A 72089-nucleotide genomic window follows, 5' to 3' on the forward strand; every position below is an offset into this window, starting at 1 on the left:
TATCAATATCCCATCCCTGGTAGTATCAATATCCCATCCCTGGCAGTGTCAATATCCCATCCCTGGTAGTGTCAATATCACATCCCTGGTAGTATCAATATCCCATCCCTGATAGTGTCAATATCCCATCCCTGGTAGTATCAATATCACATCCCTGGTAGTATCAATATCACATCCCTGGTAGTGTCAATATCCCATCCCTGGTAGTGTCAATATCCCATCCCTGGTAGTATCAATATCACATCCCTGGTAGTATAAATATCCCATCCCTGGTAGTATCAATATCCCATCCCTGATAGTGTCAATATCCCATCCCTGGTAGTGTCAATATCCCATCCCTGGTAGTGTCAATATCCCATCCCTGGTAGTGTCAATATCCCATCCCTGGTAGTGTCAATATCCCATCCCTGGTAGTGTCAATATCCCATCCCTGGTAGTATCAATATCCTATCCCTGGTAGTATCAGTATCCCATCCCTGGCAGTATCAATATCACATCCCTGGTAGTATCAATATCCTATCCCTGGTAGTATCAATATCACATCCCTGGTAGTATCAATATCCTATCCCTGGTAGTATCAATAACCCATCCCTGGTAGTATCAATATCACATCCCTGGTAGTGTCAATATCCCATCCCTGGTAGTAGCAATATCCCATCCCTGGCAGTGTCAATATCCCATCCCTGGTAGTATCAATATCACATCCCTGGTAGTGTCAATATCACTATCAATATCCCATCCCTGGTAGTGTCAATATCCCATCCCTGGTAGTATCAATATCCCATCCCTGGTAGTATCAATATCCCATCCCTGGTAGTGTCAATATCCCATCCCTGGTAGTATCAATATCCCATCCCTGGTAGTGTCAATATCACATCCCTGGTAGTAGCAATATCCCATCCCTGGCAGTGTCAATATCCCATCCCTGGTAGTATCAATATCACATCCCTGGTAGTGTCAATATCCCATCCCTGGTAGTGTCAATATCCCATCCCTGGTAGTGTCAATATCCCATCCCTGGTAGTGTCAATATCCCATCCCTGGTAGTGTCAATATCCCATCACTGGTAGTGTCAATATCATATCCCTGGTACTGTCAATATCCCATCCCTGGTAGTATCAATATCCCATCCCTGGTAGTATCAATATCCCATCCCTGGTAGTAGCAATATCCCATCCCTGGCAGTGTCAATATCCCATCCCTGGTAGTATCAATATCACATCCCTGGTAGTGTCAATATCCCATCCCTGGTAGTGTCAATATCCCATCCCTGGTAGTGTCAATATCCCATCCCTGGTAGTGTCAATATCCCATCCCTGATAGTGTCAATATCCCATCCCTGGTAGTATCAATATCCCATCCCTGGTAGTATCAATATCCCATCCCTGGCAGTATCACTATCACATCCCTGGTAGTATCAATATCCCATCCCTGGAGGTGTCAATATCCCATCCCTGGTATTGTCAATATCCCATCCCTGGTAGTATCAATATCCCATCCCTGGTAGTATCAATATCCCATCCCTGGTAGTATCAATATCACATCCCTGGTAGTATCAATATCACATCCCTGGTAGTATCAATATCCCATCCCTGGTAGTATCAATATCCCATCCCTGGTAGTATCAATATCCTATCCCTGGTAGTATCAATAACCCATCCCTGGTAGTATCAATATCACATCCCTGGTAGTGTCAATATCACTATATATATCCCATCCCTGGTAGTATCAATATCACATCCCTGGTAGTGTCAATATCCCATCCCTGGTAGTATCAATATCCCATCCCTGGTAGTATCAATATCCCATCCCTGGCAGTATCAATAACCCATCCCTGGTAGTATCAATATCACATCCCTGGTAGTGTCAATATCACTATATATATCCCATCCCTGGTAGTATCAATATCACATCCCTGGTAGTGTCAATATCCCATCACTGGTAGTGTCAATATCCTATCCCTGGTACTGTCAATATCCCATCACTGGTAGTGTCAATATCCTATCCCTGGTACTGTCAATATCCCATCTCTGGGAGTGTTGGTAGGATAGTCAGTTTTACTAGGGTAAGTTTGGCGGCGTGAGTGAAGGAGGCTTTGTTGCGGAATAGAAAGCCGACTCTAGATTTGATTTTAGATTGGAGATGTTTGATATGAGTCTGGAAGGAGAGTTTACAGTCTAGCCAGACACCTAGGTACTTATAGATGTCCACATATTCTAGGTCGGAACCATCCAGGGTGGTGATGCTAGTCGGACGTGCGGGTGAATATCCCACGTAGAGTCACATTTTCATGAATAAAGTGAGGAAGACCCAAGTCATTGAAACGAATCCCTGCCATCAGAAAAGAGTTGTGTAAATTCCATAGTCTGACAAGTATGTCATGTAAATTCCATAGACTGACAGGTATATCATGTAAATTCCTAATGGATATTCTTGCACAGTGTAAAGCACAGATTATTACGAATCACAATCCATCTGACCAATGCGAGGAAGGAGATAATTTTGCGCCAAACCTGTTTTGATGTTGTCACGTGGGGAAAAGATGGCGGAAGTGGATGATGAGTTCAAATCAAGCAGCGCGTCAAGTAAAGTTGGCGAATACGATTGTTCTGAAGTATCAAAAAACTGGAACTAAAAGCAAATAGTCTCAAGTGGAGGATACGTTTATGAATCATAATGAATCACTTCCTGTTTGGGATGCATTTGTTGGGTAAAGATGCATATGTAGGATACCTGTTTGAAGTGTGTAATGGTGAAGTATGCGCTGGGGAAAGTGGATTCTGTCAGAGTGACCAGGAGTGGTCTTTATTTGGATTCATTGTATTTCTGAAGAACAGAGGAAGATTGCAGTGAGCCTCAAAAGAATCCGGACAACAGAAGTTTTGAACTTTCGGAGCAGAGACACCCGTCAAAGGAGTCATCTCAGGGGTGACGACTGATGTTCAGGTTGAATCCTTGAAGAGACTTCCTGGTGCGGTTGACGCCCCGGGCGTCTGACCCGCTGGGTGACTGAAGGAAAATAAGAACGTCTGTTGTATCTATGATCGTACGCTATCCATTTGTTTTTTTTTGTATGTTATTTTAATATATGAGAATTGACCAATGATATCAGGCCACACCTGGCCATGATTACAGACACCTGTGTGTCTTTTGACACTATTTAAATGAGTCACCCTGCAGTGTTTTGTCGTTACACCCTGATGAAGACAGCTTGTCTGTCGATACGTTGGACAAAAATCATTTTTGCATCTGAGCTCCTAGAGTGTGCGGCTCTCCTTTATATTTGTTTAAGAGGACGCACCACAGCCTGTAGTAAATGTTTTCTGCCAGTCACACGTGTGTTAAAAGGTGTATTAGGGTGTGTTAAAGGTGTGTTAAAGAGGTGTATTTTGTGACTTTCATCAAATCAAATTGTATTTGTCACATTCCCTGAATACAACAGGTGTAGGTAGACCTTACAGTGAAATTCTTACTTTACAAGCCCTTAACCAACAATGCAGTTTTAAGAAAAATAAGTGTAAAATTAAAAAATAGATAAGAGTAAAATAAGTCATATTTGAAGAGCAGCGGTAACATAACAGTAGCAAGGCTATCTATAAGGTGTACCCTTACAGAGTCAATGTCATTGCCACAGTTATAAACTGCACAAGTCTCAAAGAAATTAAAGAAACTGGGTATTATTGTGGCTGCAGCAGAAACGTTTTTGTGACTAAAGGATTTTTACATCTGAAAGACTTGCAAGGGGTACTGGCACCAGAAGACCAGTCCTCCCAGGTTCCCCTTCAGCCTATGTTGGGATCAGATCTGTTTTATATTTTCTTTAAACAGAAACATTGTTTGATTTAGTTTAGTTTTTATATGTATTTTTGGTAGTTTGGTGTTTTTTTGTGAGTTTTTTGTTCCATTTTGGGAATCCTGTTTCCATCGCGCACAGCAGGTGGCAGAATGCACATTCAATTGTGCGATCTCCATTAGAAGAAGATGTTGCCACGTGATGTGTACTGGATCAGCTGATATATGGTCACGTGATTTTTAACAACAAGGAAGAAGCCGTTTGCACCGAAGAACATACAGCGGTTTTTTTACAACGTTTATAATCAGTGATTATTATGTTTAACGTTCTTTATTCTTCTTTTAGGTTTTCCTTGTATTGAATTCAGCATTACGTGTTAATAGATAATTTGGTTGTTTTTAAATGTTCGGAACCTGACTAGATACTTTTATCTGGCAACAATTCCTGCAGAAGCCACAACAATGAGCGCGTTTAGAAAAAGAGGAAGCGTTCTTGTTGTCCTTTATTACGTCGGGAGTTTTCACGTCCTTTTCGGATACAATGTATCCAGAGGAGAGCAGCACGATCTCAGCCTGAACAGGAAATGGACCATACAGAACTCAAATGGGTCTCTGTCGCTTCCTGCAGAGGTACCGGGGTGTGTACACTCTGCTCTCCTGAAACAGGGCTTTATCAAGGTGAGAAGAGCTGTGATGTTTTCTGTCTTTTTTTTAAGCCAGGTGAGCGAGAAGGGGGTAGCTGCAGCCCAATATGGCGAACGGAGTACACGCGAGTGGTGGTCGAAAGGAAAGCAGTCATCCCTCACTTAAACAATACTATCGCCATCTACTGGCCAGTGTACCTACAGCAATCACAACAAGTGGTCCCTCACCAAAACCAATATGGTCGCCTTCTATTAGCCGGTGTATGTTTGGCCAAACTGTTGTCTGGTATAATCATCATGAAACACAGAAGTCAGGTTCCTTTACTAATGTATTTACTACAACTTTGAACCGACACTTCACTTCTTATTCTCCTTTACTCCTTCTTCTGCATCTCGGTTAGCAAATATAATTATTGAGTTTATGTCCAAAATATCATATCATATATGTCTTCTTTTTCAAATGTCACAGTATTTTATATTTTTGAATAATACAAATTTCGAAATGTACTGAATGAGTGGTGGGTGACCCTAGGGTGGCAACACATACAGCTCTGGAAAAAAATAGGAGACCACTGCAAAATGATCCGTTTCTCTTATTGTACTATTGTACTATTGGGCTACAGCTACCCATACTCCAGTCACCATATTGGGGAACAGCTACCCATACTCCAGTCACCATATTGGGGAACAGCTACCCATACTCCAGTCACCATATTGGGGAACAGCTACCCATACTTTAGTCACCATATTGGGGAACAGCTACCCATATTCCAGTCACCATACTGGGGGACAGCTACCCATACTTCAGTCACCAGATTGGGGAACAGCTACCCATACTCCAGTCACCATATTGGGGGACAGCTACCCATACTCCAGTCACCATATTGGGGGACAGCTACCCGTATGCCAGTCACCATATTGGGGGACAGCTACCCATACTCCAGTCACCATACTCGGGGACAGCTACCCATATTCCAGTCACCATATTGGGGGACAGCTACCCATACTCCAGTCACCATACTGGGGGACAGCTACCCGTATTCCAGTCACCATACTGGGAGACAGCTACCCATACTCCAGTCACCATATTGGGCTACAGCTACCTGTATTCCAGTCACCATACTGGGGACAGCTACCCATACTCCAGTCACCATATTGGGCTACAGCTACCCGTTCTTGAGATCAGCTGACTGACAAATTACCAAATTTTTTACATGAAAATGCCTGGTTCTCTCTCTCTTTTGTCTCTCTCTCCTGTCTCTCTCCCTCTCTCCTGTCTCTCTCCCTCTCTCCTCTCGCTCTCTCTCTCTCCTGTCTCTCTCTCTCTCTCTCTCCTGTCTCTCTCTCTCTCTCTCTCCTGTCTCTCTCTCTCTCTCCCCTGTCTCTCTCCCTCTCTCCTGTCTCTCTCCCTCTCTCCTGTCTCTCTCCCTCTCTCCTGTCTCTCTCTCTCTCTCTCCCCTGTCTCTCTCTCTCTCTCCTGTCTCTCTCTGTCTTTCAGGATCTCTACTTCAGGTTCAATGATGTAGCATACAGGTGGATCGCTCTTGACAACTGGACATACACGACTACATTTTCTGCCTCAACAGAGCTAAGGTACTGTTTACACAGCTTACAATTTCAGCCCCATGGTGTCACTGTATTCACTACTCCCAGGGCTGCTGCCCCGGACACTGGACAAGCCTTGTCTTTCAGGGCCTGTTCCCTGGACTCAGAACAAGCCTCGACTTTCAGGGCCGGTTCCCCGGACTCAGAACAAGCCTTGTCTTTCAGGGCCGGTTCCCCGGACACTGGACAAGCCTTGTCTCGGACTAAAAAATAACCTTCGATAGAGATTCTCCACTGAGCTGTCTTTTTAGTCTAGAACTAGGCTTAATTTGTGTCCGGGGAGCCACCCTTCAGTTTTACTAAGATAGACCTTCCTGTCCTCTGCTCCAGGGCTAAACAAAGAGTCCAGCTGGTGTTTGAAGGAGTGGACACTGTAGCGTCCATCTCTCTGAATGGAGTTGTTGTGGGAAAGACAGACAACATGTTCCGCAGATATGTATGGAAAAAGTATATTATTTACCTTATGAATGTTGTTTACGTTGCACATTTTGTAGCATATAATTCAAGGTGTGTCTAATCATGTATGATAGTTTAGTTAAATGGTCAAATCTGTTTTATCATTTACGTAGTATGTATGTATAGTGATTATGTTTGATCTGGCCCAAACATAACGACCATAAGCCATTTAGCAGACACCTTTATCCAAAGAGACATCCTCCAGAGCGTGCACACATTTTACCCAGAGGGCATCGAACCCCGAATCCCGGCATTGCAAGCGCTATGCTTTACCAACTGAGGCTGGGCCACTTGATAACATGATTCCCTGATGTTCAGGACTTCAGCGTAGGCCAGTTGTTGAGGGAGGGGGAGAACGTTGTGAAGGTGAGCCTCCTCTCCCCTGTCTTGTACGCCTCAGAGAGGAGTCAGGCTCACTCCTCCTACAGCGTGCCCCCTGACTGTCCTCCACCCGTTCAGAAGGGAGAATGTCACGTCAACTTTATCAGAAAGGTGAGTGGCTTTTCATCTTTTCAGTTAATAGTACTTATTGTGTGTTGACAGAAAATATTCAATTTTTTAACAATATTAGCTTAGTAACGTTAAGCTAATTTTCTAGCTAGCTAGCACAAACAATGTTATCTTGTCTAGTAGACCTAGCTAGCTACGTCAGTAACCAACTTTAATGTCCTTCTCTGGACTGACATTTGCAATTGCTTATTTCAATTTACCTCGGTGTTTCATGTCCACACCATAACGCAACGCTGGCATCCTGCACATTGAGACACTTTTTACTCTGTCATTCACCACATTCTTATTGGCAGGCTCGACAGCCTTGGTTTCTCTAATGACTGCCTCGCCTGGTTCACCAACTACTTCTCTGATAGAGTTCAGTGTGTCAAATCGGAGGGCCTGTTGTCTGGACCTCTGGTAGTCTCTATGGGGGTGCCACAGGGTTCAATCCTCGGGCCAACTCTCTTCTCTGTATACATCAATGATGTCGCTCTCGCTGCTGGTGATTCTCTGATCCACCTCTACGCAGATGACACCATTCTGTATACTTCTGGCCCCTCTTTGGACACTGTGTTAACTAACCTCCAGACGAGCTTCAATGCCATACAACTCTCCTTCTGTGGCCTCCAACTGCTCTTATATGCAAGTAAAACTAAATGCATGCTTTTCAATCGATCGCTGCCCGCACCTGCCTGCCCGTCCAGCATCACTACTCTGGACGGTTCTGACTTAGAATACGTGGACAACTACAAATACCTGGGTGTCTGGTTAGACTGTAAACTCTCCTTCCAGACTCACATTAAACATCTCCAATCCAAAATTAAATATAGAATCAGCTTCCTATATCGCAAAAAGCATCCTTCACTCATGCTGCCAAGTCTCTGCTAGGTAAAGCCTCGACTTATCTCAGCTCACTGATCACCATAGCAGCACCCACTCGTAGCACGTGCTCCAGCAGGTATATTTCACTGGTCACCCCCAAAGCCAATTTCTCCTTTGGTCGCCTTTCCTTCCAGTTCTCTGCTGCCAATGACTGGAACGAACTGCAAACATCTCTGAAGCTGGAGATTCATATCTCCCTCACTAGCTTTAAGCACCAGTTGTCAGAGCAGATCACTGCACCTGTACATAGCCCATCTGTAAACTGCCCATCTATCTACCTACCTCATCCCCATACACTATTTATTTATTTATCTTGCTCCTTTGCACCCTAGTATCTCTACCTGCACATTCATCTTCTGCTGATCTACCATTCCAGTGTTTAATTGCTATATTGTAATTACTTCGCCACCATGGCCTATTTATTTCCTTAACTTACCTCATTTGCACTCACTGTATATAGACTTTTTGTTTTCTTTTGTTCTACTGTATTATTGACTATGTTTTGTTTATTCCATGTGTAACTCTGTGTTGTTGTTTGTGTCGAACTGCTTTGCTTTATCTTGGTCTGGGTCGCAGTTGTAAATGATAACTTGTTCTCAACTAGCCTACCTGGTTAAATGAAGGTTAAATAAAAATGTAATAAAAAAAAATATGTCCACTGGTTTCTAGTGGTGTTGATGTTCTTCTTCCGGCTCCATTTATCATGACGGACACATTATCTATGACATTATCCATCACATTATCCAGATAATGTAGCTGCCGCTCTCACAACCAAAATAAACGTCTTCAGAAATAGAAGGCATTTCGGAGGAGGCAAAAATCAGGTTGAACCATTCTAGCCAATCAGAGGGCAGATCTCACTGTGAACAACAGGCACAACTGTTTCCGCTAGTTACCACAGCCACAAAGACGATAGTCTACATCGTAGACATTCATGAAAACTAAAATTCGCTTTGTGGTTTTCATTTAAGGTTAGGGATAAGTTTAACACTGTGGTTAAGGTTTCAAATCACCATCCAACATACAGATGCTTATGACGTTGGAGTCATTATTGTGTGTCCTAGAAAATAACAGTCAATTATATTTGTTTTCACCATTCACCCGTTGGATAACTCTCCTGTCTGATGGTCTTTTACCCCACCAGGCTCAGAGTTCCTTCAGCTGGGACTGGGGACCGTCATTCCCAACCCTGGGGCTGTGGAAGGGTGTTCATCTGGAGGCCTTTGATGTGCTGCGCCTAATCCATCTCTCTACTGTACCAGTCTATAGTATGTCTCTGTGTCTCTCTCTGTGTCTCTCTCTGTGTCTTTCTCTGTGTCTCTCTGTGTCTCTCTCTCTCTGTCTCTGTCTCTCACTCTCTCTCCATGTGTCTGACTCTCTGTTTGTCTCTCTCTGTGTCTCTCTGTGTCTCTGTCTCTCTGTGTCTCTGTCTCTCTATCTCTCTGTCTCTCTATCTCTCTATCTCTCTCTCTCACTCTCTCCAACTCTGTCTCTCTGTTTTCTCTCTCTCTCTCTCTCTCTCTCTCTCTCTCTCTCTCTCTCTCTCTCTCTCTCTCTCTCTCTCTCTCTCTCTCTCTCTCTCTCTCTCTCTCTGCATGGGTATCTAACTATTCTGAACTTATCTATACAGCTACTCTGTGAACTCTCCTAGGCTGAATCCCAAATCACCCCCTTGCGCCTCTGGCCTCCATTTGTGCGTTCTGCCTTCGCCATATGCACAAGTGTCCCAAATCTGAGGGAGTTAAAATGATGGAAGGTGTATTAGACTCTTCGATAGCCACTTTGACCGAGTCTTGCTTCGCTGCTGCGAGTTGATAGGGGCGAGGGGGTGGTTTGGGATTCACCGCTAGTCATGGAAAGCCGTCTTCTTCCTCTTCTTCCTCTTCCTGTCTCCCAGACTCCTCTCTGTCTCAGTGGGTGGTAACGGTGGAAGTGTTGGTTGATGCTGTGGAGGAGACTAAAGTCCAGGTCAACCTCTCTCTGATGGAGCTGTCTACAGAACAAACCTTCATGGTGTTGTTTCCATCTGGGCAGAGCAAGAACACCTTGAGCCTCCATGTCAACACAGTTAGTATGGGCTGCTGGGTGGGAAGGTGACTTATGGTTCTGGAACTAATGGCTCCCTGTTCCCTTTATAGTGCCTTACTGTTGACCAGAGTCCTTTACAGTATAGTGCCCTACTGTTGACCAGAGTCCTCTACAGTATAGTGCCCTACTGTTGACCAGAGTCCTCTACAGTATAGTGCCCTACTGTTAACCAGTCCTTTACAGTATAGTGCCCTACTGTTGACCAGAGTCCTCTACAGTATAGTGCCCTACTGTTGACCAGAGTCCTCTACAGTATAGTGCCCTACTGTTGACCAGAGTCCTCTACAGTATAGTGCCCTACTGTTGACCAGAGTCCTCTACAGTATAGTGCCCTACTGTTGACCAGAGTCCTTTACAGTATAGTGCCCTACTGTTGACCAGAGTCCTCTACAGTATAGTGCCCTACTGTTGACCAGAGTCCTCTACAGTATAGTGCCCTACTGTTGACCAGAGTCCTATACAGTATAGTGCCCTACTGTTGACCAGAGTCCTCTACAGTATAGTGCACTACTGTTGACCAGAGTCCTCTACAGTATAGTGCCCTACTGTTGACCAGTCCTATACAGTATAGTGCCCTACTGTTGACCAGAGTCCTTTACAGTATAGTGCCCTACTGTTGACCAGAGTCCTCTACAGTATAGTGCCCTACTGTTGACCAGAGTCCTCTACAGTATAGTGCCCTACTGTTGACCAGAGTCCTCTACAGTATAGTGCCCTACTGTTGACCAGAGTCCTCTACAGTATAGTGCCCTACTGTTGACCAGTCCTCTACAGTATAGTGCCCTACTGTTGACCAGAGTCCTATACAGTATAGTGCCCTACTCTGTTGACCATCCCTTTACAGTATAGTGCCCTACTGTTGACCAGAGTCCTCTACAGTATAGTGCCCTACTGTTGAGTCCTATACAGTATAGTGCCCTACTGTTGACCAGAGTCCTTTACAGTATAGTGCCCTACTCTGTTGACCAGAGTCCTTTACAGTATAGTGCCCTACTGTTGACCAGAGTCCTATACAGTATAGTGCCCTACTGTTGACCAGAGTCCTCTACAGTATAGTGCCCTACTGTTGACCAGAGTCCTCTACAGTATAGTGCCCTACTGTTGACCAGAGTCCTCTACAGTATAGTGCCCTACTGTTGACCAGAGTCCTTTACAGTATAGTGCCCTACTGTTGACCAGAGTCCTCTACAGTATAGTGCCCTACTGTTAACCAGTCCTTTACAGTATAGTGCCCTACTGTTGACCAGAGTCCTCTACAGTATAGTGCCCTACTGTTAACCAGTCCTTTACAGTATAGTGCCCTACTGTTGACCAGAGTCCTCTACAGTAGTGCCCTACTGTTGACCAGAGTCCTTTACAGTATAGTGCCCTACTGTTGACCAGAGTCCTCTACAGTATAGTGCCCTACTGTTGACCAGAGTCCTCTACAGTATAGTGCCCTACTGTTGACCAGAGTCCTCTACAGTATAGTGCCCTACTGTTGACCAGAGTCCTCTACAGTATAGTGCCCTACTGTTAACCAGTCCTATACAGTATAGTGCCCTACTGTTGACCAGAGTCCTTTACAGTATAGTGCCCTACTGTTGACCAGAGTCCTCTACAGTATAGTGCCCTACTGTTGACCAGAGTCCTCTACAGTATAGTGCCCTACTGTTGACCAGAGTCCTCTACAGTATAGTGCCCTACTGTTGACCAGAGTCCTCTACAGTATAGTGCCCTACTGTTGACCAGAGTCCTCTACAGTATAGTGCCCTACTGTTGAGAAGGGCCCTTGGGGTTATAAAGGTAATAGGATGCCATTTGGGACACATCTTATCTCTACTGGAATGTCCGGGTTTTAGCATGTCTCTATTTTTCATCGTGCTGAGGTAAATGTTTAGTGTGTGTGTGTTGTAGAGTAACCAGGTGAAGCTGTGGTGGCCCAGTGGCCATGGTGAGCAGCACTCCTATCATCTCAGTGTGAGAGGAACCATGCTGGAGGGAACAGCCATACTCAGGACAGACACACAGGTCAGACCTCAACATCTCTACTCCTCTACTATCCCCTCTTTTCTCTCTGTCTCCAGTCCTCTCTTTTCTCTCTGTCTCCAGTCTTTTCTCTCTGTCTCCAGTCCTCTCTCTTCTCACGGTCTCCAGTCCTCTCTCTTCTCACGGTCTCCAGTCCTCTCTTCTCACGGTCTCCAGTCCTCTCTCTTCTCACGGTCTCCAGTCCTCTCTCTTCTCACGGTCTCCAGTCCTGTCTCTTCTCACGGTCTCCAGTCCTGTCTCTTCTCACGGTCTCCAGTCCTGTCTCTTCTCACGGTCTCCAGTCCTGTCTCTTCTCACGGTCTCCAGTCCTGTCTCTTCTCACGGTCTCCAGTCCTCTCTCTTCTCACGGTCTCCAGTCCTGTCTCTTCTCACGGTCTCCAGTCCTCTCTCTTCTCACGGTCTTCTGTCTTCTGTCTTCTCTCTGTCTCCAGTCCTCTGTCCTCTCCCTCAAAGTGTCAATGAATCTGATTTAATGTAAGTAGTAGTATTTAGTTCACCTGTTTACACTAGACAGAATGCTAAAATCTTCACTGGTGATCTTAGCCTTTCAGTGTTACTAATCAAATCAAATCAAATGTATTTATATAGCCCTTCGTACATCAGCTGATATCTCAAAGTGCTGTACAGAAACCCAGCCTAAAACCCCAAACAGCAAGCAATGCAGGTGTAGAAGCACGGTGGCTAGGAAAAACTCCCTAGAAAGGCCAAAACCTAGGAAGAAACCTAGAGAGGAACCAGGCTATGTGGGGTGGCCAGTCCTCTTCTGGCTGTGCTGGGTGAAGATTATAACAGAACACGCCAAGATGTTCAAATGTTCATAAATAACCAGCATGGTCAAATAATAATAATCACAGGCAGAACAGTTGAAACTGGAGCAGCAGCACGGCTAGGTGGACTGGGGACAGCAAGGAGTCATCATGTCAGGTAGTCCTGAGGCATGGTCCTAGGGCTCAGGTCCTCCAAGAAGGAGAGAGAGAGAGAATTAGAGAGGGCATACTTACATTCACACAGGACACCGGATAGGACAGGAGAAGTACTCCAGATATAACAAACTGACCCTAGCCCCCCGACACAAACTACTGCAGCATAAATACTGGAGGCTGAGACAGGAGGAGTCAGGAGACACTGTGGCCCCATCCGAGGACACCCCTGGACAGGGCCAAACAGGAAGGTTATAACCCCACCCACTTTGCCAAAGCACAGCCCCCACACCACTAGAGGGATATTTTCAACCACCAACTTACCATCCTGAGACAAGGCCGAGTATAGCCCACAAAGACCTCAGCCACGGCACAACCCAACCCTCCAGGTGTATTTAACATCCTCTCTGTCTCCAGGTGTATTTAACATTCTCTCTGTCTCCAGGTGTATTTAACATCCTCTCTGTCTCCATCCTCTCTGTCTCCGGGTGTATTTAACAGCCTCTCGGTCTCCAGGTGTATTTAACATCCTCTCTGTGTTAATCCCAAGGTGTATTTCCGTACAGTAGAGCTGGTCCAGGAGCCAATCGCTGGTTCCCCTGGGCTGAGTTTCTACTTCCGGGTCAACAAGAAGCCCATCTTCCTGAAGGGGTCAAACTGGATCCCAGCTCACGCCCTTCAGGACCTGGTCAGCCCTGCTGAGTGAGACACACATACATACACACACACACACACTTGTGTCTTTGGTCTTAATCATGATATCAACCTTTCACTCATTAAATACTTCTAAGATGGGATGTGTTTTGTATATTTGAAACGGCCACATTATAATGTCATTATGTTTACATTATGATTCAAACAAGACTTTAGTGTTCTGATTGAACACACCGGTGCGTCAGTCTAAGTTACTTCACACAACAAATCCCCATCAAAATCTGTCAGTTTAAACAAGAGATGTGTCTCAATCCACCGCATCTGCCAGTGTCTCACTTCCCCATCTGAGGTGAAAGGTGACAGAGTGGTGTTTATCAGACGAGGAGACATCCCATCTGTGGTGACAGAGCTAGAGTGGTGTTTATCAGACCAGGAGACATCCCCTCTGAGGTGACAGAGAGGTGTTTATCAGACCAGGAGACATCCCATCTGTGGTGAGAGTGGTGTTTATCAGACCAGGAGACATCCCATCTGTGGTGAGAGTGGTGTTTATCAGACCAGGAGACATCCCATCTGAGGTGACAGAGTGGTGTTTATCAGACCAGGAGACATCCCATCTGAGGTGACAGAGTGGTGTTTATCAGACCAGGAGACATCCCATCTGAGGTGAAAGGTGACAGAGCTAGAGAGATGTTTATCAGACCAGGAGACATCCCGAAAATCAGTCTTGTCATGTAAACGTCTGTAGCGTCTGAACCGTTTGGGAGCCCACTGTGGAGCATTAGATATTAAACCTTAGTCTGAAGGTAGCCCATACATATATTATATATATTTTTAAATATTTTATTTTATTCCTAAAGAGTTCGTAAAATTCTAAATCAAATTAGCAAAATGATCCATGTTATGACCATCTTAAACCAATATGTCAGCTCCCGTCTTAGACTGGAGTTAAAACCCTCACTGTAACCTGATAGATTTGAACAGACCCTAGTTAGTCGTTACTGTCTTGTTCGGTCTTTGCCTAACCATTGACAACAGTTGTTCTGTTTCAGTGTGAGGAACCTTCTACAGTCGTCTGTCAGCGCTAATATGAACGCTCTCAGGGTCTGGGGGGGAGGAGTCTATGAGCAGGACATGTTCTACTCTCTCTGTGATGAGATGGGGATCATGGTAACTGACTGACTAGTACTCTTTCTCGTTGTCTTCGTCACAAACTCCCAATTCCCTTTATACCGCTGTACTTTTGACCAATACCTTGTCTGTTCTTAGATCTGGCAGGACTTCATGTTTGCCTGTGCCATGTACCCCACTGAGCCTGACTTCATAGAGACGGTTAGAGAGGAGGTTGTCCAACAGGTGAGCTACACCTACAGGGTTGACTTTGGTATCTTTGTCCAGGCCTCGACGGCCCGTAGAGCGCTCTGCAAATCTCCTGTTTCTGTAGCGTGAGGCAGCTTGATGCAGCATCCCCTGGACAAGGCCTTGATGTATGTTAATATTGATAAGGATGACTCATTTCCTGGTTATAGCATGTAATAACACGTGTTCCTTCCTGTTTCCTCGCCCCAATCAGGTGAGGCGCTTAAAGTCCCACCCCTCGGTCATCGTGTGGAGTGGGAACAACGAGAATGAGGCTGCCCTGGCCACTAACTGGTTCGGCATCCCCGTTGCCCAGCAACCCCGGTACCATAGAGACTATGTGACTCTGTATGTGGACAACATCAGGGCTATTGTTCAGAAGGTGAGAGACATATCTGAGACATTGAACTAAGAAATACTGAGTCATGATCTGTGTCTAATGCCACCCTAAACCCTATTACCTATGTGGGTCATTCTACAGAAGTCTAAATTGGGGATTGATTGTTTTTCTTGTAATTTGAATCTTATTTTAATTTCCCCCAAACTTTCAGTAGACATTTACAGAATATACAGTACACTAACCTTATATACAGAATATACAGTACACTAACCTTATATACAGAATATACAGTACACTAACCTTATATACAGTACACTAACCTTATATACAGTCTATTAACCTTATATACAGAATATACAGTATATTAACCTTATATACAGTCCACTAACCTTATATACAGTATATTAACCTTATATACAGAATATACAGTATATTAACCTTATATACAGAATATACAGTATATTAACCTTATATACAGAATATACAGTATATTAACCTTATATACAGCACACTAACCTTATATACAGTCCACTAACCTTATATACAGTATATTAACCTTATATACAGAATATACAGTATATTAACCTTATATACAGTCCACTAACCTTATATACAGAATATACAGTATATTAACCTTATATACAGCACACTAACCTTATATACAGTCCACTAACCTTATATACAGTATATTAACCTTATATACAGAATATACAGTATATTAACCTTATATACAGTCCACTAACCTTATATACAGAATATACAGTATATTAACCTTATATACAGTATATTAACCTTATATACAGAATATACAGTACACTAACCTTATATACAGTATATTAACCTTATATACAGAATATACAGTATATTAACCTTATATACAGCACACTAACCTTATATACAGAATATACAGTACACTAACCTTATATACAGTATATTAACCTTATATACAGAATATACAGTATATTAACCTTATATACAGCACACTAACCTTATATACAGTACACTAACCTTATATACAGTATATTAACCTTATATACAGTATATTAACCTTATATACAGTATATTAACCTTATATACAGAATATACAGTATATTAACCTTATATACAGAATATACAGTATATTAACCTTATATACAGTATATTCACTTTATATATAGTACACTAACCTTATATACAGTATATACAGTATACTAACCTTGTACAGTATACAAACCTTATATACAGTATATATAGTATACTAACATTATATAGTTTACTAACCTTATATACAGTATATACAGTACACTAACCTTATATATAGTATACTAACCTTATATACAGTATACTAACCTTATATACAGTATATATAGTATACTAACATTATACAGTATACTAACCTTATATACAGTACACAAACCTTATATATCAAATCAAATTTATTTATATAGCCCTTCGTACATCAGCTGATATCTCAAAGTACTGTACAGAAACCCAGCCTAAAACCCCAAACAGCAAGCAATGCAGGTGTAGAAGCACGGTGGCTAGGAAAAACTCCCTAGAAAGGCCAAAACCTAGGAAGAATCCTAGAGAGGAACCAGGCTATGTGGGGTGGCCAGTCCTCTTCTGGCTGTGCCGGGTGGAGATTATAACAGAACATGGCCAAGATGTTCAAATGTTCATAAATGACCAGCATGGTCGAATAATAATAAGGCAGAACAGTTGAAACTGGAGCAGCAGCACGGCCAGGTGGACTGGGGACAGCAAGGAGTCATCATGTCAGGTAGTCCTGGGGCATGGTCCTAGGGCTCAGGTCCTCCGAGAGAGAGAAAGAAAGAGAGAAGGAGAGAATTAGAGAGAGCACATGTGGGGTGGCCAGTCCTCTTCTGGCTGTGCCGGGTGGAGATTGTAACAGAACATGGCCAAGATGTTCAAATGTTCATAAATGACCAGCATGGTCGAATAATAATAAGGCAGAACAGTTGAAACTGGAGCAGCAGCTTAGAAATTCTAGGGACAATTAGGAGGCCTGCGTCTTGTGACCGTAGCGTACGTGTAGAGAGATAGGCAAGCCCATGTAATGCTTTGTTGGTTAGCAGTAAAACCTTGAAATCAGCCCTTGCCTTTACAGGAAGCCAGTGTAGGGAGGCTAGCACTGGAGTAATATGATCAAATTTTTTGGTTCTAGTCAGGATTCTAGCAGCCGTATTTAGCACTAACTGAAGTTTATTTAGTGCTTTATCCGGGTAGCCGGAAAATAGAGCATTGCAGTAGTCTAATCTAGAAGTGACAAAAGCATGGATTCATTTTTTTGCCTCATTTTTGGACAGAAAGTTTCTGATTTTTGCAATGTTACGTAGATGGAAAAAAGCTGTCCTTGAATCAGTCTTGATATGTTCTTCAAAAGAGAGATCAGGGTCCCGAGTAACGCCAAGGTCCTTCAGTTTTATTTGAGACGACTGTACAACCATTAAGATTAATTGTCAGATTCAACAGAAGATCTCTTTGTTTCTTGGGACCTAGAACAAGCATATCTGTTTTGTCCGAGTTTAAAAGTAAAAAGTTTGCAGCCATCCACTTCCTTATGTCTGAAACACATTCTTCTAGCAAGGGCAATTTTGGGGCTTCACCATGTTTCATTGAAATGTACAGCTGTGTGTCATCCGCATAGCAGTGAAAGTTAACATTATGTTTTCGAATGACATCCCCAAGAGGTAAAATATATAGTGAAAACAATAGTGGTCCTAAAACGGAACCTTGAGGAACACTGACATTTACAGTTGATTTGTCAGAGGACAAACCATTTAGAGACAAACTGATATCTTTCCGACAGATAAGATCTAAACCAGGCCAGAACTTGTCCGTGTAAACCAATTTGGGTTTCCAATCTCTCCAAAAGAATGTGGTGATCGATGGTATCAAAAGCAGCACTAAGGTCTAGGAGCACGAGGACCGATGCAGAGCCTCGGTCTGATGCCATTAAAATGTAATTTACCACCTTCACAAGTGCCGTCAGTGCTATGATGGGGTCTAAAACCAGACTGAAGCATTTCGTACACATTGTTTGTCTTCAGGAAGGCAGTGAGTTGCTGCGCAACAGCCTTTTCTAAACATTTTGAGAGGAATGGAAGATTCGATATAGGCCGATTAGTTTTTTATATTTTCTGGGTCAAGGTTTGGCTTTTTCAATAGAGGCTTTATTACTGCCACTTTTAGTGAGTTTGGTACACATCTGGTGGATAGAGAGCCGTTTATTATGTTCAACATAGGAGGGCCAAGCACAGGAAGCAGCTCTTTCAGTAGTTTAGTTGGAATAGGTTCCAGTATGCAGCTTGAAGGTTTAGAGGCAATGATTATTTTCAACAAAGCCTCCTTTGTTGAAAATGATTTCAATTTTCAACAAAGCCTCCTTCACTCACGCCGCCAAACATACCCTAGTAAAACTGACTATCCTACCGATCCTCGACTTCGGCGACGTCATCTACAAAATAGCTTCCAACACTCTACTCAGCAAACTGGATGCAGTTTATCACAGTGCCATCCGTTTTGTTACTAAAGCACCTTATACCACCCACAACTGCAACCTGTATGCTCTAATCGGCTGGCCCTCGCTACATATTCGTCGCCAGACCCACTGGCTCCAGGTCATCTACAAGTCCATGCTAGGTAAAGCTCCGCCTTATCTCAGTTCACTGGTCACGATGGCAACACCCACCCGTAGCACGCGCTCCAGCGCCTTTCGTTCCAGTTCTCTGCTGCCTGTGACTGGAACGAATTGCAAAAATCGCTGAAGTTGGAGACTTTTATCTCCCTCACCAACTTCAAACATCTGCTATCTGAGCAGCTAACCGATCGCTGCAGCTGTACATAGTCTATCGGTAAATAGCCCACCCAATTTTACCTACCTCATCCCCATACTGTTTTTATATTTATTTACTTTTCTGCTCTTTTGATCTCACCCATGGGGTCAAAATTATCACAAGATCGGTGAGCAAAAATCCCAGAACCACACGGGGGAACCTAGTGAATGACCTGCAGAGAGCTGGGACCAAAGTAACAAAGCCTACCATCAGTAACACACTACGCCGCCAGGGACTCAAATCCTGCAGTGCCAGACGTGTCCCCCTGCTTAAGCCAGTACATGTCCAGGCCCGTCTGAAGTTTGCTAGAGAGCATTTGGATGATCCAGAAGAAGATTGGGAGAATGTCATACGGTCAGATCCAACCAAAATATAACTTTTTGGTAAAAACTCAACTCGTCGTGTTTGGAGGACAAAGAATGCTGAGTTCCATCCAAAAGAACACCATACCTACTGTGAAGCATGGGGGTGGAAACATCATGCTTTGGGGCTGTTTTTCTGCAAAGGGACCAGGACGACTGATCCGTGTAAAGGAAAGAATGAATGGGGCCATGTATCGTGAGATTTTGAGCGAAAACCTCCTTCCACCAGCAAGGGCATTGAAGATGAAACGTGGCTGGGTCTTTCAGCATGACAATGATCCCAAACACACCGCCCGGGCAACGAAGGAGTGGCTTCGTAAGAAGCACCGAGTCAATGTTGAGGCTATATACAGGTGGGTACCGGTACCGAGTCAATGTGGAGGCTATATACAGGGGGTACCGGTACAGAGTCAATGTGGAGGCTATATACAGGGGGCACCGGTACAGAGTCAATGTGCGGGGGCACCGGTGTCGAAGTAATTATGGACATGTAGGTAGCGTTATTAAAGTGGCTATGCATAGATAATAACAGGGAGTAGCAGGTAGCCATTTGAATAGCTGTTCAGTAGTCTTATGGCTTGGGGGTAGAGGCTGTTTAGAAGCATCTTGGACCTAGACTTGGCACTCCGGTACCGCTTGGCGTGCGGTAGTAGAGAGAACAGTCTATGACTGGGGTGGCTGGGCCTTCCTCTGACACCGCCTGGTATAGAGGTCCTGGATGGCAGGAAGCTTGGCTCCAGTGGTGTACTGGGCCGTACACACTACCCTCTGTAGTATCTTACGGTCGGAGCCGAGCAGTTTCCATACCAGGTGCACTACTAGTGCACTACTTTAGACCAGAGCCCTATTCCCTATATAGTGCACTACTTTAGACCAGAGCCCTATTCCCTATATGGTGCACTACTTTAGACCAGAGCCCTATTCCCTATATAGTGTACTACTTTAGACCAGGGCCCTATTCCCTACAGACTAAACCCTATCTCTCCCTAGCCTGGTAGAACCAGACTGAACCCTTTCTCTCCCTAGCCTGGTAGAACCAGACTGAACCCTTTCTCTCCCTAGCCTGGTAGAACCAGACTGAACCCTTTCTCTCCCTAGCCTGGTAGAACCAGACTGAACCCTTTCTCTCCCTAGCCTGGTAGAACCAGACTGAACCCTTTCTCTCCCTAGCCTGGTAGAACCAGACTGAACCCTTTCTCTCCCTAGCCTGGTAGAACCAGACTGAACCCTTTCTCTCCCTAGCCTGGTAGAACCAGACTGAACCCTTTCTCTCCCTAGCCTGGTAGAACCAGACTGAACCCTTTCTCTCCCTAGCCTGGTAGAACCAGACTGAACCCTTTCTCTCCCTAGCCTGGTAGAACCAGACTGAACCCTTTCTCTCCCTAGCCTGGTAGAACCAGACTGAACCCTTTCTCTCCCTAGCCTGGTAGAACCAGACTGAACCCTTTCTCTCCCTAGCCTGGTAGAACCAGACTGAACCCTTTCTCTCCCTAGCCTGGTAGAACCAGACTGAACCCTATCTCTCCCTAGCCTGGTAGAACCAGACTGAACCCTATCTCTCCCTAGCCTGGTAGAACCAGACTGAACCCTATCTCTCCCTAGCCTGGTAGAACCAGACTGAACCCTATCTCTCCCTAGCCTGGTAGAACCCTGCCCTCACCAACATTGTCTGATTTAGTGCCTTTTGGTTTATTGCCTGGTGTTGTCCACTCTGTTCTAATGAGTCCTGTGTGGCTTGTGGGCATTGTAGATGGGAAACAGAAGATCGTCTAGAGACTACTGGAGGTTACTGGAGGCTACTGGAGGTTATTGACGTAACTCCGGTTCTGTTTCTCTCAGGCCCCTAGTTTGGGAAACGCTCCTTCAGGGTATCGCCATATTGGTATTGTGACAACCCTAGCCTAATTTAACCAGGTTAACCAACCATCTCCACCTCAGGAAGACGGTACCCGCCCGTTCCTAGTCTCCAGTCCCACTAACGGAGTAGAGTCTCAGCAGGAGGGCTGGGTGGCCCACGACCCCTACGACCTACACTATGGAGACACACACTACTATAGCTACAGCCATGACTGCTGGGACTGGACGGCCCTGCCACGCACACGCTTCGCCTCCGAGTACGGCTTCCAGTCCTGGCCCTCCTTCTCCACCTTGCAGAAGGTACTGTACCCTGGTTGGGGAGGACGACATGTGCATTCCTGTATTGTACTGCCTTCAGGTCATCCAGTGATTTGATGCTCTCTGCTCTCAGGTGTCTGTGTCAGAAGACTGGAGTTATGGGAGTAACTTCTCGTCTCACCGTCAGCACCACCAGACTGGCAACCAGCAGATGCTGCAACAGGCTGGACTACACTACCATCTCCCAGCCTCAGCAGATCCACTGAAGAGATACAAGGACACACTGTACATCACACAGGTACGCCAGACAGGTACGCCAGACAGGTACGCCAGACAGGTATGCCAGACAGGTACGCCAGACACTACATCGCACAGGTACGCCAGACACTACATCGCACAGGTACGCCAGACACTACATCACACAGGTACGCCAGACACTACATCGCACAGGTATGCCAGACACTACATCGCACAGGTACGCCAGACACTACATCGCACAGGTACGCCAGACACTACATCGCACAGGTACGCCAGACACTACATCGCACAGGTACGCCAGACACTACATCGCACAGGTACGCCAGACACTACATCGCACAGGTACGCCAGACACTACATCGCACAGGTACGCCAGACACTACATCGCACAGGTACGCCAGACAGGTACGCCAGACACTACATCACACAGGTACGCCAGACACTACATCACACAGGTACGCCAGACACTACATCACACAGGTACGCCAGACACTACATCACACAGGTACGCCAGACACTACATCACACAGGTACGCCAGACACTACATCACACAGGTACGCCAGACACTACATCACACAGGTACGCCAGACACTACATCACACAGGTACGCCAGACACTACATCACACAGGTACACCAGACAGGTACGCCAGACACTACATCACACAGGTACGCCAGACAGGTACACCAGACACTACATCACACAGGTACGCCAGATACTACATCACACAGGTACACCAGACACTACATCACACAGGTACGCCAGATACCACATACCACATGAGTGGTCTTCCTCCAGGTCACTATGAGTGGTCTTCCTCCAGGTCATGCAGTCCCAGTGTGTTAAGGTCCAGACAGAGTTCTACCGCCGCAGCCAGAGTGAGGTCATCGAGGGCAAAGGTCACACCATGGGAGCTCTCTACTGGCAACTCAATGATATCTGGCAGGGCCCTTCCTGGTCCTCTCTAGGTAGGTGCTGTTACAGAATGTCCTGGTCCTCTCTAGGTAGGTGCTGTTACAGGATGTCCTGTTCCTCTATAGGTAGGTGCTGTTACAGGAAGTCCTGGTCCTCTCTAGGTAGGTGCTGTTACAGGATGTCCTGTTCCTCTATAGGTATGTCCTGTTACAGGATGTCCTGGTCCTCTATAGGTAGGTCCCGGTCCTCTCTAGGTAGGTCCTGTTACAGGATGTCCTGGTCCTCTCTAGGTAGGTGCTGTTACAGGATGTCCCGGTCCTGCAGTCTACCAGCTCAATTTCGAGTCTCATAGCAAAGGGTCTGAATACTTATATAAATTAAGTATTTCTGTTTTTAGTTATACATTTGCTAAAAATTCCGAAAATCATTTTGGTGTTGTCATTATGGGGTATTGTGTGTAGATTGATGAGGGAAACACAATTTAATCAGTTTTAGAATAAGGCTGTAATGTAATAAAATGTGGAATAAGTCAAGGGGTCTGAATACTTTCCGACTTCATTGTAAATCGTATTTATCCTGAGAGTCCTGGGAAATACAGCATAAATTGGAAGTGACCATTTTTAAAGCGTTTAAAACCCAGATCTGGTCACTATGCCAGGGTTCTCCCCCAGATCTGGTCACTATGCCAGGGTTCTCCCCCAGATCTGGTCACTATGCCAGGGTTCTCCCCAAGAGCCAGGGTTCTCCCCCAGAGCCGGTCACTATGCCAGGGTTCTCCCCAAGATCTAGTCATTATGCCAGGGTTCTCCCCAAGATCTAGTCACTATGCCAGGGTTCTCCCCCAGAGCTAGTCACTATGCCAGGGTTCTCCCCAAGAGCTAGTCACTATGCCAGGGTTCTCCCCAAGATCTAGTCACTATGCCAGGGTTCTAACCCAGAGCCGGTCACTATGCCAGGGTTGTCCCCCAGATCTGGCCACTAGCCAGGGCTCTCCCCAAGATCCAGTCACTATGCCAGGGTTCTCCCCAAGATCTAGTCACTATGCCAGGGTTCTCCCCCAGATCTGGTCACTATGCCAGGGTTCTCCCCCAGATCTGGTCACTATGCCAGGGTTCTCACCCAGATCTGGTCACTATGCCAGGGTTCTCCCCCAGATCTGGTCACTATGCCAGGGTTCTCCCCAAGAGCCAGGGTTCTCCCCCAGAGCCGGTCACTATGCCAGGGTTCTCCCCAAGATCTAGTCACTATGCCAGGGTTCTCCCCAAGATCTAGTCACTATGCCAGGGTTCTCCCCCAGAGCTAGTCACTATGCCAGGGTTCTCCCCAAGATCTAGTCACTATGCCAGGGTTCTAACCCAGAGCCGGTCACTATGCCAGGGTTGTCCCCCAGATCTGGCCACTAGCCAGGGCTCTCCCCAAGATCCAGTCACTATGCCAGGGTTCTCCCCAAGATCTAGTCACTATGCCAGGGTTCTCCCCCAGATCTGGTCACTATGCCAGGGTTCTCCCCCAGATCTGGTCACTATGCCAGGGTTCTCCCCCAGATCTGGTCACTATGCCAGGGTTCTCCCCCAGATCTGGTCACTATGCCAGGGTTCTCCCCCAGATCTGGTCACTATGCCAGGGTTCTCCCCCAGATCTGGTCACTATGCCAGGGTTCGCCCCCAGATCTGGTCACTATGCCAGGGTTCTCCCCCAGATCCGGTCACTATGCCAGGGTTCTCCCCAAGAGCCAGGGTTCTCCCCCAGAGCCGGTCACTATGCCAGGGTTCTCCCCAAGATCTAGTCACTATGCCAGGGTTCTCCCCAAGATCTAGTCACTATGCCAGGGTTCTCCCCCAGAGCTAGTCACTATGCCAGGGTTCTCCCCAAGATCTAGTCACTATGCCAGGGTTCTAACCCAGAGCCGGTCACTATGCCAGGGTTGTCCCCCAGATCTGGCCACTAGCCAGGGCTCACCCCAAGATCCAGTCACTATGCCAGGGTTCTCCCCAAGATCTAGTCACTATGCCAGGGTTCTCCCCCAGAGCTGGTCACTATGCCAGGGTTCTCCCCCAGATCTGGTCACTATGCCAGGGTTCTCCCCCAGATCTGGTCACTATGCCAGGGTTCCCCCCCAGATCTGGTCACTATGCCAGGGTTCTCCCCCAGAGCTGGTCACTTATTATATTTATTTTTATTTCACCTTTATTTAACCAGGTAGGCAAGTTGAGAACAAGTTCTCATTTACAATTGTGACCTGGCCAAGATAAAGCAAGATAAAGCAGTTCGACACATACAACAACACAGAGTTACACATGGAGTAAAGCAAACATAGAGTCAATAATACAGTAGAAAAATAAGTCTATATACAATGTGAGCAAATGAGATGAGAAGGGAGGTAAAGGCAAAAAAAAGCCCATGGTAGCAAAGTAAATACAATATAACAAGTAAAACACTGGAATGGTTGATTTGCAGTGGAAGAATGTGCAACGTAGAGAGAGAAATAATGGGGTGCAAAGGAGCAAAATTAATACATACAGTAGGGAAAGAGGTAGTTGTTTGGGCTAAATTATAGATGGGCTATGTACAGGTGCAGTGAACTGTGAGCTGCTCTGACAGTTGGTGCTTAAAGCTAGTGAGGGAGATAAGTGTTTCCAGTTTCAGAGATTTTTGCAGTTTGTTCCAGTCATTGGCAGCAGAGAACTGGAAGGAGAGGCGGCCAAAGAAATAATTGGTTTTGGGGGTGACCTGCTGGAGCACGTGCTACGAGTGAGTACTGCTATGGTGACCAGCGAGCTGAGATAAGGGGGGACTTTACCTAGCAGGGTCTTGTAGATGACATGGAGCCAGTGGGTTTGGCGACGAGTATGAAGCGAGGTCCAACCAACGAGAGGATACAGGTCGCAGTGGTGGATAGTATATGGGGCTTTGGTGACAAAACGGATGGCACTGTGATAGACTGCATCCAATTTATTGAGTAGGGTATTGAAGGCTATTTTGTAAATGACATAGCCGAAGTTGAGGATTGGTAGGATGGTCAGTTTTACGAGGGTATGATTGGCAACATGAGTGAAGGAGGCTTTGTTGTGAAATAGGAAGCCAATTCTAGATTTAACTTTGGATTGGAGATGTTTGATGTGAGTCTTGAAGGAGAGTTTACAGTCTAACCAGACACCTAGGTATTTGTAGTTGTCCACATATTCTAAGTCAGAGCCGTCCAGAGTAGTGATGTTGGACAGGTGGGCAGGTGCAAGCAGGTGATCGGTTGAAGAGCATGCATTTAGTTTTACTTGTATTTAAGAGCAATTGGAGGTCACAGAAGGAGAGTTGTATGGCATTGAAGCTCGCCTGGAGTGTTGTTAACACAGTGTCCAAAGAAGGGCCAGAAGTATACAGAATGGTGTCGTCTGCGTAGAGTTGGATCAGAGACTCACCAGCAGCAAGAGCGACATCATTGATGTATACAGAGAAGAGAGTCGGTCCAATAATTGAACCCTGTGGCACCCCCATAGAGACCGCCAGAGGCCCGGACAACAGACCCTCTATGTTCAGTGTGTCAAATCGATCAGAGAAGTAGTTGGTGAACCAGGTGAGGCAATCATTTGAGAAACCAAGGCTGTTGAGTCTGCCAATAAGAATGTGGTGATTGACAGAGTCGAAAGCCTTGGCCAGGTCGATGAATATGGCTGCACAGTAATGTCTCTTATCGATGGCGGTTATGATATCGTTTAGGACCTTGAGCGTGGCTGAGGTGCACCCATGACCAGATCTGAAACCAGATTGCATAGCGGAGAAGGTATGGTGGGATTCGAAATGATCGGTAATCTGTTTGTTGACTTGGCTTTCGAAGACCTTAGAAAGGCAGGGTAGGGTAGAAATAGGTCTGTAGCAGTTTGGGTCAAGAGTGTCCCCCCTTTTGAAGAGGGGAATGACCGCAGCTGTTTTCCAATCTTTGGGTTCTCCCCCAGATTTGGTCACTATGCCAGGGTTCTCCCCCAGAGCTGGTCACTATGTCAGGGTTCACCCCCAGAGCTGGTCACTATGCCAGGGTTCTCCCCCAGATCTGGCCACTATGCCAGGGTTCTTCCTAAATAAGAGGGGTGCTGTGCCACCTTGTTGGCGTGGATGCGCCACTATGTAAAGATTTCACAGCAAATTAAACTGATATTTAGTAACGATAGTAACTTCGCCAATGGCATTGATGTGAATTGCGCAAATGGCCGTTCATAAATTCTGAGCATGATCACGTTCCTCAAATAATTAAGGGCATTCAGCAGTAGGCCTAAACTATCTCGCCACAGAGCACGCTCAGGACGCGCAGAGTGCACCCCGAGTAGGCTACAGCTTTGTCAAATCATACCAACTTTGTAGCGACAGTCAAACAAAAGTCAAATTACCAAAGTTGCTTACCTTGCTAGATAACCTCCTGCTAGATAACCTCCTGCTATAGATAATCCTCCTGCTATAGATAATCCTCCTGCTAGATAATCCTCCTGCTAGGAACCTCCTGCTATATATCCTCCTGCTAGATAACCTCCTGCTATAGATAATCCTCCTGCTAGATAATCCTCCTGCTAGGAACCTCCTGCTATAGATAATCCTCCTGCTAGATAACCTCCTGCTATAGATAATCCTCCTGCTAGATAATCCTCCTGCTAGGAACCTCCTGCTATAGATAATCCTCCTGCTAGATAACCTCCTGCTATAGATAATCCTCCTGCTAGATAATCCTCCTGCTAGATAACCTCCTGCTATAGATAATCCTCCTGCTATAGATAACCTCCTGCTATAGATAATCCTCCTGCTAGATAATCCTCCTGCTAGATAATCCTCCTGCTATAGATAACCTCCTGCTATAGATAATCCTCCTGCTATAGATAATCCTCCTGCTAGATAATCCTCCTGCTAGATAATCCTCCTGCTAGGAACCTCCTGCTATATATCCTCCTGCTATAGATAACCTCCTGCTATAGATAACCTCCTGCTAGATAATCCTCCTGCTAGATAATCCTCCTGCTAGGAACCTCCTGCTATATATCCTCCTGCTAGATAACCTCCTGCTATAGATAACCTCCTGCTAGATAATCCTCCTGCTAGATAAACCTCCTGCTAGACAAACTCCTTCAACGAATGACATATCTCCTATAGTTGATAATTATACAAATAGCATACCAGCTCATAAATATGGGTGACGAGTGGAAATAGTTTAAATATCAAGGTATCTACCCTCATACCATTCAGGGCTTACTCCAATTAGTCGATTGGTTGATTGTTTGGTAGATAGGCTTGTTGCCAACCAATATTTTTCTTTTTGTAGAGGAGTAGCAAATACTCAGTCACCCTCGGCGATGGGGAAATTGCACCGCGGAAGGGGAAATTGCTCCGCGGAAGGGGACATTGCACCGCGGAAGGGGACATTGCACCGCGGAAGGGGAAATTGCACCGCGGAAGGGGAAATTGCACCGCGGAAGGGGAAATTGCTCTGCGGAAGGGGAAATTGCCTCTTGGTCTCACTGTCAAGACGTTGGTTTCTCCCATGGGAGACCAGGTTTCACATCTGTTCTTCTTCTTCCGTCTGCAGAGTTTGGTGGGAAGTGGAAGATGCTCCATTACTTTGCCAAGGACTTCTTCTCTCCTGTGCTTCCGGTGGGCTTTGAGGACCAGGGTAGTCTGGTGGTCTATGCTGTGTCTGACCTGAGCCACGACCTTCACCTCAGGACTGTGGTACGTTGACCCCTCTCGTCATTTTCAACACATCAAATAACTGTTTCTCAATACCACATTGAGTCTACACATTAAAAACCCAATACACTTTACATGCCTGTTTATGCATGTACAGTCAGATCCATAATTATTGGCAGCCTAAAGATTAGCAAAAAATTCTGTATAAAATAAATCATTCCAATATTGATCTACAGTGCATTCGGAAAGTATTCAGACTCCTTGACTTTATCCACATTTTGTTACGTTACAGCCTTATTCTAAAATGGATTACATGTATTTTTTCCCCTCATCAATCTACACACAATAACCCATAATGACATCACAATAACCCATAATGACATCACAATAACCCATAATGACATCACAATAACCCATAATGACATCACAATAACCCATAATGACATCACAATAACCCATAATGACATCACAATAACCCATAATGACAAAGCAAAAACACATTTAAAAATATTAGCTAATTAATGAAAAAGAAATAAACAGATACCTTATTTACATAAGTATTCAGACCCTTTGCTATGAGACTTGAAATTGAGCTCAGGTGCATCCTGTTTCCAGTGATCATCCTTGAGATGTTTCTACAACTTGATTGGTGTCCACCTGTGGTAAATTAATTTGATTGGACATGATTTGGAAAGGCACACACCTGTCTATATAAAGGTCCCACAGTTGACAGTGCATGTCTGAGCAAAAACCAAGCCATGAGGTCGAAGGAATTGTCCGTAGAGGTCTGAGACAGGATTGTGTCGAGGCACAGATCTGGGGAAGGGGACCAAAAAATGTTGGTCCCGATATAACACAGTGGCCTCAATCATTCTTAAATGGAAGAAGTTTGGAACCACCAAGACTCTTCCTAGAACTGGCTGCCTGGCCAAACTGAGCAATCGGGGGAGGAGGGCCTTGGTCAGGGATGGTCACTCTGACAGAGCTCCAGAGTTCTTCTGTGGAGATGGGAAAAGTCCCCAGGCAGGCTACATGGATAACTGTGTTCCTCCGTAGTCCCCAGGCAGGCTACATGGATAACTGTGTTCCTCCATAGTCCCCAGGCAGGCTACATGGATAACTGTGTTCCTCCGTAGTCCCCAGGCAGGCTACATGGATAACTGTGTTCCTCTGTAGTCCCCAGGCAGGCTACATGGATAACTGTGTTCCTCTGTAGTCCCCAGGCAGGCTACATGGATAACTGTGTTCCTCTGTAGTCCCCAGGCAGGCTACATGGATAACTGTGTTCCTCTGTAGTCCCCAGGCAGGCTACATGGATAACTGTGTTCCTCTGTAGTCCTCTGGCAGGTGGATAACTGTGTTCCTCCGTAGTCCCCAGGCAGGCTACATGGATAACTGTGTTCCTCCGTAGTCCCCAGGCAGGCTACATGGATAACTGTGTTCCTCCGTAGTCCCCAGGCAGGCTACATGGATAACTGTGTTCCTCTGTAGTCCCCAGGCAGGCTACATGGATAACTATGTTCCTCTGTAGTCCCCAGGCAGGCTACATGGATAACTGTGTTCCTCTGTAGTCCCCAGGCAGGCTACATGGATAACTGTGTTCCTCTGTAGTCCCCAGGCAGGCTACATGGATAACTGTGTTCCTCCGTAGTCCCCAGGCAGGCTACATGGATAACTGTGTTCCTCTGTAGTCCCCAGGCAGGCTACATGGATAACTGTGTTCCTCCGTAGTCCCCAGGCAGGCTACATGGATAACTGTGTTCCTCCGTAGTCCCCAGGCAGGCTACATGGATAACTGTGTTCCTCTGTAGACCCCAGGCAGGCTACATGGATAACTGTGTTCCTCCGTAGTCCCCAGGCAGGCTACATGGATAACTGTGTTCCTCCGTAGTCCCCAGGCAGGCTACATGGATAACTGTGTTCCTCCGTAGTCCCCAGGCAGGCTACATGGATAACTGTGTTCCTCCGTAGTCCCCAGGCAGGCTACATGGATAACTGTGTTCCTCTGTAGTCCCCAGGCAGGCTACATGGATAACTGTGTTCCTCTGTAGTCCCCAGGCAGGCTACATGGATAACTATGTTCCTCCGTAGTCCCCAGGCAGGCTACATGGATAACTGTGTTCCTCCGTAGTCCCCAGGCAGGCTACATGGATAACTATGTTCCTCCGTAGTCCCCAGGCAGGCTACATGGATAACTGTGTTCCTCCGTAGTCCCCAGGCAGGCTACATGGATAACTGTGTTCATCTGTAGTCCCCAGGCAGGCTACATGGATAACTGTGTTCCTCTGTAGTCCCCAGGCAGGCTACATGGATAACTATGTTCCTCCGTAGTCCCCAGGCAGGCTACATGGATAACTGTGTTCCTCCGTAGTCCCCAGGCAGGCTACATGGATAACTGTGTTCCTCTGTAGTCCCCAGGCAGGCTACATGGATAACTGTGTTCCTCTGTAGTCCCCAGGCAGGCTACATGGATAACTGTGTTCCTCTGTAGTCCTCTGGCAGGTGGATAACTGTGTTCCTCCGTAGTCCCCAGGCAGGCTACATGGATAACTGTGTTCCTCCGTAGTCCCCAGGCAGGCTACATGGATAACTGTGTTCCTCCGTAGTCCCCAGGCAGGCTACATGGATAACTGTGTTCCTCTGTAGTCCCCAGGCAGGCTACATGGATAACTGTGTTCCTCTGTAGTCCCCAGGCAGGCTACATGGATAACTGTGTTCCTCTGTAGTCCCCAGGCAGGCTACATGGATAACTGTGTTCCTCTGTAGTCCTCTGGCAGGTGGATAACTGTGTTCCTCCGTAGTCCCCAGGCAGGCTACATGGATAACTGTGTTCCTCTGTAGTCCCCAGGCAGGCTACATGGATAACTGTGTTCCTCTGTAGTCCCCAGGCAGGCTACATGGATAACTGTGTTCCTCTGTAGTCCTCTGGCAGGTGGATAACTGTGTTCCTCTGTAGTCCCCAGGCAGGCTATATGGATAACTGTGTTCCTCTGTAGTCCTCTGGCAGGTGGATAACTATGTTCCTCCGTAGTCCTCTGGCAGGTGGATAACTGTGTTCCTCTGTAGTCCTCTGGCAGGTGGATAACTGTGTTCCTCTGTAGTCCTCTGGCAGGTGGATAACTATGTTCCTCTGTAGTCCTCTGGCAGGTGGATAACTATGTTCCTCCGTAGTCCTCTGGCAGGTGGATAACTATGTTCCTCCGTAGTCCTCTGGCAGGTGGATAACTATGTTCCTCTGTAGTCCTCTGGCAGGTGGATAACTGTGTTCCTCTGTAGTCCCCAGGCAGGCTACATGGATAACTATGTTCCCCCGTAGTCCCCAGGCAGGCTACATGGATAACTGTGTTCCTCTGTAGTCCCCAGGCAGGCTACATGGATAACTGTGTTCCTCCGTAGTCCCCAGGCAGGCTACATGGATAACTGTGTTCCTCTGTAGTCCCCAGGCAGGCTACATGGATAACTGTGTTCCTCCGTAGTCCCCAGGCAGGCTACATGGATAACTGTGTTCCTCCGTAGTCCCCAGGCAGGCTACATGGATAACTATGTTCCTCTGTAGTCCCCAGGCAGGCTACATGGATAACTGTGTTCCTCTGTAGTCCCCAGGCAGGCTACATGGATAAATGTGTTCCTCTGTAGTCCCCAGGCAGGCTACATGGATAACTGTGTTCCTCTGTAGTCCCCAGGCAGGCTACATGGATAACTGTGTTCCACTGTAGTCCTCTGGCAGGTGGATAACTGTGTTCCTCTGTAGTCCCCAGGCAGGCTACATGGATAACTGTGTTCCTCTGTAGTCCCCAGGCAGGCTACATGGATAACTGTGTTCCTCTGTAGTCCTCTGGCAGGTGGATAACTGTGTTCCTCTGGCAGGTGGATAACTGTGTTCCTCTGGCAGGTGGATAACTGTTTTACTCTGTAGTCCTCTGGCAGGTGGATAACTGTGTTCCTCTGTTGTCCTCTGGCAGGTGGATAACTGTGTTCCTCTGTAGTCCTCTGGCAGGTGGATAACTGTGTTCCTCTGTAGTCCTCTGGCAGGTGGATAACTGTGTTCCTCTGTAGTCCTCTGGCAGGTGGATAACTGCGTTCCTCTGGCAGGTGGATAACTGCGTTCCTCTGGCAGGTGGATAACTGTGTTCCTCTGGCAGGTGGATAACTGTGTTCCTCTGGATACCTTTGTTCCAACACCATCAGTGACAGAGTACTGATTGTAGACTGATGTATCTTGTCGTCAGGTTTCAGTCTATGAGTGGAGCAGTCTGGATCCTGTGTGCACTGTGGCTTCCGGATTGGTGCTTGTGGAAGGAGGAAGTGCTGAGGTCATCCACAAACAGACAATCTCAGCCCTGCTGGCGGGGTGTGGGCGCGGGAGCTGTACCCGCCTCACCTGTCTCCTGACCTTTCACCTTGAGGACGTCAACAGCCAGCAAGGTCCCATTAACCACCTCTTCCTCAGCTCACCCAAAAATGCCCAGCGGATGCTGAGACCCAACATCACAGTAAGACGGACTGACTGGACACAACTAGTGACAATGACATCACCACAACTGACCTGACCGCATCATCATGAGTTCTGCTTCTAATTCTGTCAATCAATCATCAATCATATTTGTCCGCTGGATCTCCTACAGGGTAGTCTGGGTTCATATACAGCTTGTTATTGAATAGATAAGGAGTGCTATGTTTCACCCTCCCTGTCTCTCTGGGACGGCAGGAGGACTAATGTATATGCTCTTAGGGTAGTCTGGGTTAATATACAGATTGTTATTGGTTGTGCATTATAATGCATTACGCATAGTTCACACGGTGTTATATATGTGCTTATAACACATTATGAATAGGGTATTATTAGTAATGGACCAGGAATGCTCTATTTTCAGCCCCCTGTCTCGCTGAATGGTCAGTATGACTTCCATAGTGACCTCTCTCTCTCTGAATGGTCAGTATGACTTCCATAGTGACCTCTCTCTCTCTGAATGGTCAGTATGACTTCCATAGTGACCTCTCTCTCTCTGAATGGTCAGTATGACTTCCATAGTGACCTCTCTCTCTCTGGGTGGTCAGTATGACTTCCATAGTGACCTCTCTCTCTCTGGGTGGTCAGTATGACTTCCATAGTGACCTCTCTCTCTCTGGGTGGTCAGTATGACTTCCATAGTGACCTCTCTCTCTCTCCTCTCAGGCCGAGGTGCAGCAGGACGAGATGGGAGGATACACCGTGACCCTGCAGTCCTCTGCCGTAGCAGCTTTCGTATGGCTGGATGTGGGGGACGTCCCAGGACGATTCGACACCAACGGATTCCTCATGGTCACCAGGAACAGAACAGTCACCTTTAACCCCTGGGGTCCCACCAGTACCCAGCAGCTAGCCCAGGCACTGACTGTTACGTCATTGAGAGATGTGTACTGACTATCTTGTGTATCAAATGGCATCCTATACCCTACATAGTGCACAACTTTAGACCAGAGCTCTATGTGTTGTACACTGTATAAGGAATAGGGTGCCATTTTGGACGTACTTACTGAACCACTACCCAGTACCCAGCAGTTAACCCAATACCCTCTCCCTAACCTCTCTGAGATGAGTACTGTGACCTTCTCCCTAACCTCTCTCTGAGATGAGTATACCGCCAGAAGTCAGGCTAATTACTGAGGATACCGCCAGAAGTCAGGCTAATTACTGAGGATACCGCCAGAAGTCAGGCTAATTACTGAGGATACCTCCAGAAGTCAGGCTAATTACTGAGGATACCGCCAGAAGTCAGGCTAATTACTGAGGATACCTCCAGACATCAGGCTAATTACTGAGGATACCTCCAGACATCAGGCTAATTACTGAGGATATCTCCAGAAGTCAGGCTAATTACTGAGGATACCTCCAGACATCAGGCTAATTACTGAGGATATCTCCAGAAGTCAGGCTAATCACTGAGGATACCTCCAGAAGAGGCTAATCACTGAGGATACCTCCAGAAGAGGCTAATTACTGAGGATACCTCCAGAAGTCAGGCTAATCACTGAGGATACCTCCAGAAGAGGCTAATTACTGAGGATACCTCCAGACATCAGGCTAATTACTGAGGATACCTCCAGAAGTCAGGCTAATTACTGGGGATACCTCCAGACATCAGGCTAATTACTGAGGATACCTCCAGACATCAGGCTAATTACTGAGGATACCGCCAGACATCAGGCTAATTACTGAGGATACCTCCAGACATCAGGCTAATTACTGAGGATACCGCCAGACGTCAGGCTAATTACTGAGGATACCTCCAGACGTCAGGCTAATTACTGAGGATACCTCCAGACGTTAGGCTAATTACTGAGGATACCAACTAACTACATGGGAGTAACGGGAGTACCTTACATCTGTACCCTAAACGGAGGTGTGGTCACATTTAGCCACGCTTCGCCTGCAACTCAATCAATTTTACAAAAATCAAATTTTCTGGTGCACCTAAATTTCATGTGGTGCTCCTAATTGTTTAAAGTAGGGAGCACCAGTGCTACCAATGATTAATTTAAAAAAAATGTAAAGCCCTGACTGAGACCCTCTCCCTAACCTCTCTGAGATGAGTACTGAGACCCTCTCCCTAACCTCTCTGAGATGAGTACTGAGACCCTCTCCCTAACCTCTCTGAGATGAGTACTGAGACCCTCTCCCTAACCTCTCTGAGATGAGTACTGAGACCCTCTCCCTAACCTCTCTGAGATGAGTACTGAGACCCTCTCCCTAACCTCTCTCTGAGATGAGTACTGAGATCCTCTCCCTAACCTCTCAGAGATGAGTACTGAGACCCTCTCCCTAACCTCTCAGAGATGAGTACTGAGACCCTCTCCCTAACCTCTCTCTGAGATGAGTACTGAGACCCTCTCCCTAACCTCTCTCTGAGATGGGTACTGAGACCCTCTCCCTAACCTCTCTGAGATGAGTACTGAGACCCTCTCCCTAACCTCTCTGAGATGAGTACTGAGACCCTCTCCCTAACCTCTCTGAGATGAGTACTGAGATCCTCTCCCTAACCTCTCTGAGATGAGTACTGAGACCCTCTCCCTAACCTCTCTCTGAGATGAGTACTGAGATCCTCTCCCTAACCTCTCAGAGATGAGTACTGAGACCCTCTCCCTAACCTCTCAGAGATGAGTACTGAGACCCTCTCCCTAACCTCTCTCTGAGATGAGTACTGAGACCCTCTCCCTAACCTCTCTCTGAGATGGGTACTGAGACCCTCTCCCTAACCTCTCTGAGATGAGTACTGAGACCCTCTCCCTAACCTCTCTGAGATGAGTACTGAGACCCTCTCCCTAACCTCTCTGAGATGAGTACTGAGACCCTCTCCCTAACCTCTCTGAGATGAGTACTGAGATCCTCTCCCTAACCTCTCTGAGATGAGTACTGAGACCCTCTCCCTAACCTCTCTCTGAGATGAGTACTGAGACCCTCTCCCTAACCTCTCTGAGATGAGTACTGAGACCCTCTCCCTAACCTCTCTGAGATGAGTACTGAGACCCTCTCCCTAACCTCTCTCTGAGATGAGTACTGAGATCCTCTCCCTAACCTCTCAGAGATGAGTACTGAGACCCTCTCCCTAACCTCTCAGAGATGAGTACTGAGACCCTCTCCCTAACCTCTCTCTGAGATGAGTACTGAGACCCTCTCCCTAACCTCTCTCTGAGATGGGTACTGAGACCCTCTCCCTAACCTCTCTCTGAGATGAGTACTTAGACCCTCTCCCTAACCTCTCTCTGAGATGAGTACTGAGACCCTCTCCCTAACCTCTCTCTGAGATGAGTACTGAGACCCTCTCCCTAACCTCTCTCTGAGATGAGTACTGAGACATGAGAAACCCCAAAATTCTCTGTCAGTTGGATTCGACAATGTTGTGTGTGGGATTTGTTGTAAATAAGATACAAGTGAAGGAATTTGCATTAATAAAGTAAATGGAGATATATTTTGTACGGTTTTATTTTGCTACAATTTTTTGCTACAATTTGTCTATTTCAGACTACAAGGAAAGTCCAATGTTGTGGGTAAGGCTTTAGTCCAATTCAGGGGGGTATTCCCTTACATACACTAACTAATGTAGATCAATGGGTCTAGGAGCCTATAGTAAATAGGACTAATGTAGATCATTGGGTCTAGGAGCCTACAGTAAATAGGACTACTGTAGGTCATTGGGTCTAGACATGATGTCCCAGATGTGCTCAATTGGATTCAGGTCTGGGGAACGGGCGGGCCAGTCCATAGCATTCCTCTTGCAGGAACTGCTGACACACTCCAGCCACATGAGGTCTAGCATTGTCTTGCATTAGGAGGAACCCAGGGCCAACCGCACCAGCATATGGTCTCACAAGGGGTCTGAGGATCTCATCTCGGTACCTAATGGCAGTCAGGCTACCTCTGGCGAGCACATGGAGGGCTGTGCAGCCCCCCAAAGAAATGCCACCCCACACCATGACTGACCCACTGCCAAACCGGTCATGCTGGAGGATGTTGCAGGCAGCAGAACGTTCGCCACGGCATCTCCAGACTGTCACGTCTGTCAGTGTGAACCTGCTTTCATCTGTGAAGAGCACAGGGCGCCATTGGCGAATTTGCCAATCTTGGTGTTCTCTGGCAAATGCCAAACGTCCTGCACGGTGTTGGGCTGTAGCCCAACCCCCACCTGTGGACGGCGGGCCCTCATACCACCCTCATGGAGTCTGTTTCTGACAGAGCAGATACATAATATAATAGAGACAGTAGATCTAGCTGGTCTGTCATAATATAATAGAGATAGTAGATCTAGCAGGTCTCTCATAATATAATAGAGACAGTAGATCTAGCTGGTCTGTCATATTATAATAGAGACAGTAGATCTAGCTGGTCTGTCATAATATAATAGAGACAGTAGATCAAGCTGGTCTGTCATAATATAATAGAGACAGTAGATCTAGCTGGTCTGTCATAATATATTAGAGACAGATCAAGCTGGTCTGTCATAATATAATAGAGACAGTAGATCTAGCTGGTCTGTCATATAACAGAGACTGTAGATCTAGCTGGTCCGTCATAATATAATAGAGACAGTAGATCTAGCTGGTCTGTCATATTATAATAGAGACAGTAGATCTAGCTGGTCTGTTATAACATGATAGAGACAGTTGATGTAGCTGGTCTGTCACAATATAATAGAGACAGAAGATTTAGCTGGTCTGTCATTATATAATAGAGGCAGTAGATCTAGCTGGTCTGTCATAATATAATAGAGACAGTAGATCAAGCTGGTCTGTCATAATATAATAGAGACAGTAGATCTAGCTGGTCTGTCATATAACAGAGAGAGTAGATCTAGCTGGTCTGTCAAAATATAATAGAGACAGCAGATCTGGCTGGTCTCTCATAATATAATGGAGACATTAGATCTAGCTTGCCTTTCATAATATAATAGAGACAGTAGATCTAGCTGGTCTGTTATAACATGATAGAGACAGTTGATATAGCTGGTTTGTCACAATATAATAGAGACAGTAGATTTAGCTGGTCTGTCATTATATAATAGAGGCAGTAGATCTAGCTGGTCTGTCATAATATAATAGAGACAGTAAATCTGGCTGGTCTGTCATAATGTAATAGAGACAGTAGATCTAGCTGGTCTGTCATAATATAATAGAGACAGTAGATCTGGCTGGTCTGTCATAATATAATATCGACCAGAGATCTGGCTGGTCTGTCATAATATAATATCGACAGTAGATCTAGCTGGTTTGCCATAATATAATAGAGACAGTAGATCTAGCTGGTCTGTCATAATATAATATAGACAGTAGATCTAGATGGTCTGTCATAATATAATAGAGTCAGTAGATCTAGCTGGTCTGTCATAATATAATAGAGACAGTAGATCTAGCTGGTCTGTCATAATATAATAGAGACAGTAGATCTAGCTGGTCTGTCATAATATAATAGAGACAGTAGATCTGGCTGGTCTGCCATAATATAATAGAGACAGTAGATCTAGCTGGTCTCATTATATAATAGAGGCAGTAGATCTAGCTGGTCTGTCATAATATAATAGAGACAGTAGATCTGGCTGGTCTCTCATAATATAATAGAGACATTAAATCTAGCTGGTCTGTCATAATATAATAGAGACATAGAGACAGTAGATCTAGAGACAGTAGATCTAGCTCATCTGTCATATTATAATATAGACAGTATATATAACAGAGACTGTAGATCTAGCTGGTCCGTCATAATATAATAGAGACAGTAGATCTAGCTGGTCTGTCATATTATAATAGAGACAGTAGATCTAGCTGGTCTGTTATAATATGATAGAGACAGTTGATGTAGCTGGTCTGTCACAATATAATAGAGACAGTAGATCTAGCTGGTCTGTCATATAATAGAGGCAGTAGATCTAGCTGGTCTGTCATAATATAATAGAGACAGTAGATCAAGCTGGTCTGTCATAATATAATAGAGACAGTAGATCTAGCTGGTCTCTCATTATATAATAGAGGCAGTAGATCTAGCTGGTCTGTCATAATATAATAGAGACAGTAGATCTAGCTGCTCTGTCAAAATATAATAGAGACAGTAGATCTGGCTGGTCAATCATTATATAATAGAGACATTAGATCTAGCTGGTCTGTCATAATATTATAGGGACATAGAGACAGTAGATCTAGCTCGTCTGTCATATTATAATATAGACAGTAGATCTAGCTGGTCCTTCATAATATAATAGAGACAGTAGATCTAGCTGGTCTGTCATATTATAATAGAGACAGTAGATCTAGCTGGTCTGACATTATATAATAGAGACAGTAGATCTAGCAGGTCTGTCAAAATATAATAGAGACTGTAAATCTAGCTGGTCTGTCATAATATAATAGGGACAGTAGATCAAGCTGGTCTGTCATAACATAATAGAGACAGTAGATCTAGCAGGTCTGTCATAATATATTAGAGACAGATCTAGCTGGTCTGTCATAATATAATAGAGACAGTATATCTAGCTGGTCTCTCATAATATAATAGAGACAGTAGATCTAGCTGGTCTGTCATATTATAATAGAGACAGTAGGTCTAGCTGGTCTGTCATAATATAATAGAGACGGTAGATCAAGCTGGTCTGTCAAAATATAATAGAGACAGTAGATCTAGCTGGTCTGTCATAATATATTAGAGACAGTAGATCAAGCTGGTCTGTCATAATATAATAGAGACAGTAGATCTAGCTGGTCTGTCATATAACAGAGAGAGTAGATCTAGCTGGTCTGTCATAATATAATAGAGACAGTAGATCTGACTGGTCTCTGATAATATAATAGAGACATTAGATCTAGCTGGTCTGTCATAATATAATAGAGACAGTAGATCTAGCTGGTCTGTTATAACATGATAGAGACAGTTGATATAGCTGGTCTGTCACAATATAATAGAGACAGTAGATCTAGCTGGTCTGTCATATAACAGAGACGGTAGATCTAGCTGGTCCGTCATAATATAATAGAGACAGTAGGTCTAGCTGGTCTGCCATAATATAATAGAGACAGTAGATCTAGCTGGTCTGTCATAATATAATAGAGACAGTAGATCTAGCTTGTCTGTCATATAACAGAGACGGTAGATCTAGCTGGTCCGTCATAATATAATAGAGACAGTAGGTCTAGCTGGTCTGCCATAATATAATAGAGACAGTAGATCTAGTTGGTCTGTCATATAACAGAGATAGTAGATCTAGCTGGACTGTCATAATATAATAGAGACATTAGATCGAGCTGGTCTGTCATAATATAATAGAGACAGTAGATCTGGCTGGTCAATCATTATATAATAGAGACATTAGATCTAGCTGGTCTGTCATAATATTATAGAGACATAGAGACAGTAGATCAAGCTGGTCTGTCATAATATAATAGAGACAGTAGATCTAGCTGGTCTGTCATAATATAATAGAGACAGTAGATCTAGCTGGTCTGTCATATTATAATAGAGACAGTAGATCTAGCTGGTCTGTCATAATATAATAGAGACAGTAGATCTAGCTGGTCTGTCATAATATAATAGAGACAGTAGATCTAGCTTGTCTGTCATATAACAGAGACGGTAGATCTAGCTGGTCCGTCATAATATAATAGAGACAGTAGGTCTAGCTGGTCTGCCATAATATAATAGAGACAGTAGATCTAGTTGGTCTGTCATATAACAGAGATAGTAGATACAAATCGAGCTGACAAGGTACAAATCTGTCGTTCTGCCCCTGAACAGGCAGTTAACCCACTGTTCCCAGGCCGTCATTGAAAATAAGAATTTGTTCTTAACTGACTTGCCTGGTTAAATAAAGGTAAAATAAAAAAAAAAAATAGATCTAGCTGGTCTGTCATAATATAATAGAGACATTAGATCGAGCTGGTCTGTCATAATATAATAGAGACAGTAGATCTGGCTGGTCAATCATTATATAATAGAGACATTAGATCTAGCTGGTCTGTCATAATATTATAGAGACATAGAGACAGTAGATCTAGCTCGTCTGTCATATTATAATATAGACAGTAGATCTAGCTGGTCCTTCATAATATAATAGAGACAGTAGATCTAGCTGGTCTGTCATATTATAATAGAGACAGTAGATCTAGCTGGTCTGACATTATATAATAGAGACAGTAGATCTAGCAGGTCTGTCAAAATATAATAGAGACTGTAAATCTAGCTGGTCTGTCATAATATAATAGGGCCAGTAGATCAAGCTGGTCTGTCATAATATAATATCGACAGTAGATCTAGCTGGTCTGTCATAATATATTAGAGACAGATCTAGCTGGTCTGTCATAATATAATAGAGACAGTATATCTAGCTGGTCTCTCATAATATAATAGAGACAGTAGATCTAGCTGGTCTGTCATATTATAATAGAGACAGTAGATCTAGCTGGTCTGTCATAATATAATAGAGACAGTAGATCAAGCTGGTCTGTCATAATATAATAGAGACAGTAGATCTAGCTGGTCTGTCATATAACAGAGAGAGTAGATCTAGCTGGTCTGTCATAATATAATAGAGACAGTAGATCTGACTGTTCTCTGATAATATAATAGAGACATTAGATCTAGCTGGTCTGTCATAATATAATAGAGACAGTAGATCTGGCTGGTCTGTTATAACATGATAGAGACAGTTGATATAGATGGTCTGTCACAATATCATAGAGACAGTAGATTTAGCTGGTCTGTCATTATATAATAGAGGCAGTAGATCTAGCTGGTCTGTCATAATATAATAGAGACAGTAGATCAAGCTGGTCTGTCATAATATAATAGAGACAGTAGATCTAGCTGGTCTGTCATATTATAATAGAGACAGTAGATCTAGTTGGTCTGTCATAATATAATAGAGACATAGAGACAGTAAATCTAGCTCGTCTGTCATATTATAATATAGACAGTAGATCTAGCTGGTCCTTCATAATATAATAGAGACAGTAGATCTAGCTGGTCGGTCATAATATAATAGAGACAGTAGGTCTAGCTGGTCTGCCATAATATAACAGAGACAGTAGATCTATCTGGTCTGTCATATTATAATAGAGACAGTAGATCTAGTTGGTCTGTCATAATATAATAGAGACATAGAGACAGTAAATCTAGCTCGTCTGTCATATTATAATATAGACAGTAGATCTAGCTGGTCCTTCATAATATAATAGAGACAGTAGATCTAGCTGGTCCGTCATAATATAATAGAGACAGTAGGTCTAGCTGGTCTGCCATAATATAACAGAGACAGTAGATCTAGCTGGTCTGTCATAATATAATAGAGACAGTAGATCAAGCTGGTCTGTCATAATATAATAGAGACAGTAGATCTAGCTGGTATGTCATAATATATTAGAGACAGATCTAGCTGGTCTGTCATAATATAATAGAGACAGTATATCTAGCTGGTCTCTCATAATATAATAGAGACAGTAGATCTAGCTGGTCTGTCATATTATAATAGAGACAGTAGATCTGACTGGTCTCTGATAATATAATAGAGACATTAGATCTAGCTGGTCTGTCATAATATAATAGAGACAGTAGATCTAGCTGGTCTGTTATAACATGATAGAGACAGTTGATATAGCTGGTCTGTCACAATATAATAGAGACAGTAGATTTAGCTGGTCTGTCATTATATAATAGAGGCAGTAGATCTAGCTGGTCTGTCATAATATAATAGAGACAGTAGATCTAGCTGGTCTGTCATACTATAATAGAGACAGTAGATCTAGCTGGTCTGTCATATTATAATAGAGACAGTAGATCTAGCTGGTCTGTCATAATATAATAGAGACAGTAGATCTAGCTGGTCTGTCATAATATAATAGAGACAGTAGATCTAGCTTGTCTGTCATATAACAGAGACAGTAGATCTAGCTGGTCCGTCATAATATAATAGAGACTTTAGGTCTAGCTGGTCTGCCATAATATAATAGAGACAGTAGATCTAGTTGGTCTGTCATAATATAATAGAGACATAGAGACAGTAAATCTAGCTCGTCTGTCATATTATAATATAGACAGTAGATCTAGCTGGTCCTTCATAATATAATAGAGACAGTAGATCTAGCTGGTCCGTCATAATATAATAGAGACAGTAGGTCTAGCTGGTCTGCCATAATATAATAGAGACAGTAGATCTAGCTGGTCTGTCATAATATAATAGAGACAGTAGATCTGGCTGGTCAATCATTATATAATAGAGACATTAGATATAGCTGGTCTGTCATAATATAATAGAGACATAGAGACAGTAGATCTAGCTCGTCTGTCAAATTATAATATAGACAGTAGATCTAGCTGGTCCTTCATAATATAATAGAGACAGTAGATCTAGCTGGTCTGTCATATTATAATAGAGACAGTAGATCTAGCTGGTCTGACATTATATAATAGAGACAGTAGATCGAGCAGGTCTGTCAAAATATAATAGAGACTGTAAATCTAGCTGGTCTGTCATAATATAATAGGGACAGTAGATCTAGCTGGTCCGTCATAAAATAATAGAGACAGTAGATCTAGCTGGTCTGCAATAATATAATAGAGACAGTAGATCTAGCTGGTCTGTCATAATATAATAGAGACAGTATATCTAGCTGGTCTCTCATAATATAATAGAGACAGTAGATCTAGCTGGTCTGTCATAATATATTAGAGACAGATCTAGCTGGTCTGTCATAATATAATAGAGACAGTATATCTAGCTGGTCTCTCATAATATAATAGAGACAGTAGATCTAGCCGGTCTGTCATATTACAATAGAGACAGTAGATCTAGCTGGTTTGTCATAATATAATAGAGACAGTAGATCAAGCTGGTCTGTCATAATATAATAGAGACAGTAGATCTAGCTGGTCTGTCATATTATAATAGAGACAGTAGATCTCAATGGTCTGTCATAATATAAGAGAGACAGTAGATCTAGCTGGTCTCTCATAAAATAATAGAGACATTAGATCAAGCTGGTCTGTCATAATATAATAGAGACAGTAGATCAAGCTGGTCTGTCATAATATAATAGAGACAGTAGATCTAGCTGGTCTGTCATATAACAGAGACTGTAGATCTAGCTGGTCCGTCATAATATAATAGAGACAGTAGATCTAGCTGGTCTGTCATATTATAATAGAGACAGTAGTTCTGGCTGGTCTCTCATAATATAATAGAGACATTATATCTAGCTGGTCTGTCATAATATAATAGAGACATTAGATCTAGCTGGTCTATCTTAATATAACAGAGACAGTAGATCTAGCTGGTCTGTTATAACATGATAGAGACAGTTGATGTAGGTGGTCTGTCACAATATAATAGAGACAGAAGATTTAGCTGGTCTGTCATTATAAAATAGAGGCAGTAGATCTAGCTGGTCTGTCATAATATAATAGAGACAGTAGATCTAGCTGGTCTGTCATAATATAATAGAGACAGTAGATCAAGCTTGTCTGTCATAATATAATAGAGACAGTAGATCTAGCTGGTCTGTCATATAACAGAGAGAGTAGATCTAGCTGGTCTGTCATAATATAATAGAGACAGCAGATCTGGCTGGTCTCTCATAATATAATAGAGACATTAGATCTAGCTGGTCTGTCATAATATAATAGAGACAGTAGATCTAGCTGGTCTGTTATAACATGATAGAGACAGTTGATATAGCTGGTCTGTCACAATATAATAGAGACAGTAGATTTAGCTGGTCTGTCATTATATAATAGAGGCAGTAGATCTAGCTGGTCTGTCATAATATAATAGAGACAGTAGATCTGGCTGGTCTGTCATAATATAATATTGACAGTAGATCTAGCTGGTTTGCCATAATATAATAGAGACAGTAGATCTAGCTGGTCTGTCATAATATAATATAGACAGTAGATCTAGCTGGTCTGTCATATTATAATAGAGACAGTAGATCTAGATGGTCTGTCATAATATAATAGAGTCAGTAGATCTAGCTGGTCTGTCATAATATAATAGAGACAGTAGATCTAGCTGGTCTGTCATAATATAATAGAGACAGTATATCTAGCTGGTCTCTCATAATATAATAGAGACAGTAGATCTAGCTGGTCTGTCATATTGTAATAGAGACAGTAGATCTAGCTGGTATGTCATAATATTATAGAGACAGTAGATCTGGATGGTCTCTCATAATATAATAGAGACATTATATCTAGCTGGTCTCTCATAATATAATAGGGACATTAGATCTAGCTGGTCTGTCATAATATAATATAGACAGTAGATCTAGCTGGTCCTTCATAATATAATAGAGACAGTAGATCTAGCTGGTCGGTCATAATATAATAGAGACAGTAGGTCTAGCTGGTCTGCCATAATATAACAGAGACAGTAGATCTATCTGGTCTGTCATATTATAATAGAGACAGTAGATCTAGTTGGTCTGTCATAATATAATAGAGACATAGAGACAGTAAATCTAGCTCGTCTGTCATATTATAATATAGACAGTAGATCTAGCTGGTCCTTCATAATATAATAGAGACAGTAGATCTAGCTGGTCCGTCATAATATAATAGAGACAGTAGGTCTAGCTGGTCTGCCATAATATAACAGAGACAGTAGATCTAGCTGGTCTGTCATAATATAATAGAGACAGTAGATCAAGCTGGTCTGTCATAATATAATAGAGACAGTAGATCTAGCTGGTATGTCATAATATATTAGAGACAGATCTAGCTGGTCTGTCATAATATAATAGAGACAGTATATCTAGCTGGTCTCTCATAATATAATAGAGACAGTAGATCTAGCTGGTCTGTCATATTATAATAGAGACAGTAGATCTGACTGGTCTCTGATAATATAATAGAGACATTAGATCTAGCTGGTCTGTCATAATATAATAGAGACAGTAGATCTAGCTGGTCTGTTATAACATGATAGAGACAGTTGATATAGCTGGTCTGTCACAATATAATAGAGACAGTAGATTTAGCTGGTCTGTCATTATATAATAGAGGCAGTAGATCTAGCTGGTCTGTCATAATATAATAGAGACAGTAGATCTAGCTGGTCTGTCATACTATAATAGAGACAGTAGATCTAGCTGGTCTGTCATATTATAATAGAGACAGTAGATCTAGCTGGTCTGTCATAATATAATAGAGACAGTAGATCTAGCTGGTCTGTCATAATATAATAGAGACAGTAGATCTAGCTTGTCTGTCATATAACAGAGACAGTAGATCTAGCTGGTCCGTCATAATATAATAGAGACTTTAGGTCTAGCTGGTCTGCCATAATATAATAGAGACAGTAGATCTAGTTGGTCTGTCATAATATAATAGAGACATAGAGACAGTAAATCTAGCTCGTCTGTCATATTATAATATAGACAGTAGATCTAGCTGGTCCTTCATAATATAATAGAGACAGTAGATCTAGCTGGTCCGTCATAATATAATAGAGACAGTAGGTCTAGCTGGTCTGCCATAATATAATAGAGACAGTAGATCTAGCTGGTCTGTCATAATATAATAGAGACAGTAGATCTGGCTGGTCAATCATTATATAATAGAGACATTAGATATAGCTGGTCTGTCATAATATAATAGAGACATAGAGACAGTAGATCTAGCTCGTCTGTCAAATTATAATATAGACAGTAGATCTAGCTGGTCCTTCATAATATAATAGAGACAGTAGATCTAGCTGGTCTGTCATATTATAATAGAGACAGTAGATCTAGCTGGTCTGACATTATATAATAGAGACAGTAGATCGAGCAGGTCTGTCAAAATATAATAGAGACTGTAAATCTAGCTGGTCTGTCATAATATAATAGGGACAGTAGATCTAGCTGGTCCGTCATAAAATAATAGAGACAGTAGATCTAGCTGGTCTGCAATAATATAATAGAGACAGTAGATCTAGCTGGTCTGTCATAATATAATAGAGACAGTATATCTAGCTGGTCTCTCATAATATAATAGAGACAGTAGATCTAGCTGGTCTGTCATAATATATTAGAGACAGATCTAGCTGGTCTGTCATAATATAATAGAGACAGTATATCTAGCTGGTCTCTCATAATATAATAGAGACAGTAGATCTAGCCGGTCTGTCATATTACAATAGAGACAGTAGATCTAGCTGGTTTGTCATAATATAATAGAGACAGTAGATCAAGCTGGTCTGTCATAATATAATAGAGACAGTAGATCTAGCTGGTCTGTCATATTATAATAGAGACAGTAGATCTCAATGGTCTGTCATAATATAAGAGAGACAGTAGATCTAGCTGGTCTCTCATAAAATAATAGAGACATTAGATCAAGCTGGTCTGTCATAATATAATAGAGACAGTAGATCAAGCTGGTCTGTCATAATATAATAGAGACAGTAGATCTAGCTGGTCTGTCATATAACAGAGACTGTAGATCTAGCTGGTCCGTCATAATATAATAGAGACAGTAGATCTAGCTGGTCTGTCATATTATAATAGAGACAGTAGTTCTGGCTGGTCTCTCATAATATAATAGAGACATTATATCTAGCTGGTCTGTCATAATATAATAGAGACATTAGATCTAGCTGGTCTATCTTAATATAACAGAGACAGTAGATCTAGCTGGTCTGTTATAACATGATAGAGACAGTTGATGTAGGTGGTCTGTCACAATATAATAGAGACAGAAGATTTAGCTGGTCTGTCATTATAAAATAGAGGCAGTAGATCTAGCTGGTCTGTCATAATATAATAGAGACAGTAGATCTAGCTGGTCTGTCATAATATAATAGAGACAGTAGATCAAGCTTGTCTGTCATAATATAATAGAGACAGTAGATCTAGCTGGTCTGTCATATAACAGAGAGAGTAGATCTAGCTGGTCTGTCATAATATAATAGAGACAGCAGATCTGGCTGGTCTCTCATAATATAATAGAGACATTAGATCTAGCTGGTCTGTCATAATATAATAGAGACAGTAGATCTAGCTGGTCTGTTATAACATGATAGAGACAGTTGATATAGCTGGTCTGTCACAATATAATAGAGACAGTAGATTTAGCTGGTCTGTCATTATATAATAGAGGCAGTAGATCTAGCTGGTCTGTCATAATATAATAGAGACAGTAGATCTGGCTGGTCTGTCATAATATAATATTGACAGTAGATCTAGCTGGTTTGCCATAATATAATAGAGACAGTAGATCTAGCTGGTCTGTCATAATATAATATAGACAGTAGATCTAGCTGGTCTGTCATATTATAATAGAGACAGTAGATCTAGATGGTCTGTCATAATATAATAGAGTCAGTAGATCTAGCTGGTCTGTCATAATATAATAGAGACAGTAGATCTAGCTGGTCTGTCATAATATAATAGAGACAGTATATCTAGCTGGTCTCTCATAATATAATAGAGACAGTAGATCTAGCTGGTCTGTCATATTGTAATAGAGACAGTAGATCTAGCTGGTATGTCATAATATTATAGAGACAGTAGATCTGGATGGTCTCTCATAATATAATAGAGACATTATATCTAGCTGGTCTCTCATAATATAATAGGGACATTAGATCTAGCTGGTCTGTCATAATATAATAGAGACAGTAGATCTAGCTGCTCTGTCAAAATATAATAGAGACAGTAGGTCTAGCTGGTCTGCCATAATATAATAGAGACAGTAGATCTAGCTGGTCTGTCATAATATAATAGAGACAGTAGATCTGGCTGGTCAATCATTATATAATAGAGACATTTGATCTAGCTCGTCTGTCATATTATAATATAGACAGTAGATCTAGCTGGTCCTTCATAATATAATAGAGACAGTAGATCTGGCTGGTCAATCATTATATAATAGAGACATTAGATCTAGCTGGTCTGTCATAATATTATAGAGACATAGAGACAGTAGATCTAGCTCGTCTGTCATATTATAATATAGACAGTAGATCTAGCTGGTCCTTCATAATATAATAGAGACAGTAGATCTAGCTGGTCTGTCATATTATAATAGAGACAGTAGATCTAGCTGGTCTGACATTATATAATAGAGACAGTAGATCTAGCAGGTCTGTCAAAATATAATAGAGACTGTAAATCTAGCTGGTCTGTCATAATATAATAGGGACAGTAGATCAAGCTGGTCTGTCATAATATAATAGAGACAGTAGATCTAGCTGGTCTGTCATAATATAATAGAGACAGTAGATCAAGCTGGTCTGTCATAATATAATAGAGACAGTAGATCTAGCTGGTCTGTCATATTATAATAGAGACAGTAGATCTAGCTGGTCCTTCATAATATAATAGAGACAGTAGATCTAGCTGGTCTGTCATATTATAATAGAGACAGTAGATCTAGCTGGTCTGACATTATATAATAGAGACAGTAGATCTAGCAGGTCTGTCAAAATATAATAGAGACTGTAAATCTAGCTGGTCTGTCACAATATAATAGGGACAGTAGATCTAGCTGGTCCGTCATAAAATAATAGAGACAGTAGATCTAGCTGGTCTGCAATAATATAATAGAGACAGTAGATCTAGCTGGTCTGTCATAATATAATAGAGACAGTATATCTAGCTGGTCTCTCATAATATAATAGAGACAGTAGATCTAGCTGGTCTGTCATAATATATTAGAGACAGATCTAGCTGGTCTGTCATAATATAATAGAGACAGTATATCTAGCTGGTCTCTCATAATATAATAGAGACAGTAGATCTAGCTGGTCTGTCATGTTACAATAGAGACAGTAGATCTAGCTGGTCTGTCATAATATAATAGAGACAGTAGATCAAGCTGGTCTGTCATAATATAATAGAGACAGTAGATCTAGCTGGTCTGTCATATTATAATAGAGACAGTAGATCTAGCTGGTCTATCTTAATATAACAGAGACAGTAGATCTAGCTGGTCTGTTATAACATGATAGAGACAGTTGATGTAGCTGGTCTGTCACAATATAATAGAGACAGAAGATTTAGCTGGTCTGTCATTATAAAATAGAGGCAGTAGATCTAGCTGGTCTGTCATAATATAATAGAGACAGTAGATCTAGCTGGTCTGTCATAATATAATAGAGACAGTAGATCAAGCTTGTCTGTCATAATATAATAGAGACAGTAGATCTAGCTGGTCTGTCATATAACAGAGAGAGTAGATCTAGCTGGTCTGTCATAATATAATAGAGACAGCAGATCTGGCTGGTCTCTCATAATATAATAGAGACATTAGATCTAGCTGGTCTGTCATAATATAATAGAGACAGTAGATCTAGCTGGTCTGTTATAACATGATAGAGACAGTTGATATAGCTGGTCTGTCACAATATAATAGAGACAGTAGATTTAGCTGGTCTGTCATTATATAATAGTGGCAGTAGATCTAGCTGGTCTGTCATAATATAATAGAGACAGTAGATCTAGCTGGTCTGTCATAATATAATAGAGACAGTAGATCTGGCTGGTCTGTCATAATATAATAGAGACAGTAGATCTAGCTGGTCTGTCATAATATAATAGAGACAGTAGATCTGGCTGGTCTGTCATAATATAATATTGACAGTAGATCTAGCTGGTCTGCCATAATATAATAGAGACAGTAGATCTAGATGGTCTGTTATAACATGATAGAGACAGTTGATATAGCTGGTCTGTCACAATATAATAGAGACAGTAGATTTAGCTGGTCTGTCATTATATAATAGAGGCAGTAGATCTAGCTGGTCTGTCATAATATAAGAGAGACAGTAGATCTAGCTGGTCTGTCATAATATAATAGAGACAGTAGATCTGGCTGGTCTGTCATAATGTAATAGAGACAGTAGATCTAGCTGGTCTGTCATAATATAATAGAGACAGTAGATCTGGCTGGTCTGTCATAATATAATATTGACAGTAGATCTAGCTGGTTTGCCATAATATAATAGAGACAGTAGCTCTAGCTGGTCTGTCATAATATAATATAGACAGTAGATCTAGCTGGTCTGTCATATTATAATAGAGACAGTAGATCTAGATGGTCTGTCATAATATAATAGAGTCAGTAGATCTAGCTGGTCTGTCATAATATAATAGAGACAGTAGATCTAGCTGGTCTGTAATAATATAATAGAGACAGTATATCTAGCTGGTCTCTCATAATATAATAGAGACAGTAGATCTAGCTGGTCTGTCATATTATAATAGAGACAGTAGATCTAGCTGGTCTGTCATAATATAATAGAGACAGTAGATCTGGATGGTCTCTCATAATATAATAGAGACATTATATCTAGCTGGTCTCTCATAATATAATAGGGACATTAGATCTAGCTGGTCTGTCATAATATAATAGAGACAGTAGATCTAGCTGCTCTGTCAAAATATAATAGAGACAGTAGATCTAGCTGGTCTGTCATATTATAATAGAGACAGTAGATCTAGCTGGTCTGACATTATATAATAGAGACAGTAGATCTAGCAGGTCTGTCAAAATATAATAGAGACTGTAAATCTACCTGGTCTGTCATAATACATTAGGGACAGTAGATCAAGCTGGTCTGTCATAATATAATAGAGACAGTAGATCTAGCTGGTCTGTCATAATATATTAGAGACAGATCTAGCTGGTCTGTCATAATATAATAGAGACAGTAGATCTAGCTGGTCTGTCATATTACAATAGAGACAGTAGATCTAGCTGGTCTGTCATAATATAATAGAGACAGTAGATCAAGCTGGTCTGTCATAATATAATAGAGACAGTAGATCTAGCTGGTCTGTCATATTATAATAGAGACAGTAGATCTCAATGGTCTGTCATAATATAAGAGAGACAGTAGATCTAGCTGGTCTCTCATAATATAATAGAGACATTAGATCAAGCTGGTCTGTCATAATATAATAGAGACAGTAGATCAAGCTGGTCTGTCATAATATAATAGAGACAGTAGATCTAGCTGGTCTGTCATATAACAGAGACTGTAGATCTAGCTGGTCCGTCATAATATAATAGAGACAGTAGATCTAGCTGGTCTGTCATATTATAGTAGAGACAGTAGTTCTGGCTGGTCTCTCATAATATAATAGAGACATTATATCTAGCTGGTCTGTCATAATATAATAGAGACATTAGATCTAGCTGGTCTATCATAATATAACAGAGACAGTAGATCTAGCTGGTCTGTTATAACATGATAGAGACAGTTGATGTAGCTGGTCTGTCACAATATAATAGAGACAGAAGATTTAGCTGGTCTGTCATTATAAAATAGAGGCAGTAGATCTAGCTGGTCTGTCATAATATAATAGAGACAGTAGATCTAGCTGGTCTGTCATAATATAATAGAGACAGTAGATCAAGCTTGTCTGTCATAATATAATAGAGACAGTAGATCTAGCTGGTCTGTCATATAACAGAGAGAGTAGATCTAGCTGGTCTGTCATAATATAATAGAGACAGCAGATCCGGCTGGTCTCTCATAATATAATAGAGACATTAGATCTAGCTGGTCTGTCATAATATAATAGAGACAGTAGATCTAGCTGGTCTGTTATAACATGATAGAGACAGTTGATATAGCTGGTCTGTCACAATATAATAGAGACAGTAGATTTAGCTGGTCTGTCATTATATAATAGAGGCAGTAGATCTAGCTGGTCTGTCATAATATAAGAGAGACAGTAGATCTAGCTGGTCTGTCATAATATAATAGAGACAGTAGATCTGGCTGGTCTGTCATAATGTAATAGAGACAGTAGATCTAGCTGGTCTGTCATAATATAATAGAGACAGTAGATCTGGCTGGTCTGTCATAATATAATATTGACAGTAGATCTAGCTGGTTTGCCATAATATAATAGAGACAGTAGCTCTAGCTGGTCTGTCATAATATAATATAGACAGTAGATCTAGCTGGTCTGTCATATTATAATAGAGACAGTAGATCTAGATGGTCTGTCATAATATAATAGAGTCAGTAGATCTAGCTGGTCTGTCATAATATAATAGAGACAGTAGATCTAGCTGGTCTGTAATAATATAATAGAGACAGTATATCTAGCTGGTCTCTCATAATATAATAGAGACAGTAGATCTAGCTGGTCTGTCATATTATAATAGAGACAGTAGATCTAGCTGGTCTGTCATAATATAATAGAGACAGTAGATCTGGATGGTCTCTCATAATATAATAGAGACATTATATCTAGCTGGTCTCTCATAATATAATAGGGACATTAGATCTAGCTGGTCTGTCATAATATAATAGAGACAGTAGATCTAGCTGCTCTGTCAAAATATAATAGAGACAGTAGATCTAGCTGGTCTGTCATATTATAATAGAGACAGTAGATCTAGCTGGTCTGACATTATATAATAGAGACAGTAGATCTAGCAGGTCTGTCAAAATATAATAGAGACTGTAAATCTACCTGGTCTGTCATAATACATTAGGGACAGTAGATCAAGCTGGTCTGTCATAATATAATAGAGACAGTAGATCTAGCTGGTCTGTCATAATATATTAGAGACAGATCTAGCTGGTCTGTCATAATATAATAGAGACAGTAGATCTAGCTGGTCTGTCATATTATAATAGAGACAGTAGATCTAGCTGGTCTGTCATAATATAATAGAGACAGTAGATCAAGCTGGTCTGTCATAATATAATAGAGACAGTAGATCTAGCTGGTCTGTCATAATATATTAGAGACAGTAGATCAAGCTGGTCTGTCATAATATAATAGAGACAGTAGATCTAGCTGGTCTGTCATATAACAGAGAGAGTAGATCTAGCTGGTCTGTCATAATATAATAGAGACAGTAGATCTGACTGGTCTCTGATAATATAATAGAGACATTAGATCTAGCTGGTCTGTCATAATATAATAGAGACAGTAGATCTAGCTGGTCTGTTATAACATGATAGAGACAGTTGATATAGATGTTCTGTCACAATGTAATAGAGACAGTAGATTTAGCTGGTCTGTCATTATATAATAGAGGCAGTAGATCTAGCTGGTCTGTCATATAACAGAGACTGTAGATCTAGCTGGTCCGTCATAATATAATAGAGACAGTAGATCTAGCTGGTCTGTCATATTATAATAGAGACAGTAGTTCTGGCTGGTCTCTCATAATATAATAGAGACATTATATCTAGCTGGTCTGTCATAATATAATAGAGACATTAGATCTAGCTGGTCTATCATAATATAACAGAGACAGTAGATCTAGCTGGTCTGTTATAACATGATAGAGACAGTTGATGTAGCTGATCTGTCACAATATAATAGAGACAGAAGATTTAGCTGGTGTGTCATTATAAAATAGAGGCAGTAGATCTAGCTGGTCTGTCATAATATAATAGAGACAGTAGATCTAGCTGGTCTGTCATAATATAATAGAGACAGTAGATCAAGCTTGTCTGTCATAATATAATAGAGACAGTAGATCTAGCTGGTCTGTCATATAACAGAGAGAGTAGATCTAGCTGGTCTGTCATAATATAATAGAGACAGCAGATCTGGCTGGTCTCTCATAATATAATAGAGACATTAGATCTAGCTGGTCTGTCATAATATAATAGAGACAGTAGATCTAGCTGGTCTGTTATAACATGATAGAGACAGTTGATATAGCTGGTCTGTCACAATATAATAGAGACAGTAGATTTAGCTGGTCTGTCATTATATAATAGTGGCAGTAGATCTAGCTGGTCTGTCATAATATAATAGAGACAGTAGATCTAGCTGGTCTGTCATAATATAATAGAGACAGTAGATCTGGCTGGTCTGTCATAATGTAATAGAGACAGTAGATCTAGCTGGTCTGTCATAATATAATAGAGACAGTAGATCTGGCTGGTCTGTCATAATATAATATTGACAGTAGATCTAGCTGGTCTGTCATAATATAATAGAGACAGTAGATCTAGATGGTCTGTTATAACATGATAGAGACAGTTGATATAGCTGGTCTGTCACAATATAATAGAGACAGTAGATTTAGCTGGTTCGTCATTATATAATAGAGGCAGTAGATCTAGCTGGTCTGTCATAATATAAGAGAGACAGTAGATCTAGCTGGTCTGTCATAATATAATAGAGACAGTAGATCTGGCTGGTCTGTCATAATGTAATAGAGACAGTAGATCTAGCTGGTCTGTCATAATATAATAGAGACAGTAGATCTGGCTGGTCTGTCATAATATAATATTGACAGTAGATCTAGCTGGTTTGCCATAATATAATAGAGACAGTAGCTCTAGCTGGTCTGTCATAATATAATATAGACAGTAGATCTAGCTGGTCTGTCATATTATAATAGAGACAGTAGATCTAGATGGTCTGTCATAATATAATAGAGTCAGTAGATCTAGCTGGTCTGTCATAATATAATAGAGACAGTAGATCTAGCTGGTCTGTCATAATATAATAGAGACAGTATATCTAGCTGGTCTCTCATAATATAATAGAGACAGTAGATCTAGCTGGTCTGTCATATTATAATAGAGACAGTAGATCTAGCTGGTCTGTCATAATATAATAGAGACAGTAGATCTGGATGGTCTCTCATAATATAATAGAGACATTATATCTAGCTGGTCTCTCATAATATAATAGGGACATTAGATCTAGCTGGTCTGTCATAATATAATAGAGACAGTAGATCTAGCTGCTCTGTCAAAATATAATAGAGACAGTAGATCTAGCTGGTCTGTCATATTATAATAGAGACAGTAGATCTAGCTGGTCTGACATTATATAATAGAGACAGTAGATCTAGCAGGTCTGTCAAAATATAATAGAGACTGTAAATCTACCTGGTCTGTCATAATACATTAGGGACAGTAGATCAAGCTGGTCTGTCATAATATAATAGAGACAGTAGATCTAGCTGGTCTGTCATAATATATTAGAGACAGATCTAGCTGGTCTGTCATAATATAATAGAGACAGTAGATCTAGCTGGTCTGTCATATTATAATAGAGACAGTAGATCTAGCTGGTCTGTCATAATATAATAGAGACAGTAGATCAAGCTGGTCTGTCATAATATAATAGAGACAGTAGATCTAGCTGGTCTGTCATAATATATTAGAGACAGTAGATCAAGCTGGTCTGTCATAATATAATAGAGACAGTAGATCTAGCTGGTCTGTCATATAACAGAGAGAGTAGATCTAGCTGGTCTGTCATAATATAATAGAGACAGTAGATCTGACTGGTCTCTGATAATATAATAGAGACATTAGATCTAGCTGGTCTGTCATAATATAATAGAGACAGTAGATCTAGCTGGTCTGTTATAACATGATAGAGACAGTTGATATAGATGTTCTGTCACAATGTAATAGAGACAGTAGATTTAGCTGGTCTGTCATTATATAATAGAGGCAGTAGATCTAGCTGGTCTGTCATTATATAATAGAGGCAGTAGATCTAGCTGGTCTGTCATAATATAATAGAGACAGTAGATCTAGCTGGTCTGTCATAATATATTAGAGACAGTAGATCTAGCTGGTCTGTCATAATATAATAGAGACAGTATATCTAGCTGGTCTCTCATAATATAATAGAGACAGTAGATCTAGCTGGTCTGTCATATTATAATAGAGACAGTAGATCAAGCTGGTCTGTCATAATATAATAGAGACAGTAGATCTAGCTGGTCTGTCATATTATAATAGAGACAGTAGATCTCAATGGTCTGTCATAATATAAGAGAGACAGTAGATCTAGCTGGTCTCTCATAATATAATAGAGACATTAGATCAAGCTGGTCTGTCATAATATAATAGAGACAGTAGATCAAGCTGGTCTGTCATAATATAATAGAGACAGTAGATCTAGCTGGTCTGTCATATAACAGAGACTGTAGATCTAGCTGGTCCGTCATAATATAATAGAGACAGTAGATCTAGCTGGTCTGTCATAATATAATAGAGACAGTAGATCTGGCTGGTCAATCATTATATAATAGAGACATTAGATCTAGCTGGTCTGTCATAATATAATAGAGACATAGAGACAGTAGATCTAGCTCGTCTGTCATATTATAATAAAGACAGTAGATCTAGCTGGTCCTTCATAATATAATAGAGACAGTAGATCTAGCTGGTCTGTCATATTATAATAGAGACAGTAGATCTAGTTGGTCTGACATTATATAATAGAGACAGTAGATCTAGCAGGTCTGTCAAAATATAATAGAGACTGTAAATCTAGCTGGTCTGTCATAATATAATAGGGACAGTAGATCTAGCTGGTCCGTCATAAAATAATAGAGACAGTAGATCTAGCTGGTCTGCAATAATATAATAGAGACAGTAGATCTAGCTGGTCTGTCATAATATAATAGAGACAGTATATCTAGCTGGTCTCGCATAATATAATAGAGACAGTATATCTAGCTGGTCTCTCATAATATAATAGAGACAGTAGATCTAGCTGGTCTGTCATATTATAATAGAGACAGTAGATCTAGCTGGTCTGTCATAATATAATAGAGACAGTAGATCAATCTGGTCTGTCATAATATAATAGAGACAGTAGATCTAGCTGGTCTGTCATATTATAATAGAGACAGTAGATCTAGCTGGTCTGTCATAATATAATAGAGACAGTAGATCAAGCTGGTCTGTCATAATATAATAGAGACAGTAGATCTAGCTGGTCTGTCATAATCTATTAGAGACAGTAGATCTAGCTGGTCTGTAATAATATAATAGAGACAGTATATCTAGCTGGTCTCTCATAATATAATAGAGACAGTAGATCTAGCTGGTCTGTCATATTATAATAGAGACAGTAGATCTAGCTGGTCTGTCATAATATAATAGAGACAGTAGATCTGGATGGTCTCTCATAATATAATAGAGACATTATATCTAGCTGGTCTCTCATAATATAATAGGGACATTAGATCTAGCTGGTCTGTCATAATATAATAGAGACAGTAGATCTAGCTGCTCTGTCAAAATATAATAGAGACAGTAGATCTAGCTGGTCTGTCATATTATAATAGAGACAGTAGATCTAGCTGGTCTGACATTATATAATAGAGACAGTAGATCTAGCAGGTCTGTCAAAATATAATAGAGACTGTAAATCTACCTGGTCTGTCATAATACATTAGGGACAGTAGATCAAGCTGGTCTGTCATAATATAATAGAGACAGTAGATCTAGCTGGTCTGTCATAATATATTAGAGACAGATCTAGCTGGTCTGTCATAATATAATAGAGACAGTAGATCTAGCTGGTCTGTCATATTACAATAGAGACAGTAGATCTAGCTGGTCTGTCATAATATAATAGAGACAGTAGATCAAGCTGGTCTGTCATAATATAATAGAGACAGTAGATCTAGCTGGTCTGTCATATTATAATAGAGACAGTAGATCTCAATGGTCTGTCATAATATAAGAGAGACAGTAGATCTAGCTGGTCTCTCATAATATAATAGAGACATTAGATCAAGCTGGTCTGTCATAATATAATAGAGACAGTAGATCAAGCTGGTCTGTCATAATATAATAGAGACAGTAGATCTAGCTGGTCTGTCATATAACAGAGACTGTAGATCTAGCTGGTCCGTCATAATATAATAGAGACAGTAGATCTAGCTGGTCTGTCATATTATAGTAGAGACAGTAGTTCTGGCTGGTCTCTCATAATATAATAGAGACATTATATCTAGCTGGTCTGTCATAATATAATAGAGACATTAGATCTAGCTGGTCTATCATAATATAACAGAGACAGTAGATCTAGCTGGTCTGTTATAACATGATAGAGACAGTTGATGTAGCTGGTCTGTCACAATATAATAGAGACAGAAGATTTAGCTGGTCTGTCATTATAAAATAGAGGCAGTAGATCTAGCTGGTCTGTCATAATATAATAGAGACAGTAGATCTAGCTGGTCTGTCATAATATAATAGAGACAGTAGATCAAGCTTGTCTGTCATAATATAATAGAGACAGTAGATCTAGCTGGTCTGTCATATAACAGAGAGAGTAGATCTAGCTGGTCTGTCATAATATAATAGAGACAGCAGATCTGGCTGGTCTCTCATAATATAATAGAGACATTAGATCTAGCTGGTCTGTCATAATATAATAGAGACAGTAGATCTAGCTGGTCTGTTATAACATGATAGAGACAGTTGATATAGCTGGTCTGTCACAATATAATAGAGACAGTAGATTTAGCTGGTCTGTCATTATATAATAGTGGCAGTAGATCTAGCTGGTCTGTCATAATATAATAGAGACAGTAGATCTAGCTGGTCTGTCATAATATAATAGAGACAGTAGATCTGGCTGGTCTGTCATAATGTAATAGAGACAGTAGATCTAGCTGGTCTGTCATAATATAATAGAGACAGTAGATCTGGCTGGTCTGTCATAATATAATATTGACAGTAGATCTAGCTGGTCTGCCATAATATAATAGAGACAGTAGATCTAGATGGTCTGTTATAACATGATAGAGACAGTTGATATAGCTGGTCTGTCACAATATAATAGAGACAGTAGATTTAGCTGGTCTGTCATTATATAATAGAGGCAGTAGATCTAGCTGGTCTGTCATAATATAAGAGAGACAGTAGATCTAGCTGGTCTGTCATAATATAATAGAGACAGTAGATCTGGCTGGTCTGTCATAATGTAATAGAGACAGTAGATCTAGCTGGTCTGTCATAATATAATAGAGACAGAAGATCTGGCTGGTCTGTCATAATATAATATTGACAGTAGATCTAGCTGGTTTGCCATAATATAATAGAGACAGTAGCTCTAGCTGGTCTGTCATAATATAATATAGACAGTAGATCTAGCTGGTCTGTCATATTATAATAGAGACAGTAGATCTAGATGGTCTGTCATAATATAATAGAGTCAGTAGATCTAGCTGGTCTGTCATAATATAATAGAGACAGTAGATCTAGCTGGTCTGTAATAATATAATAGAGACAGTATATCTAGCTGGTCTCTCATAATATAATAGAGACAGTAGATCTAGCTGGTCTGTCATATTATAATAGAGACAGTAGATCTAGCTGGTCTGTCATAATATAATAGAGACAGTAGATCTGGATGGTCTCTCATAATATAATAGAGACATTATATCTAGCTGGTCTCTCATAATATAATAGGGACATTAGATCTAGCTGGTCTGTCATAATATAATAGAGACAGTAGATCTAGCTGCTCTGTCAAAATATAATAGAGACAGTAGATCTAGCTGGTCTGTCATATTATAATAGAGACAGTAGATCTAGCTGGTCTGACATTATATAATAGAGACAGTAGATCTAGCAGGTCTGTCAAAATATAATAGAGACTGTAAATCTACCTGGTCTGTCATAATACATTAGGGACAGTAGATCAAGCTGGTCTGTCATAATATAATAGAGACAGTAGATCTAGCTGGTCTGTCATAATATATTAGAGACAGATCTAGCTGGTCTGTCATAATATAATAGAGACAGTAGATCTAGCTGGTCTGTCATATTATAATAGAGACAGTAGATCTAGCTGGTCTGTCATAATATAATAGAGACAGTAGATCAAGCTGGTCTGTCATAATATAATAGAGACAGTAGATCTAGCTGGTCTGTCATAATATATTAGAGACAGTAGATCAAGCTGGTCTGTCATAATATAATAGAGACAGTAGATCTAGCTGGTCTGTCATATAACAGAGAGAGTAGATCTAGCTGGTCTGTCATAATATAATAGAGACAGTAGATCTGACTGGTCTCTGATAATATAATAGAGACATTAGATCTAGCTGGTCTGTCATAATATAATAGAGACAGTAGATCTAGCTGGTCTGTTATAACATAATAGAGACAGTTGATATAGATGTTCTGTCACAATGTAATAGAGACAGTAGATTTAGCTGGTCTGTCATTATATAATAGAGGCAGTAGATCTAGCTGGTCTGTCATATAACAGAGACTGTAGATCTAGCTGGTCCGTCATAATATAATAGAGACAGTAGATCTAGCTGGTCTGTCATATTATAATAGAGACAGTAGTTCTGGCTGGTCTCTCATAATATAATAGAGACATTATATCTAGCTGGTCTGTCATAATATAATAGAGACATTAGATCTAGCTGGTCTATCATAATATAACAGAGACAGTAGATCTAGCTGGTCTGTTATAACATGATAGAGACAGTTGATGTAGCTGATCTGTCACAATATAATAGAGACAGAAGATTTAGCCGGTGTGTCATTATAAAATAGAGGCAGTAGATCTAGCTGGTCTGTCATAATATGATAGAGACAGTAGATCTAGCTGGTCTGTCATAATATAATAGAGACAGTAGATCAAGCTTGTCTGTCATAATATAATAGAGACAGTAGATCTAGCTGGTCTGTCATATAACAGAGAGAGTAGATCTAGCTGGTCTGTCATAATATAATAGAGACGGCAGATCTGGCTGGTCTCTCATAATATAATAGAGACATTAGATCTAGCTGGTCTGTCATAATATAATAGAGACAGTAGATCTAGCTGGTCTGTTATAACATGATAGAGACAGTTGATATAGCTGGTCTGTCACAATATAATAGAGACAGTAGATTTAGCTGGTCTGTCATTATATAATAGTGGCAGTAGATCTAGCTGGTCTGTCATAATATAATAGAGACAGTAGATCTAGCTGGTCTGTCATAATATAATAGAGACAGTAGATCTGGCTGGTCTGTCATAATGTAATAGAGACAGTAGATCTAGCTGGTCTGTCATAATATAATAGAGACAGTAGATCTGGCTGGTCTGTCATAATATAATATTGACAGTAGATCTAGCTGGTCTGTCATAATATAATAGAGACAGTAGATCTAGATGGTCTGTTATAACATGATAGAGACAGTTGATATAGCTGGTCTGTCACAATATAATAGAGACAGTAGATTTAGCTGGTCTGTCATTATATAATAGAGGCAGTAGATCTAGCTGGTCTGTCATAATATAAGAGAGACAGTAGATCTAGCTGGTCTGTCATAATATAATAGAGACAGTAGATCTGGCTGGTCTGTCATAATGTAATAGAGACAGTAGATCTAGCTGGTCTGTCATAATATAATAGAGACAGTAGATCTGGCTGGTCTGTCATAATATAATATTGACAGTAGATCTAGCTGGTTTGCCATAATATAATAGAGACAGTAGCTCTAGCTGGTCTGTCATAATATAATATAGACAGTAGATCTAGCTGGTCTGTCATATTATAATAGAGACAGTAGATCTAGATGGTCTGTCATAATATAATAGAGTCAGTAGATCTAGCTGGTCTGTCATAATATAATAGAGACAGTAGATCTAGCTGGTCTGTCATAATATAATAGAGACAGTATATCTAGCTGGTCTCTCATAATATAATAGAGACAGTAGATCTAGCTGGTCTGTCATATTATAATAGAGACAGTAGATCTAGCTGGTCTGTCATAATATAATAGAGACAGTAGATCTGGATGGTCTCTCATAATATAATAGAGACATTATATCTAGCTGGTCTCTCATAATATAATAGGGACATTAGATCTAGCTGGTCTGTCATAATATAATAGAGACAGTAGATCTAGCTGCTCTGTCAAAATATAATAGAGACAGTAGATCTAGCTGGTCTGTCATATTATAATAGAGACAGTAGATCTAGCTGGTCTGACATTATATAATAGAGACAGTAGATCTAGCAGGTCTGTCAAAATATAATAGAGACTGTAAATCTACCTGGTCTGTCATAATACATTAGGGACAGTAGATCAAGCTGGTCTGTCATAATATAATAGAGACAGTAGATCTAGCTGGTCTGTCATAATATATTAGAGACAGATCTAGCTGGTCTGTCATAATATAATAGAGACAGTAGATCTAGCTGGTCTGTCATATTATAATAGAGACAGTAGATCTAGCTGGTCTGTCATAATATAATAGAGACAGTAGATCAAGCTGGTCTGTCATAATATAATAGAGACAGTAGATCTAGCTGGTCTGTCATAATATATTAGAGACAGTAGATCAAGCTGGTCTGTCATAATATAATAGAGACAGTAGATCTAGCTGGTCTGTCATATAACAGAGAGAGTAGATCTAGCTGGTCTGTCATAATATAATAGAGACAGTAGATCTGACTGGTCTCTGATAAAATAATAGAGACATTAGATCTAGCTGGTCTGTCATAATATAATAGAGACAGTAGATCTAGCTGGTCTGTTATAACATGATAGAGACAGTTGATATAGATGTTCTGTCACAATGTAATAGAGACAGTAGATTTAGCTGGTCTGTCATTATATAATAGAGGCAGTAGATCTAGCTGGTCTGTCATTATATAATAGAGGCAGTAGATCTAGCTGGTCTGTCATAATATAATAGAGACAGTAGATCTAGCTGGTCTGTCATAATATATTAGAGACAGTAGATCTAGCTGGTCTGTCATAATATAATAGAGACAGTATATCTAGCTGGTCTCTCATAATATAATAGAGACAGTAGATCTAGCTGGTCTGTCATATTATAATAGAGACAGTAGATCAAGCTGGTCTGTCATAATATAATAGAGACAGTAGATCTAGCTGGTCTGTCATATTATAATAGAGACAGTAGATCTCAATGGTCTGTCATAATATAAGAGAGACAGTAGATCTAGCTGGTCTCTCATAATATAATAGAGACATTAGATCAAGCTGGTCTGTCATAATATAATAGAGACAGTAGATCAAGCTGGTCTGTCATAATATAATAGAGACAGTAGATCTAGCTGGTCTGTCATATAACAGAGACTGTAGATCTAGCTGGTCCGTCATAATATAATAGAGAAAGTAGATCTAGCTGGTCTGTCATAATATAATAGAGACAGTAGATCTGGCTGGTCAATCATTATATAATAGAGACATTAGATCTAGCTGGTCTGTCATAATATAATAGAGACATAGAGACAGTAGATCTAGCTCGTCTGTCATATTATAATAAAGACAGTAGATCTAGCTGGTCCTTCATAATATAATAGAGACAGTAGATCTAGCTGGTCTGTCATATTATAATAGAGACAGTAGATCTAGTTGGTCTGACATTATATAATAGAGACAGTAGATCTAGCAGGTCTGTCAAAATATAATAGAGACTGTAAATCTAGCTGGTCTGTCATAATATAATAGGGACAGTAGATCTAGCTGGTCCGTCATAAAATAATAGAGACAGTAGATCTAGCTGGTCTGCAATAATATAATAGAGACAGTAGATCTAGCTGGTCTGTCATAATATAATAGAGACAGTATATCTAGCTGGTCTCGCATAATATAATAGAGACAGTATATCTAGCTGGTCTCTCATAATATAATAGAGACAGTAGATCTAGCTGGTCTGTCATATTATAATAGAGACAGTAGATCTAGCTGGTCTGTCATAATATAATAGAGACAGTAGATCAATCTGGTCTGTCATAATATAATAGAGACAGTAGATCTAGCTGGTCTGTCATATTATAATAGAGACAGTAGATCTAGCTGGTCTGTCATAATATAATAGAGACAGTAGATCAAGCTGGTCTGTCATAATATAATAGAGACAGTAGATCTAGCTGGTCTGTCATAATCTATTAGAGACAGATCTAGCTGGTCTGTCATAATATAATAGAGACAGTATATCTAGCTGGTCTCTCATAATATAATAGAGACAGTAGATCTAGCTGGTCTGTCATATTATAATAGAGACAGTAGATCTAGCTGGTCTGTCATAATATAATAGAGACAGTAGATTAATCTGGTCTGTCATAATATAATAGAGACAGTAGATCTAGCTGGTCTGTCATATTATAATAGAGACAGTAGATCTCAATCGTCTGTCATAATATAAGAGAGACAGTAGATCTAGCTGGTCTCTCATAATATAATAGCGACATTAGATCAAGCTGGTCTGTCATAATATAATAGAGACAGTATATCTAGCTGGTCTCTCATAATATAATAGAGACAGTAGATCTAGCTGGTCTGTCATATTATAATAGAGACAGTAGATCTGACTGGTCTCTGATAATATAATAGAGACATTAGATCTAGCTGGTCTGTCATATTATAATAGAGACAGTAGATCTAGCTGGTCTGTCATAATATAATAGAGACAGTAGATCTAGCTGGTCTGTCATATTATAATAGAGACAGTAGATCTAGCTGGTCTGTCATAATATAATAGAGACAGTAGATCTAGCTGGTCTGTCATAATATAATAGAGACAGTAGATCTAGCTTGTCTGTCATATAACAGAGACAGTAGATCTAGCTGGTCCGTCATAATATAATAGAGACAGTAGGTCTAGCTGGTCTGCCATAATATAATAGAGACAGTAGATCTAGTTGGTCTGTCATAATATAATAAAGACATAGAGACAGTAAATCTAGCTCGTCTGTCATATTATAATATAGACAGTAGATCTAGCTGGTCCTTCATAATATAATAGAGACAGTAGATCTAGCTGGTCCGTCATAATATAATAGAGACAGTAGGTCTAGCTGGTCTGCCATAATATAATAGAGACAGTAGATCTAGCTGGTCTGTCATAATATAATAGAGACAGTAGATCTGGCTGGTCAATCATTATATAATAGAGACATTAGATCTAGCTGGTCTGTCATAATATAATAGAGACATAGAGACAGTAGATCTAGCTCATCTGTCATATAATAATATGGACAGTAGATCTAGCTGGTCCTTCATAATATAATAGAGACACTAGATCTAGCTGGTCTGTCATATTATAATAGAAACAGTAGATCTAGCTGGTCTGACATTATATAATAGAGACTGTAAATCTAGCTGGTCTGTCATAATATAATAGGGACAGTAGATCTAGCTGGTCTTTCATAATATATTAGAGACAGATCTAGCTGGTCTGTCATAATATAATAGAGACAGTATATCTAGCTGGTCTCTCATAATATAATAGAGACAGTAGATCTAGCTGGTCTGTCATATTACAATAGAGACAGTAGATCTAGCTGGTCTGCAATAATATAATAGAGACAGTAGATCTAGCTGGTCTGTCATAATATAATAGAGACAGTATATCTAGCTGGTCTCTCATAATATAATAGAGTCAGTAGATCTAGCTGGTCTGTCATATTATAATAGAGACAGTAGATCTAGCTGGTCTGTCATAATATAATAGAGACAGTAGATCAAGCTGGTCTGTCATAATATAACAGAGACGTAGATCTAGCTGGTCTGTTATAACATGATAGAGACAGTTGATGAAGCTGGTCTGTCACAATATAATAGAGACAGAAGATTTAGCTGGTCTGTCATTATAAAATAGAGGCAGTAGATCAAGCTTGTCTGTCATAATATAATAGAGACAGTAGATCTAGCTGGTCTGTCATATAACAGAGAGAGTAGATCTAGCTGGTCTGTCATAATATAATAGAGATAGCAGATCTGGCTGGTCTCTCATAATATAATAGAGACATTAGATCTAGCTGGTCTGTCATAATATAATAGAGACTGTAGATCTAGCTGGTCTGTTATATCATGATAGAGACAGTTGATATAGCTGGTCTGTCACAATATAATAGAGACAGTAGATTTAGCTGGTCTGTCATTATATAATAGAGACAGTAGATCTAGCTGGTCTGTCATAATATAATAGAGACAGTATATCTAGCTGGTCTCTCATAATATAATAGAGTCAGTAGATCTAGCTGGTCTGTCATATTATAATAGAGACAGTAGATCTAGCTGGTCTGTCATAATATAATAGAGACAGTAGATCAAGCTGGTCTGTCATAATATAACAGAGACGTAGATCTAGCTGGTCTGTTATAACATGATAGAGACAGTTGATGAAGCTGGTCTGTCACAATATAATAGAGACAGAAGATTTAGCTGGTCTGTCATTATAAAATAGAGGCAGTAGATCAAGCTTGTCTGTCATAATATAATAGAGACAGTAGATCTAGCTGGTCTGTCATATAACAGAGAGAGTAGATCTAGCTGGTCTGTCATAATATAATAGAGATAGCAGATCTGGCTGGTCTCTCATAATATAATAGAGACATTAGATCTAGCTGGTCTGTCATAATATAATAGAGACTGTAGATCTAGCTGGTCTGTTATATCATGATAGAGACAGTTGATATAGCTGGTCTGTCACAATATAATAGAGACAGTAGATTTAGCTGGTCTGTCATTATATAATAGAGGCAGTAGATCTAGCTGGTCTGTCATAATATAATAGAGACAGTAGATCTAGCTGGTCTGTCATAATATAATAGAGACAGTAGATCTGGCTGGTCTGTCATAATGTAATAGAGACAGTATATCTAGCTGGTCTGTCATAATATAATAGAGACATAGAGACAGTAAATCTAGCTCGTCTGTCATATTATAATATAGACAGTAGATCTAGCTGGTCCTTCATAATATAATAGAGACAGTAGATCTAGCTGGTCTGTCATATTATAATAGAGACAATAGATCTAGCTGGTCTGACATTACATAATAGAGACAGTAGATCTAGCAGGTCTGTCAAAATATAATAGAGACTGTAAATCTAGCTGGTCTGTCATAATATAATAGGGACAGTAGATCTAGCTGGTCCGTCATAAAATAATAGAGACAGTAGATCTAGCTGGTCTGCAATAATATAATAGAGACAGTAGATCTAGCTGGTCTGTCATAATATAATAGAGACAGTATATCTAGCTGGTCTCTCATAATATAATAGAGACAGTAGATCTAGCTGGTCTGTCGTATTATAATAGAGACAGTAGATCTAGCTGGTCTGTCATAATATAATAGAGACAGTAGATCAAGCTGGTCTGTCATAATATAATAGAGACAGTAGATCTAGCTGGTCTGTCATAATATATTAGAGACAGATCTAGCTGGTCTGTCATAATATAATAGAGACAGTATATCTAGCTGGTCTCTCATAATATAATAGAGACAGTAGATCTAGCTGGTCTGTCATATTACAATAGAGACAGTAGATCTAGCTGGTCTGTCATAATATAATAGAGACAGTAGATCAAGCTGGTCTGTCATAATATAATAGAGACAGTAGATCTAGCTGGTCTGTCATATTATAATAGAGACAGTAGATCTCAATGGTCTGTCATAATATAAGAGAGACAGTAGATCTAGCTGGTCTCTCATAATATAATAGAGACATTAGATCAAGCTGGTCTGTCATAATATAATAGAGACAGTAGATCAAGCTGGTCTGTCATAATATAATAGAGACAGTAGATCTAGCTGGTCTGTCATATAACAGAGACTGTAGATCTAGCTGGTCCGTCATAATATAATAGAGACAGTAGATCTAGCTGGTCTGTCATATTATAATAGAGACAGTAGTTCTGGCTGGTCTCTCATAATATAATAGAGACATTATATCTAGCTGGTCTGTCATAAAATAATAGAGACATTAGATCTAGCTGGTCTATCATAATATAACAGAGACAGTAGATCTAGCTGGTCTGTTATAACATGATAGAGACAGTTGATGTAGCTGGTCTGTCACAATATAATAGAGACAGAAGATTTAGCTGGTCTGTCATTATAAAATAGAGGCAGTAGATCTAGCTGGTCTGTCATAATATAATAGAGACATTAGATCTAGCTGGTCTGTCAAAATATAATAGAGACAGTAGATCAAGCTTGTCTGTCATAATATAATAGAGACAGTAGATCTAGCTGGTCTGTCATATAACAGAGAGAGTAGATCTAGCTGGTCTGTCACAATATAATAGAGACAGTAGATTTAGCTGGTCTGTCATTATATAATAGAGGCAGTAGATCTAGCTGGTCTGTCATAATATAATAGAGACAGTAGATCTAGCTGGTCTGTCATAATATAATAGAGACAGTAGATCTGGCTGGTCTGTCATAATGTAATAGAGACAGTAGATCTAGCTGGTCTGTCATAATATAATAGAGACAGTAGATCTGGCTGGTCTGTCATAATATAATATTGACAGTAGATCTAGCTGGTTTGCCATAATATAATAGAGACAGTAGCTCTAGCTGGTCTGTCATAATATAATATAGACAGTAGATCTAGCTGGTCTGTCATATTATAATAGAGACAGTAGATCTAGATGGTCTGTCATAATATAATAGAGTCAGTAGATCTAGCTGGTCTGTCATAATATAATAGAGACAGTAGATCTAGCTGGTCTGTCATAATATAATAGAGACAGTATATCTAGCTGGTCTCTCATAATATAATAGAGACAGTAGATCTAGCTGGTCTGTCATATTATAATAGAGACAGTAGATCTAGCTGGTCTGTCATAATATAATAGAGACAGTAGATCTGGATGGTCTCTCATAATATAATAGAGACATTATATCTAGCTGGTCTCTCATAATATAATAGGGACATTAGATCTAGCTGGTCTGTCATAATATAATAGAGACAGTAGATCTAGCTGCTCTGTCAAAATATAATAGAGACAGTAGGTCTAGCTGGTCTGCCATAATATAATAGAGACAGTAGATCTAGCTGGTCTGTCATAATATAATAGAGACAGTAGATCTGGCTGGTCAATCATTATATAATAGAGACATTAGATCTAGCTGGTCTGTCATAATATTATAGAGACATAGAGACAGTAGATCTAGCTCGTCTGTCATATTATAATATAGACAGTAGATCTAGCTGGTCCTTCATAATATAATAGAGACAGTAGATCTAGCTGGTCTGTCATATTATAATAGAGACAGTAGATCTAGCTGGTCTGACATTATATAATAGAGACAGTAGATCTAGCAGGTCTGTCAAAATATAATAGAGACTGTAAATCTACCTGGTCTGTCATAATACATTAGGGACAGTAGATCAAGCTGGTCTGTCATAATATAATAGAGACAGTGGATCTAGCTGGTCTGTCATAATATATTAGAGACAGATCTAGCTGGTCTGTCATAATATAATAGAGACAGTATATCTAGCTGGTCTCTCATAATATAATAGAGACAGTAGATCTAGCTGGTCTGTCATATTATAATAGAGACAGTAGATCTAGCTGGTCTGTCATAATATAATAGAGACAGTAGATCAAGCTGGTCTGTCATAATATAATAGAGACAGTAGATCTAGCTGGTCTGTCATAATATATTAGAGACAGTAGATCAAGCTGGTCTGTCATAATATAATAGAGACAGTAGATCTAGCTGGTCTGTCATATAACAGAGAGAGTAGATCTAGCTGGTCTGTGATAATGTAATAGAGACAGCAGATCTGGCTGGTCTCTCATAATATAATAGAGACATTAGATCTAGCTGGTCTGTCATAATATAATAGAGACAGTAGATCTAGCTGGTCTGTTATAACATGATAGAGACAGTTGATAAAGCTGGTCTGTCACAATGTAATAGAGACAGTAGATCGGGCTGGTCTGTCATAAGATAATAGAGGCAGTAGATCTAGCTGGTCTGTCATAATATAATAGAGACAGTAGATCTAGCTGGTCTGTCATAATATAATAGAGACAGTAGATCTGGCTGGTCTGTCATAATGTAATAGAGACAGTAGATCTAGCTGGTCTGTCATAATATAATAGAGACAGTAGATCTGGCTGGTCTGTCATAATATAATATCGACAGTAGATCTAGCTGGTTTGCCATAATATAATAGAGACAGTAGATCTAGCTGGTCTGTCATATTATAATAGAGACAGTAGATCTAGCTGGTCTGTCATAATATAATAGAGACAGTAGATCAAGCTGGTCTGTCATAATATAATAGAGACAGTAGATCTAGCTGGTCTGTCATAATATATTAGAGACAGATCTAGCTGGTCTTTCATAATATAATAGAGACAGTATATCTAGCTGGTCTAACATAATATAATAGAGACAGTAGATCTAGCTGGTCTGTCATATTATAATAGAGACAGTAGATCTAGCTGGTCTGTCATAATATAATAGAGACAGTAGATCAATCTGGTCTGTCATACTATAATAGAGACAGTAGATCTAGCTGGTCTGTCATATTATAATAGAGACAGTAGATCTTCATGGTCTGTCATAATATAAGAGAGACAGTAGTTCTAGCTGGTCTCTCATAATATAATAGCGACATTAGATCAAGCTGGTCTGTCATAATATAATAGAGACAGTATATCTAGCTGGTCTCTCATAATATAATAGAGACAGTAGATCTAGCTGGTCTGTCATATTATAATAGAGACAGTAGATCTAGCTGGTCTGTCATAATATAATAGAGACAGTAGATCAAGCTGGTCTGTCATAATATAATAGAGACAGTAGATCTAGCTGGTCTGTCATAATATATTAGAGACAGATCTAGCTGGTCTGTCATAATATAATAGAGACAGTATATCTAGCTGGTCTCTCATAATATAATAGAGAGTAGATCTAGCTGGTCTGTCATATTATAATAGAGACAGTAGATCTAGCTGGTCTGTCATAATATAATAGAGACAGTAGATCAAGCTGGTCTGTCATAATATAATAGAGACAGTAGATCTAGCTGGTCTGTCATATAACAGAGACTGTAGATCTAGCTGGTCCGTCATAATATAATAGAGACAGTAGATCTAGCTGGTCTGTCATATTATAGTAGAGACAGTAGTTCTGGCTGGTCTCTCATAATATAATAGAGACATTATATCTAGCTGGTCTGTCATAATATAATAGAGACATTAGATCTAGCTGGTCTATCATAATATAACAGAGACAGTAGATCTAGCTGGTCTGTTATAACATGATAGAGACAGTTGATGTAGCTGGTCTGTCACAATATAATAGAGACAGAAGATTTAGCTGGTCTGTCATATTATAATAGAGACAGTAGATCTAGCTGGTCTGTCATAATATAATAGAGACAGTAGATCAAGCTGGTCTGTCATAATATAACAGAGACGTAGATCTAGCTGGTCTGTTATAACATGATAGAGACAGTTGATGAAGCTGGTCTGTCACAATATAATAGAGACAGAAGATTTAGCTGGTCTGTCATTATAAAATAGAGGCAGTAGATCAAGCTTGTCTGTCATAATATAATAGAGACAGTAGATCTAGCTGGTCTGTCATATAACAGAGAGAGTAGATCTAGCTGGTCTGTCATAATATAATAGAGATAGCAGATCTGGCTGGTCTCTCATAATATAATAGAGACATTAGATCTAGCTGGTCTGT

General features: G+C 41.1%; 1 protein-coding gene across 2 annotated transcripts; it reads left to right on the top strand.

The window, feature by feature from the left end:
- The first annotated feature begins 4022 nt into the window (after nt 1-4022).
- Nucleotides 4023-36357, top strand: LOC139375479 (beta-mannosidase-like). 2 transcript variants are annotated; one of them, XM_071117298.1, is made up of 17 exons: nt 4023-4470; nt 5935-6029; nt 6372-6477; nt 6816-6989; nt 9016-9139; nt 9769-9938; nt 11856-11969; nt 13458-13609; nt 14614-14731; nt 14831-14917; nt 15135-15302; nt 21397-21615; nt 21707-21871; nt 22655-22799; nt 28310-28452; nt 32640-32903; nt 33587-36357. In XM_071117298.1, the coding sequence occupies exons 1-17, from the start codon at nt 4255-4257 to the stop codon at nt 33812-33814; spliced, it is 2688 nt and encodes an 895-aa protein (XP_070973399.1). In that variant the 5' UTR covers nt 4023-4254; the 3' UTR covers nt 33815-36357. The 2 variants fall into 2 exon arrangements, with proteins under 2 accessions (XP_070973399.1, XP_070973400.1); XM_071117299.1 differs by lacking the exons at nt 28310-28452; nt 32640-32903 and having other exon boundaries at nt 4030-4470.
- The last annotated feature ends 35732 nt before the right edge of the window (nt 36358-72089 follow it).

Source organism: Oncorhynchus clarkii, chromosome 19 (genome assembly GCF_045791955.1).
Source record: "Oncorhynchus clarkii lewisi isolate Uvic-CL-2024 chromosome 19, UVic_Ocla_1.0, whole genome shotgun sequence".
NCBI lineage: Eukaryota > Metazoa > Chordata > Actinopteri > Salmoniformes > Salmonidae > Oncorhynchus > Oncorhynchus clarkii.

What these genes read in the sequence shown, in the direction of transcription:
- LOC139375479 (XM_071117298.1), top strand. Translation starts at nt 4,255, where the DNA reads ATGAGCGCGTTTAGAAAAAGAGGAAGCGTTCTTGTTGTCCTTTATTAC. An exon ending in GTGATGAGATGGGGATCATG is followed by an intron (nt 14,732 to 14,830) that starts GTAACTGACTGA and finishes GTCTGTTCTTAG; the next exon opens with ATCTGGCAGGACTTCATGTT. An exon ending in CCTTCTCCACCTTGCAGAAG is followed by an intron (nt 21,616 to 21,706) that starts GTACTGTACCCT and finishes CTCTGCTCTCAG; the next exon opens with GTGTCTGTGTCAGAAGACTG.